The 72089-nt window shown below is 47.4% G+C and overlaps 2 protein-coding genes across 3 annotated transcripts; one reads left to right on the forward strand and one right to left on the reverse strand.

The window, feature by feature from the left end:
* Positions 1 to 2784: 2784 nt before the first annotated feature.
* LOC119960839 (zinc finger protein 229-like) lies at positions 2785 to 52378 on the reverse strand. Of its 2 annotated transcripts, XM_038788426.1 has the most exons (3): positions 50739 to 52378; positions 29299 to 30228; positions 2785 to 4048 (listed from the first exon to the last, which is right to left on the reverse strand). In XM_038788426.1, the coding sequence occupies exons 1-3, from the start codon at positions 51605 to 51607 to the stop codon at positions 2785 to 2787; spliced, it is 3063 nt and encodes a 1020-aa protein (XP_038644354.1). In that variant the 5' UTR covers positions 51608 to 52378. The 2 variants fall into 2 exon arrangements, with proteins under 2 accessions (XP_038644354.1, XP_038644355.1); XM_038788427.1 differs by lacking the exons at positions 29299 to 30228; positions 50739 to 52378 and adding an exon at positions 6351 to 6403 and having other exon boundaries at positions 2785 to 4185.
* LOC119960844 (zinc finger protein 135-like) lies at positions 40881 to 44235 on the forward strand. The gene is made up of 2 exons (XM_038788432.1): positions 40881 to 41352; positions 42725 to 44235. The coding sequence occupies exon 2, from the start codon at positions 43103 to 43105 to the stop codon at positions 44135 to 44137; it is 1035 nt and encodes a 344-aa protein (XP_038644360.1). The 5' UTR covers positions 40881 to 41352; positions 42725 to 43102; the 3' UTR covers positions 44138 to 44235.
* Positions 52379 to 72089: the final 19711 nt, after the last annotated feature.

Raw genomic sequence — 72089 nt, forward strand, 5'->3', positions numbered from 1 at the left:
CCGTTTAGGTGTGGTTACTAGGTTTATTGGGATAGAGTGGAGGCATGGGCACCAGTGCAGGCTCAGTGGGCCGAATGGCCTCCTTATGCACTGTAAATACTATGGTTCTGTTGTATATTCCTTCCCACCGTCTGATCCGGTGGGTCTGTCTGGTGGTATTTCCCTGGTACTGTCCCATGTATTTCGGTGTTTGGGTATTTTAGGGAGCAGGTAGAACTTCCTTGGTTCTACCTGGTGTTTTTGGTTAACGTGCCTGGAGTCTGAGTTCTTCCAGTCTGTCTCATGAACAACATGAATCACACCAAAAGGTTGCTGCACAAGATAAAGATGCATGGCATTAAGGGTAAAGTAGTAGCATGGATAGTGGATTGGTTAATTAATAGAAAGCAAAGAGTTGGGATAAATGGGTGTTTCTCTGGTTGGCAATCAGTAGCTAGTGGTGTCCCTCAGGGATCCGTGTTGGGCCCACAATTGTTCACAATTTACATTGATGATTTGGAGTTGGGGACCAAGGGCAATGTGTCCAAGTTTGTGGATGACACTAAGATCAGTGGTAAAGCGAAAAGTGCAGAGGATACTGGAAGTCTGCAGAGGGATTTGGATAGGTTAAGTGAATGGGCTAGGGTCTGGCAGATGGAATATAATGTTGACAAATGTGAGGTTATCCATTTTGGTAGGAATAACAGCAAATGGGATTATTATTTAAACGATAAAATATTAAAGCATGCCGCTGTTCAGAGAGACTTGGGTGTGCTAGTGCATGAGTCACAGAAGGTTGGTTTACAAGTGCAACAGGTGATTAAGAAGGCAAATGGAATTTTGTCCTTCATTGCTAGAGTGATGGAGTTTAAGACTAGGGAGGTTATGTTGCAATTGTATAAGGTGTTAGTGCGGCCACACCTGGAGTATTGTGTTCAGTTTTGGTCTCCTTACTTGAGAAAGGACGTACTGGCGCTGGAGGGTGTGCAGAGGAGATTCACTACGTTAATCCCAGAGCTGAAGGGGTTGGATTATGAGGAGAGGTTGAGTAGACTGGGTCTGTACTCGTTGGAATTTAGAAGGATGAGGGGGGATCTTATAGAAACATTTAAAATTATGAAGGGAATAGATAGGATAGATGCGGGCAGGTTGTTTCCACTGGCGGGTGACAGCAGAACTAGGGGACATAGCCTCAAAATAAGGGGAAGTAGATATTGGACTGAGTTTAGGAGGAACTTCTTCACCCAAAGGGTTGTGAATCTATGGAATTCCTTGCCCAGTGAAGCAATTGAGGCTCCTTCATTACATGTTTTTAAGGTAAAGATAGATAGTTTTTTGAAGAATAAAGGGATTAAGGGTTATGGTGTTCGGGCCAGAAAGTGGAGCTGAGTCCACAAAAGATCAGCCATGATCTAATTGAATGGCGGAGCAGGCTCGAGGGGCCAGATGGCCTACTCCTGCTCCTAGTTCTTATGTTCTTATGTTATGTTCTTATGTCTCCAATTCTCCTTCCTGTCTGGGGTATAGGGGTCTAGGTAGCTTGGTGTGATTCATGTTGTTCAGTTGTCTGTCTGTCTCCAGCAGGTATTGTTGTCTCTCGATAATGACTGTGCTGCTACCCTTGTCTTCTGGTCTTATGAACATATCCGTGTTTGATCCAAGCTCCCAGATTGTCTGTCTTCCTCTCCGGGTGAGATTCTGTTTGTCCCTTGTATTTCACTGTGACAGGGCAGAGACCTGATTGAAGGGATTCAAACATGGGAAAGATGGACAAGGATTTGGGAGGTGACAACATGTTCAAAGAGTTTGGAGAGGAGAGGGAGGTTGAAGATGGGCAGTAATTTGTAAGGATGGCAGGGTCAAGGTTTGTTTTATTGAGGAGGGGGTGATGATGGCAGATTTGAAGGACAGAGGGACAGTACCTGAAGAGAGAGAAATGCTGACAATATCCATGGACACAGTTAGCGGATTTACTCAATCTCAGTCACAAAGAAGCTCCACAAGCTCTTCACACTTGCATAGATACATAAAGATAAGAGCAAGAGGAGGTATTTTGGCCTTCGAGCCTGCTCCGCCATTTATCATGATCACAGCTGATCATCCAACTCAAAAGCCTAATCGGCTTTCTCCCCATAGTCTTTGATGCCATTCGCCCCACGTGGTATATCCAGCCGCCTCTTGAATATATTCAAAATTTTAGCATCAACTACTTCCTGTGGTAGTGAATAGCACAGGCTCACCACTCTCTATGTGATCCCCCCTCATGCTCCAGTGAGAACAATGCCAACCTCATCAATCTCTCCTCATATGACAGTCCCGCCATCCCTGGAATCAGTCCGGTAAACAGCTTGTTGGAGGTGAGGATGGAAGAGACAGGGGAGAGCGAGAGTATTTCAAAAGGAACTAACTTGTGTCAGAGATATTAACAAGTTTCAAGACCCTTAGCCCTGTTGCCTCACGGCACCAATGTCCCAGGTTCAATCCCGGCTCTGGCTCACTGTCCATGTGGAGTTTGCACATTCTCCATGTGTCTGCGTGGGTTTCACCCCCACAATCCAAAGATGTGCAGAGTAGGTGGATTGGACATGCTAAATTGCCCCTTAATTGAAAAAAATGAATTTGGTGCTCTAAATTTAAAACAAAAATTTCAACACACTGTGTATTTAACACAAATCTAATTTATTTGACTTTTAGCCTGAATATTAGCCTCTGTAAATGGGCTGGAGTTTGTTATCAGCAGAAAGAGACCCAAATGAACATGGTTCAGTCCCGAATGTGAGGAACAGCAAAACCCAATCATTATGGTTACTTGTGGCCTCGTTGGTGTCTCAGCAGGTTGGATGAAGTGGTGAATCCCTTCCCACACTTGGTGCAGACGAATGGCCTCTCCCCAGTGTGAATTCGCTGGTGATTCTGCAGAGCGGATGACCAAGTGAATCCCTTCCCACACTCCGAGCAGGTGAATGGTCTCTCCCCAGTGTGAATTCGCTGGTGTGTGGACAGAGTGGATGATTGGGTGAATCTCTTCCCACACTTGGAGCAGGTGAACAGTCTCGCCCCACTGTGAATTCGCTGGTGTTTCTGTAGGGCAGATGACTGAGTGAATCCCTTCCCACACTCCGAGCAGGTGAATGGTCTCTCCCCAGTGTGAACTCGCTGGTGTATGGACAGAGTAGATGACTGAGTGAATCCCTTCCCACACTGGGAGCAGGTAAACGGTCTCTCCCCAGCGTGAACTCGCTGGTGTATGGACAGAGTAGATGACCGAGTGAATCTTTTCCCACACTGGGAGCAGGTGAATGGTCTCTCCCCAGTGTGAACGCGCTGGTGTATGGACAGAGTAGATGACCGAGTGAATCCTTTCCCACACTGGGAGCAGGTGAATGGTCTCTCCCCAGTGTGAATTCGCTGGTGTGTGGACAGAGTGGATGATTGAGTGAATCTCTTCCCACACTTGGAGCAGGTGAACAGTCTCTCCCCAGTGTGAATTCGCTGGTGTTTCTGTAGGGCAGATGACTGAGTGAATCCCTTCTCACACTCCGAGCAGGTGAATGGTCTCTCACCAGTGTGAACTCGCTGGTGATTCAGCAGGTGGGATGAAGTGGTGAATCCCTTCCCACACTCGGAGCAGGTGAATGGTCTCTCCCCAGTGTGAATTCGCTGGTGATTCCGTAGGGCAGATGACTGAGTGAATCCCTTCCCACACTCTGAGCAGGTGAATGGTCTCTCCCCAGTGTGAACTCGCTGGTGTGTGGACAGGTCAGATGACTGAATGAATCCCTTCCCACACTCAGAGCAGGTGAATGGTCTCTCCACAGTGTGAACCCACTGGTGTGTGGTCAGAGCGGATGACTGAGTGAATCCCTTCCCACACTTGGAGCAGATGAATGGTCTCTCCCCAGTGTGAATGCGTCGATGAGTTTCCAGCTGGGATGGGGCAGTGAATCCTTTCCCACAGTCCGCACATTTCCACGGTTTCTCCTCAGTGTGACTGCATTTGTGTCTTGTGAGGCCTGATGATCGAGCAAATCCTCGTCCACACACACAACACGTGTACGGTTTCTCCCCACTGTGAACGATTCTTTTTCCTTCCATGTTCAAAGAACGATGACATTCAGGATATTACAAATTGAGGACTCTGTCAGATCCTGACGTGATGCTTGGTTTGAAGCACTTTGAAGCCTCCCCTTCGAACACCCTGTGAAACTGATTTAAAACAGAAAATAGGGAGTGAGAGAGAACCCACAAAAACACAAAGGCAGGTTGTGAAATTGAGCTGAATGAATCTGGTCATTTGTGGGGACGGCACTGGGAAAAAGAGACCATGAAAACTGCTGGATTGTTATAAAAACACAACTGGCCTCTTTGGGAGGAGAGAGAAAGAGGTGAAGAGGGATTTTGTATATCTACAAGACATATTAAGAGAGTAGTTGGTAAAGCAAATTCAATTTGAGCTTCATAAACAGAAATATTGATACTGAAATTATGCTTCTGGTGGCACAGTGCTTAGCACTGCTACCTCACAGTGCCAGGGACCCGGGTTCAATTCGAGTCTCGGGTGACTGTGTCTGGAGTTTTCAATTTCTCCCCATGTCTGCGCGGGTTTCCTCTGGTTTCCTCCCACAGTTCAAAGATGTGCAGGTTAGGTGGATTGGCCATGTTAAATTGCCCCTCAGTGTCGAAAGGTTAATTGGGGTCACTGGGTTCCAGGGACAGGGTGGAGGGGTGGGCTTAAGCTTAAGGAGGGTGCTCTTTCCAAAGGCCAGTGCAGACCCGATGGGCTGAATGGCATCCTTCTGCACTGTAGGAATTCTATGAAGCTCACCACACTTCAGGAAGGGTGTGAAGAGGGCAGCACGGTGGTACAGAACGTTAGCCTTGCTGCTTCACGGTGCCGAGGTCCCAGGTTCGATCCCGGCTCTGGGTCACTGTCCATGTGGAGTTTGCACATTCTCCCCGTGTTTGCGTGGGTTTCACCCCCACAACCCAAAGATGTGCAGATTAGGTGGATTGGCCACGCTAAATTGCCCCTTAATTGGAAAAAATGAATTGGGTACTCTAAAAAAATTTTTTAAAAAGTAAGTATGTTGCGGTTCTTGAAGACGGTGCAGAGGAGATTTACCAGAATGGTTCCAGCAAAGGAGGTTTTTTTTAAATATATAAATTTAGATTACCCAATTATTTTTTCCAATTAAGGGGCAATTTAGTGTGACCAATCCACCTACTCTGCACATTTTTGGGTTGTGGGGGCGAAACCCATGCAGACACAGGGAGAATGTGCAAACTCCACACAGACAGTGAACCAGAGCCGGGATCGAACCTGGGAACTCAGTGCGTGAGGCAGCTGTGCTAACCACGAGGCCACTGTGCTGCCCTCCAGCAAAGGAGTTTATGGGGAGATTTGATTCAGATTATGCCGGATTTCCATCGGGTGGACAAAGAAACTCTGTTTCCATTCACTGATCGTACAAGCAGTCATGACACAGATTTAAAGTTTTGGGTAAAACCTGGATTGAACTATACAAGATCTTGAGGGGTCTTGACAGGGTGGATGTGGAGAGGATGTTTCCTCTTGTGGGAGAATCTAGAAGAAGGGGGTCACTGTTGCAAAATAAGGGATCACTCATTTCAGATGGAGATGAGTATTTTTTATTCTCTTGAGGGTTGTAAGACTTTGGAACTCCCATCCTTAAAAGGCAGTGGAAGCAGAGTCCTTGAATATTTTAATGCAGAGCTGGATAGATTCTTGATGAGCAAGAGGGTGAAAGGTCATGAGGGGAAGGCAGGAATGTGAAGTTGAGTTTAGAATGAGATCAGCCGCAATCTTATTGAATGCTGAGCAGGCTCGAGGGGCTGAGTGGCCTGTTCCTAGTTTGTATGTACAAGGTACAGGAGATATGAGGTGATATGAGATATGTTTTTACACAGCGACCAGCAATGGCCTGAAACGTGCTGCATATGAGGGAGTTTGAAAATAGTCACAATGAATCATTTAATTTCAAAAGGAAATTGGATAGACATCTGAGGGAAATAAACCTGCGAGGATACAGGGATGGAGCTGGAGAATGGCACTGACTGGATTGCTCCAGAGAGCTAGCATGGATTCAATGGGCCGAATGCCCTTCTCTGTGCCATCATGTCTCTGACTCTTTTGTGTAATCTAGTTTTGTAATTTAACCCCTGGGGGTTCAGATATCACTCAGGTAAATCTGTGCTCCACTCCCTCCGAGGCCATTCTATCCTTCCTCAGGTTTGTTGCCCAGAACTGAACACAGTTCTCCAGGTTTGGTCTGACCAGGGTTTGTGAATCTCGGGGCTTTTCCAGTCACACTGAGACCTGAAATCTTCCCTCACAGACAGAACAGACAAACCTTTTACCTTCCACACCCAGATGCTGCTGAAATTCAGGTTCTGATGAATCGAGTGACTCTGCCAGATTGCGATGTGACGTTTGGTTTGAGTTTCCCGTCTGTTAAACCTCCACTTCCAGTATCCTGTAAATTTACAGAAACCTCACTGTCAGTTTAGGATAGAAATGCCCAACATTCTCTCCTCGCCAACTCTGATTAAATGTATTCCTGGAGGTTTGATCACATTACCTGCCCCCATCCTCCAGCCATTAATCGGTCAACACATCCATCCTTGTGACACACTGCCTTCCTCGGCCAATTGGGAAGCAAAAGGACTCCTTACTTACAGGACAGTGTTTGACTGTCAGCCAAGCAACCTTTATGCCATTTTCAATATTTTAAATCCACTGAAGAGAAATATTCAAATTTTTTTTTAAACTGTCCTAATGATTTTCCAGAGACCCAGGTATGAATCTCACCAGAGCAGGGAGTGGAGTTGGTGCGAATTCGAGGAGGAGGAGTTTTGGAACAGCAAGTATAAATAACTTACCTCGGGGATTCACGGCCTAGTCGGCTAGGAGCAGAGTTGGCCCGAATCCTGGGAGGAGCAGCTTCGGAACAATTTACCTGCTGGGTTTCGGGGACTGGGAATAAAAACTGAAATGTGAGTAAAGCTGATTGGCCGGTTGGGAATCGGTTCTAAATTTGGGAAATCTGGAGTAATAAACTAAGTCGACGAGTGCCGGGGGAGGCGAGTGACGGGGGAGGCGAGTGACGGGGGAGGCGAGTGACAGGGGAGGCGAGTGACGGGGGAGGCGAGTGACGGGGAGGGGAGTGACGGGGAGGGGAGTGACGGGGAGATTGTTGTTTGTATCTATATGAACGATTTGGATGAGAATGTACAAGGAATGATCAGCAAATTTTCAGATGACACTAAAATAGGTGGTATTGTAGACAATGAAGATGGTTATCAAAAATTGTAGCAGGATCTTGATCAGCTGGGAAAGTGGGCCGAGAAATGGCAAATGGTGTTCAATACAGATAAGTGTGAGGTGTTGCATTTCGGAAAATTAAATCAAAGTGAAACGTCACCATGAATGGTAGGATATTAGGGAGTATAGAACAGAGGGACCATGGAGTTCAGGTGCACGGTTCTCTAAAGGTGGAGTCACAGGTAGATAGGGCAATGAAGAAGACTTTTGGCGTGCTGGCCTTCAGTCAGGGCACTGAGTGTAGAAGTTGGGAAGTTAAGTTGCAGTTGGACAAGATGTCATGAGGCCGCACCTGGAGGATTGTGTTCGGTTTTGGTCGCCTTGCTATATGAAAGGGACTGAATTACAGGGAGAGATCCGACAGGCTCGGACCATTTACTTTGGAGCATACGAGACTGAGGGGTGATCTTATAGAGGTATACAAGATCATGAGAGGCATGAACAGGATGAATGCACTCGGTCTTTTTTCTCAGAGTTGGGGAATCGAGAACTTGAGGGCACAGGTTTAAGTTAAGAGGGGAAAGAATTATTGGGAACCTAAGGAGCAACAATTTTGCACAGAGGGTGGTATATATGTGGAATGAGCTGCCGGAGGAAGTGGTAGAGGCAGGGGCATTGACAACATTGAAAAGGCATTTAGACAGATACATGAATAGGAAAGGTTCAGAGGGATATGGGCCAAATACAGGCCAATGGGATTGGCTTAGATGAACTTTTTGGTTGGCATGGACCAGTTTAGGCCGAAGGGCCTGTCTCCGTGCTGTAGATTCTATGAACCCCAAGTCTCTTTCGACACCCACTGTACTGAACCTCTTTCCATTTAGAAAGTACTCAGTTCGATCCTTTTTTGGTTCAAAACAGATAACCTCACTTGCTTACATTGCTACAGTATTGCCCATTCACCTCGTCTGTCAATATCTCCTTACAATTTTGTGCTATCAAATCACCCCTAAACATCTTGAAATTGTGTCTCCTTGTGATTGATCTTTCAACTGAGGGGAACAGCTGCTCCCTATCCACCCTGTCCATGCCCCTCATGTCCACCTCGATCAGGTCGCCCCTCAGCCTTTTGCTCCAACAAAAACAACCCAAGCCTATCCAACCTCTCCTCATAACTTATGTTCCATCCCAGACAACATCCTGGTGATTCGCCTCTGCACCCCCTCCAATGCAATCACATCCTTCCTAGAATTGCACACAGTACTCCAGCTGTGGCCTCACAAAAGTTCAATACAACTCCAACATGACCTCCTTGCTTTTGCAATCTATGCCTCAATTTGATAAAGTGTCCCGTATGTCTTTTTCACCACCCTATTAACCTGCCCTTCTACCTTCAGAGATCTATGGACAAACACGCCAAGGTCCCTTTGTTCCTCACACTTCCCAATGTCATACCATTAATTGAATGCTTCCTTGTCAAATTACTCCTTCCAAAGTGAATCACCTCAGACTTTTCAGGGTTAAATTACATCTGCCACTTTTCTGCCCATTTGACCATCCCGTCTGTATCTTCCTGTAACCCAAGACACTCAACCTCACTGTTAACCACCCGGCCAAGCTGTGTGTCATCCACAAAGCACTGATCCTACCCTCCACATGGTCATCTATGTTGTTTATATAAATAATGAATAATCGGGGACCCAGCACAGATCCCTGTGGTATGCCACTGGCTTCCAGTCACTGAAGCAGCTGTCTGTCATCACCCTCTGTCTGCAACAGCTATGCCAATTTTCAATTCACCTCATCAAATTACCCTGTATCCCATGTGCATTTTCTTTCTTTTTCTGGGTCTGTACTCATTGGAGTTTAGAAGGATGAGAGTGGATTTTATTGAAACTTACAGGATACTGAGAGGCCTGGATAGAGTGGACGTGGAAAGGATGTTTCCACTAGTAGGAGAAACTAGAACCCGAGGGCACAGCCTCAGACTGAAGGGGACATCCTTTAAAACTGAGATGAGGAAGAATTTCTTCAGCCAGAGGATGGTGAATCTATGAAACTCATGGCCGCAGAAGGCTGTGGAGGCCAAATCAGAGTGTCTTCAAGACAGTGATAGATAGGTTCTTGATTAACAAGGGGACCTGGTGTATGGGGAGAACGCAGGAGAATGAGGATGAGAAACATATCAGCCATGATTGAATAGTGGAGCAGACTCGACGGGTCGAATGGCCTAAATCTGCTCCTGTGTCTTTGGTCTTTCAAGTCTCCCATTGTGATCATGTCAAAGGCTTGCTGAAGTCCATGTAAACCACATCAACTGCACTGCCTTCATCTACACACCTGGTGACATGCTCAAACAATTCAATCAAATTTGTTAGGCATGACCTCCCTCTGAAAGTCATGCTGACTATTCCTGATCAAACCTTGCCTCTCCAAGTGGAGAAAGATTCTCTCCTTCAGAATTTTATCCAATAGTTTCCCGACTACCGACGTGAGACTCACGGGCCTGCAATTCCCTGGCTTATCTCTACAACCTTTCTTAAACAGTGGGACCACATTAGCTGGTCTCCAGTCCTCTGGCAATTCCCCCGTGGCCAGAAAGGAATAAAAAATTTGGATCAGAGTCCCTGCAATCTCCTCCCTCATCTCCCACAGTATCCTGGGACACAATTCATCCAGACCTGGAGATTTGTCCACTTTTGAACCTGCCAACACCTCCAATATGTTTTTCATATATGGAACTGTATACCAGGAACAATACTTTTCACTGTACCTCAGTACATGCGTCAATAAATCTAAAATAATCTAAACCCCAGTCTCTGCCATCTGTTGGTTGCCAATCCTCTATCTAAACTAATAGATTACCTCTCAACTCCATAGGATCTTACTTGTTTATAACCTTTTGTGACACCTTATAACCTTTTGTGACACCTTATCAAAGTATTCTGGAAGTACAAATACATTGACAGTACCATTATCCACTTGGCTGGTTACATCTTCCAAGAACTCCAACAAATGAGGCAAAGATGATTTACCCTTCACAAAACCACGCTGACTCTGATGGATTGCGGATTGACTTTCCAAAAGGACCAGTTACTACTTCCTCATTAATGGATTCCAACAGTCTCCCAACAACAGGCGTTAAACTAACCAGTTTACTGCCTACTTTCTGATTTTTGACCTAATCCAGTGACATTGAAGATTTCAATGACCCTCAGTCACCATCATTGAGATTAACTTTAAATTCCAGATTTTATTAATCGAATGGATTGGAGCCCATGGCCCCAGAACATTTTCGTGTCTCTTTGGGTGACTAACGCAGTGACATTGTCACTGGGTCAGTGTCTCCCCCCCCTGGTCTCTATGAGGTTGTTTGTCGAGAGAAGCCGGAAGTAACGGAGAGTGGAGAATGTTCATTGTTCGGCTCTGGGGACGGACTGGGGATTTGTAAACCCCGCCCCGCGACACTGACCTCTCACCTGACACCTTCCCAGGCCTCGAGAATGATTGACGGCAGGAGCGGACCAATAGACAATAGGGGGCGGGTCCGGAGTGGCCAGTCCTCCAACCAATCAGCGTGAATGAGGGGGCGGGACTGGGGTGAGTGAAGCATGCGCAGTGTGGTTATTGGCGAGGCAGAAAAGATTCTTGCCCAGATGCACAATTCGAGAAGGTGGGACCGAGGGAAAGCTGGATCATTCAGGTCGTTAGACACGCTTCGTAAACATGTTATATAAATCGAAAATCATGAAAAATAGCCTACCGGTAGCCGAGGACCTGAGCGGGGGTTGCAGCTTTCTCACACACGTAACTATGCAGCCACCATCTTTATTTGGCACTGGCAGCAGTGCGCATGCGCTATCGCCTCCCCAGTGTGGAGCGAGTCGGTGCGCATGCGCAGTCCCAATCTAATTGGGGCAACGTATTTGAAGTGTTTCTTCATGACAGAATGTTCATCAAAATGTTTCAATCTGAGTTACAAATTCTTATTTATGAGACAGAACGATGATATAAGTCCAGGGCTGTGACGATAATTGGTGTTTATATTGTGCTTTGAACAGAATCCAACCTGATGAGACACCAGCGATATCACAAGTAATTACAGTGAGTGGACAATCTGATCAGCTGCCTCTGCTGCTTCCCTCCCTTCCACTAGCTCCACTGGGCCAAACTGTCACTAAAAATCCCCCTGGTCTGAGTGTGAACTCACATCTATCTCCAGGTTCTCTCCTATCTCCTGTCATGTTTTGTTCAATCTCATCTTGTTTATGAGGCCTGACTTCTGCACCCTTGACCCTATTCTCATTAAACCACTGACCATCCAACTTCCCCACATTAACTGATATTGTTAACAGTTCTCTCTCTCTCTTCTGGTTTTGCCCGTCACTTTCAAATACACCATCCTCACCCTTCCTGAGAAAACAACCCTTGACGCTCAACTTCCTTGCAAATGGCCACCCCCTCTCCAACCTCCCTTTCCTCTCCGACATGGAATTCCCCAAGGATCTATCCTTGGCCCCTCCCATTTCTCATCGACATGATGGCACTACAATCCATAGAATCCTTACAGTGTGGAAGGAGCCCATTCGGCCCATCGGGTTAGCACTGTACATCTGAAAGAGCACCCTAGCTAGGCTCACTACCCCACCCTATCCCCATAACACGACTTAACCTGCACATCTTTGGACTGTGGGAGCACCCGGAGGAAACCCACACAGATTTGGGGAGAATGCACAAACTCCGTACTGACAGTCATCCAAGGCCAGGTCCCTGGTGCTGTGAGGCAGCAGTGCTATCCACTATCCCGCCGTCCAAAAACACTATTAGTTTTTACATGGACACTGACGACACCCAGCTCTACCTCACCCCCATCCCTCTCCATTCCTCCACTGTTACTAAATTATCAAACTGCTTATCCCACATCCACTGGATGAACAGAAATTTCCTCCAATTAAAAATTGGGAACACCTAAGCCACCACCACCTCAAATCCCATTCCCTAACTCCCGAGTCCATCCCTCTCCCTGGGAATCATCTGAGGCTGAACAACACTCTTCACAATCTCCGTGTCAGATTTAAATCCGAGACGAGTTTCTTATCATATATCTGCACCATCGCAAACACCACGTAGTTCCACCTCTGTAACGTTACTGTCTCCAGCCTACCCCAGCTTGTCTGCTGCTGAAATCCTCATTCATACCCACGTCAACTTGAGATTTGACTATTCAATGTATTCCTGACTTGCCTCTCACGTTAAGTCTGCTTCCCAGCTGGAAACCTGAAATCATCCAAAACTCTGCTGCTCATCTGCTTTCTCACCCCAAATTTATTTCATTTTTATTAATTTTGCCACTTAAGGGGCAATTTAGCATGGCCAATCCACCTACCCTGCACATCTTTTGAGTTGTGGGGGTGAGACCCACACAGACACAGGGTGAATGTGTAAACTCCAAATGGACAATGACCCCGGGCCGGGATTGAACCCGGGTCCCCAGCACTGTGAGGCAGCAGTGAAAAAAAAAATGAAATGAAAATCGCTTATTGTCACGAGTAGGCTTCAATGAAGTTACTGTGAAAAGCCCCTAGTCGCCACATTCCGGCACCTGTCTGGGAAGGCTGGTACGGGAATCGAACCGTGCTGCTGGCCTGCTTGGTCTGCTTTAAAAGCCAGCGATTTAGCTGAGTGAGCTAAATCAGCCCAGTGCTGACCACTGAGCCACCGTGCCGCCCTTTTCTCACCCCAAGTTGAGGGGAGAATATGGTGTAGTGAGCATGCCTCTGGACTGGTTATCCAGAGGCTCAGGCGAATGATCTGGGGACATCGGTTTAAATCTCAGCAGGCTGACATGGTATGGAAGTGTGTAGAACATATTCCAGAGTTTAGGGTCGAGGAAACCGAAGGAGCAGGGCCACCAATGGTGCACAATTGAAATGGAGGGCAAGAGGGGCCACAATTAGCGGAGGAAGGTGGGTTGTGTAAATAGTGTGCAAGTTAAGACATGGGGCAACAGAATTTTGAATGACCACAATTTTATAGATGGGAGAATGTGGCAGAGCCGTCAGGAGTATATTAGAATTGTCAACTCTGGAGGTAATCCATAGTATGTACTATGTTTTCAGGTATGGAACGATCTGCCTGGACTATACACAGAACAATACTTTTCACTGTACCTCGGTACACGTGACAATAAATCCAAATCCAAGAATCATAACAGAATGCAGCAAACCTGCACACAGGGGAACTTGGACAGCCAGCACGGGGACCAACCCTGTAACCCTGGCGTTATTAGCACCACACTCTCACCATTCTCGGTTCACTGAATCGTCCACCCTGCAGAATGGCCACCATCAGGGTTAGAAATCTTTCTATATTTCCGATTACTATCTCATTGTGCCTTGCATCCCTTTGGCCATTTAATCTGTCCTGCATTTCACAGACCTCTCATAGCCTACTTGTGACAATAATAATGATGATTATTATTATTATTACACAATCAAGTTCAGGTCAGATTCTTGACTCGAGCATTAAAAGACCCCTGGGTAGAAAGAACCACTGGCTTATGTACAATAATAATAATAATCTTTATTATTGTCACAAGTAAGCTTACATTACACTTCAATTAAGTAACTCTGAAAATACCCTGTGTAACCACACTCGGGCACCTGTTCGGGTACACGGAGGAAGAATTCAGAAAGTCCAAATTACCAGAAGGAAAGGTTTACTTGGGTATCTGTATAATTTGGTTCTTAATTTTATTGATTCCTGCCTCAGCGCACCCATTCGCCACATGACAGCAAAACAGTTCACTGTTTTTAACTTTCAATGACAGTGTTTATACCCAGTATCCCCTGCGGTGGGGAACGTCCTCTATTCTCACCACGGGAGAGCAGTGCGCAAGCGCAGTACCGCCCGGTGTCCGGAGCATGCGCAGTGATAGCGATGGTAAGTCTCTTGTCTGTTGTATCACCAAACTGGTGAAGATGTGGAATGCAGAGGGAGTGATGGATGGATGTGGAGGGTTTCTAAACACCTGGTGAATGCCACAAACCCTGAATATGAACTTGCGAGCTCATTTGCAGCTCCAGTCTTTATCCCCCAAAAAGCCCAAGGTTAACTGCTGATTTAATAGGGAGAGTGTTTGCGCCGAGTTTTGGACATGTAAAATATGGTGGGCAGGGCTTCAGTGCCTGTTCCCACCCGGGTCCTAGCGCCTGACAAAAACATAAATTTATTACTTCTGCCACTCGTGGTTAACGAAGGTAGACGTTCATCTGTTTCCATAGCGAGTAATTCCTAGATCTGGTCGCTCGTCCGTTACATGGGTTTTTAACTTGAGAGGCTCCCACGCAACACGTGGCTGACCAGGACTCTCTCCCACTCTTACCGTCAGATATTGGTGCATTTGGAAGTTGACATACTCAACCTGTTTGACCGGGTTATGAACACACTTTCCTTGGCCATCAAGTCCTGGGGTAGGATTCGAATCCCGAGATTCTGGCTCAGAGGCAACCACACTGCTGCACAAGACCCCCCTACCCGCTCGTCAGTCTAATCTTTATTGCCACAAGTAGGCTCACACTAACATTGCAATGAAGTTACTGTGTAAAACCTCAAGTCACCACACTAGTTCGGGGACAAAGAGGGAGAATTCAGAATGTCCAAATTACCTAACAGCACGTCTTTCGGGACCAAAATTAACCAAAGAGTGAGGAGCAATGCCTTCAGGTAACTATGATGTGGAGATGCCGGCGTTGGACTGGGGTGAGCACAGTAAGAAGTCTTACAACACCAGGTTAAAGTCCAACAGGTTTGTTTCAAACACGAGCTTTCGGAGCACGGCTCCTTCTTCAGGTGAATGAACCTGAAGAAGGAGCCGTGCTCCGAAAGCTCGTGTTTGAAACAAACCTGTTGGACTTTAACCTGGTGTTGTAAGACTTCTTACTGTGTTCAGGTAACTATACAGGGACTGCAACATTTCACATTGAATAAATACTTGACGCATGGACTTGTCAAGGCTAAAAACATCACCTGCAACCTGATGAACGGTCGCACAGTCATTAGCACTGATACGTCACAGTGCCGGGTTCAATTTCCAGCTTGGATCACTGTCTGTGCAGACTCTGCACGTTCTCCCCATGTCTGCGTGGGTTTCTTCGGGTGCTCCAGTTTCCTCCCACAAGTCCCGAAAGACGTGATTGTTGGTGAATTGGACATTCTGAATTCTCCCTCTGTGTACCCGAACAGGCGTCAGAATGTGGAGACTAGGGGCTTTTCATAGCAACTTCATTGTTGTGTTAATATAAGCCTACTTGTGACAGTAAAGATTATTTTTTTAAACGTTAAAATTAAATAAAAATACTTTACTACTGTAGTTAATGAATGGTGACTATAGTTCCTACAATGCACCGCGGCCCGGAAACCGCTCTATCCAACTGGCTCATTGCGCAGGCGCTGAGTGCGCATGCTCCAGGGTCAGCCGGCCGCGGGGCATTCTGGGTGGCTTCTCTGTTCCGTGTCGGAGGGAACCGGGAAGAGGTGGTGCAAATGGGCTTCAATAAACTGGTAAGGATATGGAATCCCAGGGGGAGTGATCGAGCCAGCTCTGGGCGGGGAGAGTTTCTCATCACCCGAGTGAAGTCCGCTAACCCTAAATAAGACCCTGCGGTCGCGAGTTTGTGGCTCTGGATCCTGTTCCTGGGATCAGACCCGGGTGAACGGCCGCCATGTTGGTTCAACGAGGAGAAGAGCGCATGCGCTGGCGTCAGGGTGACGAAGAGAGAATGGGCAGGACTTTTGGATCTCTTTTCCAACTGGGTCCTAGTGTCCCTCCTACAGTAATTCAGATTAGTTTAAAATTGTTAATTAGCGGCACTGTGGTTGGCACTGCTGCCTCACAGAGACCCGGAATCGATTCATTGGTTGGGTGGCTGTCATTGTGAAGTTTGCACATTCTCCCTGTGTGGATTTCTTCCGGTGCTCTGCTGTCCTCCCACAACCCAAATATCTGCAGGTTAGGTGAAAAATAGAATGGAAATCACTTATTGTCACAAGTAGGCTTCAAATGAAGTTACTGTGAAAAGCCCCTGGTCGTCACATTCCGGCACCTGTTCGGGGAGGCTGGTACGGGAATTGAACCGTGCTGCTGGCCTGCCTTGGCCTCCTTTAAAAGCCTGCAATTTAACCCTGTGCCAAACCAGCCCCATGTGGGGTTATGGGGATAGGGTGGGGGTGTGGGCTTAATCGATCCTGTGTCCTCAGTGCCATGAGGCACATTTTAAACCACCATCCCCTTGCTTTCCTTTGTTTTTGTTGGGATTTTGCTTTCTTTTACTTTGATTGGGTGGCACGGTACAACGGTGGTTAGCACAGTTACTTCACAGCTCCAATGTCCCAGGTTCGATTCCAGGCTTGGTCACTGTCTGTGTGGAGTTTGCACGTTCTCCGTTTGTCAGTCCAGAGTTGTGCAGGTTAGGCGGATTGGCCATGACAAAGAGCCCTTGGTATCAAAAAAAATGTTAGATGGGGTTACGGGAATAGGGTGGGGTGTACTTTCCAGGGGCCGGTGCAGACTCGTTGGGCCTAATGGCCTCCTTCTGCACTGTAAATTCTATGATGATCTGTGATGATATTTGGGCAAACAAGAGATGAAAGAATATTCCACAGAAATTAGAATTATTTGCTCTGAATTTCTATCCTGGAATGAAAGTGATACTGACATTGTCAACTCCTTTTACAGTGGATTGGAAGGAGAGGATTTGACACATTCATCATGGTCTGACTATCATCAGCCTTTGAATGTGGAAGGAGAAATGTTTGTCTGTTCTGCCTGTGGGAAAGGATCTGAAACATCATTGTGACTGGACAAGCACACACCCGAGTGAGAGTGTTTCAGTGAACTGACTGTGGAAAGAGCTTTAACAGTTACACAGCCTGAAAAAACATTGCACCGTTTACAGTAAGGAGAGACCGTACATGTGTTCTGTGTGTAGAGGAGGCTTCAACTGATTATCCAGCCTGTTTTTTATTTGTTCATTGGATGTGGGCATCGCGAGTTGTCAAAGCATTTATTGCCCATCCCTGAGGGCATTTAAGAATCAACCGCATTGCTATGGATTTGGAGTCATACGTAGGCCAGACCTGAGGACATCAGTGACCCAGATGGGTTTTTACAACCAATGGTAATGATTTGATGGTCATCATTAGAATTTGAATTCCATATCCTTATGGAATTCAAATTTCACCATTTGACGCGGTGGGATTCGAACCTGGGTCCCCAGACCATTACCCTGGGTCTCTAGATTATTAGTCCAGTGACAATACCCCTACGCCACTGCCTTGGTAGCACAAGGACACCGGCATCATGGGGAAACCGTGGAAATGAGGGGACTGTGGGAAGGGATTCAGATCCCCCATCAGGGCTGGAAATTCATCGACGTAGTCACACCAGGGAGAGGACTTTCAACTGCTCCGACTGTGGGAAAAGCTATAAGAATGCTGGGGGTCTAATTAATCATCAACGTGTTCACACGAGAGAGAAGCTGTTCACCTGCTCCACCTGTGGAAAGGAATTCACCTGGGAGTCCAGTCTGATGACACATCAGCGAGTTCACACTGGAGAGAAACCCTACGCTTGTTCTCAGTGTGGGAAGAGCTTCCGGTGTTCATCCAACCTCACTGAACATCTACGGGTTCACACTGGGGAGAGACCATTCCACTGCTCTGAGTGCGGGCAGAGATTCACTTGTTCTTCCCACCTCACTGATCACAAGCGTGTCCACACTGGTGAGAGGCCATTTGTCTGCTCCGTGTGTGGAAAGGGATTTATTAGATCAACATTGCTTCTTAGTCACCAGCAAGTTCACACTGAAGAGAAAGCATTCACCTGCACTGAGTGTGGGAAGAGTTTCACTCGTCCATCGAATCTTGGGAATCACCAGCGAGTTCACACTGGGGAGAAACCCTTTACCTGCACTCAGTGTGGGAAGGGATTCGCTACAAAATCACAGCTTCACACTGATGAGAGACCTTTTCAATGTTCTGACTGTGAGAAGAGCTTTAAAAGCAGAAGGGATTTGATGAACCACCAGCGAATCCATTCTGGGGAGAAGCCGTTCACCTGCCCCGTGTGTGGCAGAGGATTCACTCAGCCATCCGCTCGTCTGAAACACCAGAGAGTTCACATGTGATTACAGGGATTGGATTCCTACACCCAAGAATGGACCATGTTCATTCTGACAGTTCTGATTTATTTCCTATTGATGTTCAACCCCAGCCCAGTTAAAGGGATTAATAGAGTGGACATGAATTGCACTAAACACAGTGTTCACCTCGATGGGTGAGGAGCTGTGGAGGGTGGCGGAGGTGAACAAAGGGCCCAGAGCCAAGACGCAGGACCTGGAGAGCAGGCCGAGAAAGCTAAATTTGAGAATTGTGGGCCTGCCCAAGGGGGTGGAGGGCCTGAGGCCGGCTGAGTACTTTGTGAGGATGTTTGAGGAGTTGATGAGGGAGGGGCAAGATGCCTCCCACTACGAGTTGGGCAGGGCACATCGGTCGCTCAGGCCGAAGCCTAAAGCGAATGAGCCACCAAGGGCAGGTATTCTGCTTCCACAGCGACCACATGAAGGAGAGGGTTTTGAGCTGGGCAAAGCAGAGGCGAGGTGTGGGAAGACGCTGGCATATGAACATACCAAGACCTGATGACGGAGCTGCAGATAAGGCGGGTGGCCTTTCGCGGGGAGAAGGCGGCATTGTATGGCAGCGGAGTGAGATTCAGAGTAGTCTAACCTGCACGTTGAGAGTGACTCACAATGGACTTCCGGTGGCGGCGATGACGTAGGAAGCTGCACATTTGGGAGCTCCCGTTTTAAACGGACTTTTCGGCTCTTTTTAGAGCCCAAAATGGAAATTTTTCGACGTCTCCCGGTGGGAGAAGGTGTGCTGATCGACTTTCACTGCAGTCCATGACTCGAACTCGGAGTGGAAAGGGGGAAAAAACGGCAGCAGCTCCCCAGAAAAAACGGGGGAAGGAATCCAAGATGGCGGCCGGCGGAGCTCCAGAGGAATGGGAACAGTGGGCCCAGGAGCAACAAGCTGCTCTCCTGCTCTGCTTTACAGACTTCAAGGCTGAGGTACTGAGCTCTCTGCAGGAAACGAACAGAAGGCTGTCGGAGATTCAGACGACCCAGGGTGCTGCCATCAAGGAGTTGCAGACGCAGGCCACTGAACGAGAGGAGGAGGCCGTGGTGCTCGTGAGTAAGGTGGAGGGGCACGAGGCACTCCACAAGAAGTGGCAGGAACGCTTCGAGGAGCTTGATCACCGCATGAGGCGGAAAAACCTGCGGATCTTGGGCCTTGCGGAGGGGCTGGAGGGGTCAGACCTGACAACCTACGTGGCTACAATGCTGAACTCGCTAGTGGGGGCCGGGTCTTTCTATCTGCCCTTGGAGCTGGAGGAAGCACACAGGGTACTGGCCAGGAGGCCTAAGGAGGATGAATCCCCGCGTGCGGTGCTGGTGAGGTTCCACCGGTTCAGTGATCGGGAGTGTGTGCTGCGCTGGGCCAAGAAGGTGAAGAGCAGCAATTGGGAGAATGGGGTGGTACGGATCTACCAGGATTGGAGTGCGGAGGTGGCTAAGCGGCGGTCTGGATTCAATCGGACGAAAGAGGTGCTTTACAGGAAAAAGATAAAGTTCGGAATGTTGCAGCCCGTGCGCCTGTGGGTAACTTATTCGGACCGGCGTTATTATTTCGATTCCCCGGAGGAGGCGTGGGCCTTCGTGCGGACGGAGAAACTGGACTTGAACAATGGGTTGGGGGTTGCGGGGTCGGTTGTAATACTTTATTGCTGGTTTCTGCTGTTGCTGTGTTCTTTCTTTTTTGTTTTTTTGTACTTTTGTAATTTTGATATGGTTATTTATGGGGGTGTTGTTCTGTTATGTTTTTTTTTGCTGTGGGGCATTGTTTGAGTTTTGTATCTTGCGGGGAGGGTTGGGAGTGTTTGTTGTATTCTATGTCGGGTTGGGGGTATGGAGTGGGGCTGATATTTGGGAGCTGTGTCAGAAGGGTGTGGTGGAGCAGTGCAAAAGCGCGGGCTTTCCTCTGGTTTCCCGCACAGTGGGGCTGGGGGGCGGAGATGATGACGGGGGGAGGCGGGGCCTTAACTGGTTCTTCCCCGCGGTGCCTGGAGGAGGGATAGATTGGGGGATGATCCCACTTTGGGAGGGGTTGGGTTATTGGCGGGAGTTTCCGGGGTCCGCAGAAGTCAGCTGACCCACGGATGTACAATGGAGGACGGTTCGTGGCTGGGTGCGTTCTTAGCCTGGGGGGTGGGGGGGGAAAGGGGAATACCGGGTTGCTGCTGGTAGGGTCAGGAAGGAGCTTGTGGGGGGTGGGGGCTGTGGGGACAGAGGTGAGGTGTTGTCGCTGTGGGGACTGGGTCGGGTAGGGGGTGCTGGCCTGGGGCGGGAAGTCGACGGGCTATGGCTAGTCGACGGGGGAGATGGGGGGGGCGGGACGCCCTCTGATCCGGTTGGTCACCTGGAATGTGAGAGGGTTGAATGGGCCGGTGAAGCGGTCGAGGGTACTGGCTCATCTGAAGGGGCTAAAGGCAGATGTGGCAATGCTTCAGGAAACCCACCTGAAGGTGGCGGACCAGGTCCGCCTGAGGAAGGGATGGGTGGGGCAGGTTTTCCACTCTGGGTTGGATGTGAAGAACCGGGGAGTGGCGATTCTGGTGGGGAAAAATGTGTTGTTTGAGGCATCGGAGGTGGTGGCGGATAAGGGGGGTAGGTATGTGATGGTTAGGGGCAGGCTACAAGGAGAGAAGGTGGTACTGGCTCGTGTGTATGCCCCAAATTGGGACGATGCGGGCTTTATGAGGCGTATGTTGGGACGGGTCCCGGACCTGGAGGCGGGAGGTCTGATCATGGGGGGGGACTTCAGTACGGTGTTGGATCCTTCACTGGATCGGTCCAGCTCTAGGACGGGTAGGAGGCCGGCGGCGGCCAAGGTACTGAGAGGGTTTATGGACCAGATGGGTGGGGTGGATCCATGGAGGTTTGTGAGGCCGAGGGCACGCGAGTACTCTTTCTTCTCCCACGTACAAAGGGTCTACTCTCGGATAGACTTCTTCGTGGTGAGTAGGGGACTGATTCCGAGAGTGGAGGAGGCTGAGTATTCGGCCATTGCAATCTTCGACCACGCTCCGCATTGGATAGAGTTGGAGGTGCGGGACCAGCGCCCGTTGTGGCGGTTGGATGTGGGGTTGCTGGTGGAGGAGGAGGTGTGTAGGAGGGTCCGGGCAAGTATTGAGGGGTACCTCGAGGTGAATGATACGGTGGAGGTTCAGCTGGGGATGGTCTGGGAAGCCCTGAAGGCAGTGATTCGTGGGGAGCTGATATCCATCCGGGCACACAGGGAGAGGAGCGAGAGGAGTGAGAGGGATAGACTGGTGGGAAAGATGCTGGAGGTAGACAGGAGGTATGCAGAGGCACCAGAGGAGGGACTGTTGGGGGAGAGGCGCAGCCTGCAGGCTAAATTTGATTTGCTGACCACTAGAAATGCGGAGGCACAGTGGAGGAAGGCACAAGGGGCAGTGTACGAACATGGTGAAAAGGCGAGTAGGATGCTGGCTCATCAGCTCCGCAAGCGGGATGCGGCTAAGGAAATTGCTGGAGTGAGAGACAAGAGTGGGAATGTGGTGCGGAAGGGGGTAGAGGTGAATGAGGTCTTCAAGGACTTTTACGGAGAACTGTACCGGTCGGAGCCAACGGGGGAGAGGAGGGGAATGGAGAGGTTCCTCGACGGGCTTTCTTTCCCGAAGGTGCAGGTGGAGGGGTTGGGTGCGCCGATTGAGCTGGAGAAGCTAGTTAAGGGGATCGGGCAGATGCAGTCAGGGAAGGCACCAGGGCCGCATGGGTTCCCGGTGGAATTTTATAAAAAGTTTGTGGACCTAGTGGGCCCCTTGCTGGTGCGGACACTTAATGAAGCGTGGGAAGGGGGGACTTTGCCCCCGACGATGTCGTGGGCGCTGATCTCGTTAAATTTAAAGAGGGACAAGGACCCCCAGCAGTGTGGTTCATACAGGCCCATATCTCTCCTCAATGTGGATGCCAAGGTGCTGGCAAAAATCCTGGCCACCAGGATAGAGGACTGTGTGCCAGGGGTTGTACACGAGGACCAGACAGGGTTTGTGAAGGCAGCTGAACACGAATGTGCGGAGATTGTTGAATGTCATCATGATGCCGGCGATTGAGGGGGAGGCAGAGATAGTGGTGGCGCTGGATGCGGAGAAGGCCTTCGATAGAGTGGAGTGGGGGTACTTATGGGAGGTGTTGGGGAGATTTGGATTTGGTGAAGGGTTTATTAGATTGCTGAGGCTACTATATGAGGCCCCGATGACGTGCGTGGCCACGAATGGGAGGAGGTCGGAGTACTTCCGGCTTTACCGAGGGACCAGGCAGGGTTGCCCCCTGTCCCCCTTGTTGTTTGCATTGGCAATCGAGCCGCTGGCGATGGCGTTGAGGGATTCAGAGAGGTGGAGAGGTTTGGTGCGAGGTGGGGAGGAACATAGGGTGTCGTTGTATGCCGATGACCTGTTACTGTATGTGGCGAACCCGGTGGGAGGGATGCCGGGGGTGATGGAGCTGCTAGCTGAGTTTGGGACCTTTTCAGGTTATAAACTAAATTTAGGCAAGAGTGAGGTGTTTGTGGTGCACCCTGGAGACCAGGAGGAAGGAATTGGTAGGCTCCCGCTTAGGAGGGCAGGGGAGAGTTTTAGGTACCTGGGGGTGCAGGTGGCCAGGGACTGGGGGACTCTTCACAAGCATAATTTCACCAGGCTTGTAGATCAGATGGAGGAGGAGTTCAAGAGGTGGAACATGCTGCCATTGTCGTTGGCGGGGAGGGTGCAGTCCATCAAAATGACGGTGCTTCCGAGGTTCTTGTTCCTCTTTCAGTGCCTGCCCATCTTCATCCCCAGGGCCTTCTTTAGGAGAGTGACTAGCAGTATTTTGAGCTTTGTGTGGGCACATGGGACTCCGAGAGTGAAGAGGGTGTTCCTGGAGCGAGGGAGGGATAGAGGTGGGCTGGCGCTGCCCAACCTTTTGGGGTACTATTGGACGGCCAATGTGTCAATGGTGCGTAAATGGGTGATGGAGGGGGGAGGGGCGGTGTGGAAAAGAATGGAGATGGCGTCATGTAGAGGTACGAGCCTGGGTGCCATGGTAACGGCGCCATTGCCGCTCTCCCCTAAGAGGTTTACCACGAGCCCGGTGGTGGCGGCGACCCAAAAAATCTGGGGACAGTGGAGGCGGCATAGGAGGGAAACAGGGGGCTCGATGGAGTTTCCATTGGGTGGCAACCATCGGTTCATCCCGGGGAACAAGGATGGGGGATTTAGGGGGTGGCAAAGGGTGGGCATCAGTAAATTGAGGGACCTGTTTATTGGCGGGAGGTTTGCGGGCCTGGGGGAACTGGAAGATAAATTTGGGCTTCCCCAAGGGAACATGTTCAGATATTTGCAGGTAAAGGCGTTTGCTAGGCGACAGGTAGAGGGATTCCCTTTGCTGCCCTCACGGGGGATGATGGACAGAGTGCTTTCGGGGGTGTGGGTCGGAGAGGGGAAGGTGTCTGACATCTGTAAGGTAATGCAGGAGGTGGAGGAGTCGTCAGTGGAGGAGCTGAAGGCTAAATGGGAGGAGGAACTCGGGGAGCAGATAGAAGACGGTACTTGGGCAGATGCCTTGGAGAGAGTCAACTCTTCCTCCTCAAGGGCAGCACGGTGGCCTAGTGGTTAGCACAAGCGCCTCATGGCGCTGAGGTCCCAGGTTCGATCCCGGCTCTGGGTCACTGTCCGTGTGGAGTTTTCACATTCTCCCCGTGTCTGCGTGGGTTTCGCCCCCACAACCCAAAAATGTGCAGCGTAGGTGGATTGGCCACGCTAAATTGCCCCTTAATTGGAAAAAAATAATTGGGTAATCTAAATTTATTTAAAAAAAACTCTTCCTCCTCATGTGCGAGGCTTAGTCTCATCCAATTTAAGGTGCTGCACCGGGCCCACATGTCCAAGACTAGGATGAGTAGGTTCTTTGGGGGTGAGGACAGGTGCACCAGATGTTCGGGGAGTCCAGCGAACCACGCCCATATGTTCTGGGCGTGCCCAGCACTAGTAGAATTCTGGAAGGGGGTGGCGGGGACGGTGTCGAGGGTGGTTGGATCCAGGGTCAAACCAGGGTGGGGACTCGTGATTTTTGGAGTTGCGGTAGAGCCGGGAGTGCAGGAGGCGAAAGAGGCCGGTGTCCTGGCCTTTGCGTCCCTAGTAGCCCGGTGAAGGATCTTGCTGCAGTGGAAGGATGCGAGGCCCCCAAGTGTGGAGACCTGGATCAGTGACATGGCGGGATTTATAAAATTGGAAAGGGTCAAATTTGCCCTGAGAGGATCAATACAAGGGTTCTATAAATGATGGCAGCCTTTTCTGGACTTCCTGGCTCAAAGATAGGTATCTTGGTCAATAGCAGCAGCAACCCGGTGGGGGGGGGGGGTGTTCCTTATTATAGTTTATATTATGTAACTTAATATTGTGTTAATTTGCGTTGTTATTAATATGCTGTGTTGTTCATGGAGGTGAGGCGAATGTTTATGATTGCTAATATTATTGTTATTTTTGGTATTTTATTATGGTTCGTTGTTGTTGTATAAATTCAAAATTTTTCAATAAAAGTTATGTTTTTTTTAAAAATTGTATTAATTAGCTACCAGTCTGTAACAGATGATTAAATAAGCAGTGATCCTTGATTGATTTACAATGAAACAATAATAAATCAGCAGTTATAGTAAAAGTCTGAGTTTTATTTGTTGTAAAAATATAAAAGCTTAATCGCTGTGTATATAAAGAATGTGCGATGAGGATAAATGTACCGGCAAGGGAGACCTTCCAACTCTGATTAGCCTCAACATTTGAAACTGTTTGAATAAGTGGTTGTACAGAATCAGGTAAAGGGATAGTATGAAACTGTTCAATTGTATTCCTGTCAAAGGTAATGAGAGAAGGTGGTGTCAGTAATTAAAGATCCAATTAAATTAAACTGGTACCCAATTAACCAATGGTCATGTTACCACAGGCCCAACTCTGACATGAGGTAATGGTCACTTTGGGGGTAAAAGTAGAGGATCTGAAGGTCTTCCTTGCTGGCCAAGTACTGAAGACTCTCGAGGCCGGGTTCCAAGGAAATTACTGTCAAAGGAAGAGCCAGGGAGGGTTACGCTTCCACAGACTGATCACCTGCATGAAGTTGTAAACGTAAATGTCTTCAAGTCAGTCAGTAAAGCTTCTCTTTAAAAAACTCCTTTTTAAATTTACTGTCCAGAATTCTGCCTTTGATTTAATTGGTTAAAGTCTTGTCCGAACCAAAGCAAATTTATTAATTGGGGATGTCTGAAATCAATTAAGGATCAGAAAGCATCAATCTTCAATTTAAAACTTACACTTCTGTAGCGCCTTTCACAACCCCAGCATGTCCCAAAGTGCTTCTGAAGTGTCGTCACTGTTATAGGAAATGCAGCAGCCAATTTCCACAAAGCAAGATGCCACAAACAGCAATGTGGCAATGTGCAGATGATCTGATTTTGGTGATGTTGCTTTTTTTAAAAATACATTTTGTTAAGGTTTTGTAATTTTATAATAATGTGACAACAGTAAACAATGCAAATCCACATAAAACATTGTGCATAAATCATCTCCATCCCTAACAAGTCCCTCCTACCCTCAACAGAGAATAGCCTAACTATCCCCCTTTAAGTTTTTTGCCTCTGCTGACAGTTAATTTTCTCTAAAGAAGTCGACAAACGGCTGCCACCTCCTGATGAACCCGAACGTTGACCTTCTGAGGGCAAACTTGATTTTTCAAGTCTGAGAAATCCGGCCACGTCGCTAACCCAGCTCTCTGATTCCAGGGGCTTCGAGTCCCTCCACGCCAGCAATATCCGTCTCCGGGCTACCAGGGAGGCAAAGGCCAAGACATCAGCCTCTCTCGCCCCCTGGACTGCCGACACTCCAAAATCCGGCACCTCTGGACTCGGCACCACCCGTGTTTTTAGGGCCGTGGACATGACATCTGTAAAACCCTGCCAGAATCCCCCAAGCTTCAGGCAGGCCCAGAACATATGGACATGACTAGCTGTCCCCCCCCCCCCCCCCCCACACACACCTCTCCTCTACCCAAAAAACCTGCTCATCCAGGCCACCAGCATGTGTGCCCGGTGAACGGGGCAGCACGATGGCACAGTGGTTAGAATCGCTGCCTCACGGCGCCAAAGTCCCAGGTTCGATCCCGGCTCTGGGTCACTGTCCGTGTGGAGTTTGCACATTCTGCCTGTGTTTGCGTGGGTTTCTCCCCCAGAACCCCAAGATGTGTAGACTAGGTGGATTGGCCACGCTAAATTGCCCTTTAATTGGAAAAAATAAATTGGATACTCTAAATCTTTTTTTAAATGTCTGCCCTGTGAACGACCATAAATTGTATCAGGCTGAGCCTGGCACATGATGAGGACGTATTGACTCTGCTCAAGGCATCCACCCACAGACCTGCCTCTATCCCTCCCCAGAGCTCCTCTTCCCATTTGCCCTTTAGCTCCTCTACCTGAGTTTCCCCCGACTCCATGAGTTCTTTGTAGATATCCGATACCTTTCCCTCTCCCACCTCTCATAACGTTTAAGAGCCTTCTGACATTGGCCGTAAGTTGCCTGCCCTTCACAAACCCCGTCTGGTCTTCCCCTATCACCTCAGGGACACAGCCCTCTAGCCTTGAGGCCAATATTCTGGCCAACAGTTTGGCATCCACGTTCAATAGGGAGATTGGCCTATATGACCCACATAGCTCAGGGTCCTTCTCCCGGTTCAGGATCGAGGCCTGTGACATTGTTGGGGGAAGGGCACCCTGCTCCCTTGCCTCATTAAAAACCCTCACCAGCAGCAGGCCCAGCATCTCCGAGAACTTCTTATAAAATTCAACTGGGTAGCTGTACGGTCCCGGGGCCTTACCCAATGCCTGGCCCCCAGCCCTTCTACTATTTCTTCAATTCCAATCGGGGCTCCCAACTCCTCCACCAGTCCTTCCTTCGGACTTCAACTCACCCAGAAACTGCCTCATCCCCTCTACCCTAGCTGGGGTTCTGACTCGTATAACTTGCTATAAAACTCCTTAAACACCCCGTTCACCCCTGATGGGTCCAAGACCGGGTTCCCACCTCTGTCCTTCACTCTTCCAAGCTCCCTGGCCGCCTCCCTTTTCCTCAGCTCGTGTGCTAGCATCGTACTGGCCTTCTTACCATACTCGAATACCGCTCCCCCCTCGCCTTCCTCAGTTGCTCCTCCGCCTTCCCTCTAGATAACAGCTCAAACTCCATTTGTAGCCCCTGCCACTCCTTCAATAACCCCGCCTCCGGGGCCTCCGGATATGTCCTGTCCACCTGGAGTATTTCCCCAACTATCCTATCCCTCTCTGCTCGCTCCACCTTTTCCCTATGGGTCTGTATCGACATTAACTCCCCCCTAACCACTGCCTTCAGCGCTTCCCAAACCGTTGCTGCCGAGACATCCCCCGTGTCATTTATTTCCAAATAGTTCTGGATAGATTCTCTCACCCGCCTGCACACCCCCTCATCCGCTAACAGTCCCACACCCAAACTCCATTGCGGGCGCTGCCCTCTCTCCTTACTCACCCGTAAATCCACCCAATGTGGGGCATGGTCCGACAGAGCAATTGGCGAATATTTGGTATCAACCACCCCCACCAGCAGAACCATGCTCAGAATAAAGAAGTCGATCCGGCAGTACGCTTTGTGCACATGGGAGAAAAAAAGAAAATTCCTTCACTCTTGGCCGTCCGAACCTCCACGGGTCTACCCCCCCCCCCCAATTTACTCTATGAACCCCTTTAGTTCCTTCGCTACTGCTGGCACCCTCCCTGTCGTTGACCTCAACCCCCCCCCCCCCACTCACCATGATGAACTTGCCCCTACGTCCACCACTATTCTCCCTGCCTCAAATGCCACCCGTTTGTTGATCAGGATAGCGACCCCCCTAGTCTTAAGAGTCCAGCACTGAAATGAAATACTTGGCTGACCCATCCCTTCCTCAATCTGGTCTGATCTATTGCTCTCAGGTGTGTCTCCTGTAACATTGCCACGTTCGCCTTCAATCCCTTCAAATGTGTGAACATGTGAGCCCTCTTAACCAGCCCATTCAGCCCTCTAACGTTCCATGTGCTGATCGCCCTTCTTAGGCCAGCCTCCAGCTCGTGTCCCTCACCTCCATTGGCCCGCCTTCGGGCATCCACTGTCCTCGGCCTCCCCTTTTGTCTCTCAGCAACAGTTTCTCCTCTGTCAGCAGAGCAGCTCCCTCTTCCCCCTCCGCCCCACTCTGAGCAGCAGAAGAATCCCAACCCCCCTGAACAAACTTACCACCTGCTCACCACCCCCTCCCCCACTGCACTTCCTTCTTCTTGGACGACCGTTTCTGGTCCACGGCTCCACATACTGGTGGGGATTTCTCCTCACTGTCTCACTCTCCACCGATGTTTCTAATAGAATTCCGAAACAAATCGGGAGAAAAGGTTCAAAAGGTCCGTCACGAGCGGGAGCTCCCAAATGCGCGACCTCCTACTCTATGGCCGGCACCAGAAGTCAAAAGGATGAAATTTAGAGACAGTTCGGTCCGGTGGGCTCGTGGAAGGGAGGGAAGCAGCAGAGGCAGCTGATCGGATTGACTCAATCTCAGTCACAAAGAAGCTCCGCAAGCTCCTCACACTTCTTGTTGGAAATGAGGGGAGAGCGAGAGTACTTCAAAAGGAACTAACTTGTGTCAGAGATATTAAAACATTTCAACACTAAATTTAACATAATTCTAATTATTTAACTTTCAGCCAGAATATTAGCCCCTGTAAATGGGCCGGAGTTTGTTATCAGCAGAAAGAGACGCAAATGAACATGGTTCAGTCCTGAATGTGAGTTCACAGCAAAATCCAATCACTGTGGTTACTTGTGGCCTCGGTGATGTCTCAGCAGGTTGGATGACTGAGTGAATCCCTTCCCACACTCGATGCGGGAGAACAGTCTCTCCCCAGTGTGAACTCGCTGGTGACTCAGCAGGTTGGATGATTGAGTGAATCCCTTCCCACACGTGGAGCAGGTGAATGGTCTCTCCCCAGTGTGAACCCGCTGGTGTCTCAGCAGGTGGGATGACCAAGTGAATCCCTTCCCACACACGAAGCAGGTGAATGGTCTCTCCCCAGTGTGAACTCGCTGGTGAATCAGCAGGTGGGATGACCGAGTGAATCCCTTCCCACACACGGAGCAGGTGAATCGTCTCTCCCCAGTGTGAACACGCTGGTGTTTCCGCAGTGTGGATGACTCAGTGAATCCCTTCCCACACTCGATGCAGGTGAACGGTCTCTCCCCAGTGTGAACACGCTGGTGTTTCCGCAGTGTGGATGAGTCAGTGAATCCCTTCCCACACTCGATGCAGGTGAACTGTCTCTCCCCAGTGTGAACTCGCTGGTGTTTCCGCAGTGTGGATGACTCAGTGAATCCCTTACCACACGTGGAGCAGGTGAACGGTCTCTCCCCAGTGTGAACACGCTGGTGAATCAGCAGGTGGGATGACCGAGTGAATCCCTTCCCACACTCGGTGCAGGTGAACGGTCTCTCCCCAGTGTGAACACGCTGGTGTTTCCGCAGTGTGGATGAGTCAGTGAATCCCTTCCCACACTCGATGCAGGTGAACGGTCTCTCCCCAGTGTGAACACGCTGGTGTTTCCGCAGTGTGGATGACTCAGTGAATCCCTTCCCACACGTGGAGCAGGTGAACGGTCTCTCCCCAGTGTGAACACGTCGATGAGTTTCCAGCTTGGATGGGTAAGTGAATCCTTTCCCACAGTCCGCACATTTCCACGGTTTCTCCTCAGTGCGGCTGCATTTCTGTCTCATGGGGCCTGATGATGTGTACGGTTTCTCCCCACTGTGAACGATGCTTTTTCCTTCCATGTTCAAAATCCGGTGATATTCCGGATATGATAAATTGAGGGCTCTGTCAGATCCTGATGTGATGCTTGGTTTGAGTTTCCGGACTTTGAAGCCTCCCCTTCGAACTCCCTGTGAAACTGATTGAAAACAGAAAATAGGGAGTGAGTGAGAACCCACAAAAACACAAAGGCAGGTTGTGAAATTGAGCTGAATGAATATGGTCATTTGTGGGGCCGGCACTGGGAAAAAGTGACCATGAAAACTGCTGGATTGTTATAAAAACCCAACTGGCCTCTTTGGGAGGAGAGAGAAAGAGGTGAAGAGGGATTTTGTACATCTACAAGTCATATTAAAGAGAATAGATGGCAAAGCAAATTCGATCTTGAGCTTCATAAACAATAACCGAAGAGATAATGCTGGAACATCTCAGCACGTCTGGCAGCATCTGTAGGGAGAGAAAAGATCTCATGTTGAGTCCAGATGGTCCTTTGTTAGCTCTTTTCTCTCCCTACAGATGCTGCCAGACCTGCTGAGATGTTCCAGCATTTTCTCTTTGGCTTCAGATTCCAGCATCCGCAGCAATTTGCTTTTATTCATAAACAGTAATATTGATCCCAAAACTATGCTTCTGGTGGCACGATTATTAGCACTGCTGCCTCAGAGCGCTAGGGACCCGGGTTCAATTTCGGCCTTGGTGACTGTGTGTGTGGAGTTTGCACTTTCTCCCCATGTCTGCGTGGGTTTCCACCCGGTGCTCAGGTTTCCTCTAACAGTCCAAAGAAGGGAAAGTTAGGTGGATTGACCTTGATAAATTGTCCCTTAGTGTCCAGGGATGTGCGGGTCTGGTGGGGCTATGAGGTTACAGGGACAGGGTAGGGGTGTGGGCCTACACAGGGTGCCCTTTCAGAGAATCACTGCAGACTCGGTGGGCCGAATGGCCTCCTTCTGCACTGTAGGAATTCTATGGCTCCAATTCTGTTCTATGAATCTTTATAAAGCTCTGGTCACCACTCTTCAGGAAGGATGTGAAGGTTCTTGGAGAAGGTGCAGAGGAGATTTACCAGAATGGTTCCAGCAAAGGAGGTTGAGGGGAGATTTGATTCAGGGACACAAGATTATGGCTGATTTCCATCAGGTGGACAGAGAAACTCTGTTTCCATTCACTGATCGTACAAACAGTCAGGACACAGATTTAAAGTTTTGGGTAAAACCTGGATTGAACGATACAAGATCCTGAGGGGTTTTGACAGGGTGGATGTGGAGAGGATGTTTCCTCTTGTGGGAGAATCTAGAACAAGGCATCACTGGTGCAAAATAAGGGGTCACCCATTTCAGATGGAGATGAAGGTATTTTTTTCTCTTGAGGGTTGTAGACAGGAGGTGGCACAGTGGTTAGCACTGCTGCCTCACAGCACCAGGGACCCAGGTTCAATTCCGGCCCTGGGTGACTGTGTGGAGTTTGCACGTTCTCCCTGTGTCTGTGTGAGTTTCCTCCGGGTGCTCCGGATTCCTCACAGAGTTCAAAGATGTGCAGGTTAGGTGGATCGGCCAGGTTAGGTGGATCGGCCAGGTTAGGTGGATCGGCCAGGTTAGGTGGATCGGCCAGGTTAGGTGGATCGGCCAGGTTAGGTGGATCGGCCAGGTTAGGTGGATCGGCCAGGTTAGGTGGATCGGCCAGGTTAGGTGGATCGGCCAGGTTAGGTGGATCGGCCAGGTTAGGTGGATCGGCCAGGTTAAGTGGATCGGCCGGGTTAGGTGGATTGGCCAGGTTAGGTGGATTTGGCCTTTCTAAATTGCCACTTCATCTCCAAGGACGTGGGTGTTGGGTAGGGTTATGAGGATGGAGTGGGCATGGATGGGGTGGGCCTGGGTGGGGTGCTCTTTCAGAGGGTTGGTGCAGACCTGATGGGCCGAATGGGCTCCTTCTGCACTGTCGGGATTCTATGACTTTGGAACTTCCGTCCTGAAAATGCAGTGGAAGCAGATTCCGTAAATATTAAAAAAAAATAAAAAAAATTTGAAGTGCCCAATTCATTTATTAACAATTAAGGGGCAATTTAGCATCACCAACCCGCCTACTCTGTACATCTTTGGGTTGTGGGGGATGAAACCTGCACAACTACAGGGTTAATGTGCAAACTCCACACAGACAGAGACCCAGAGCCTTGATCGAACCTTGAACCTCGGCGCCGTGAGGCAGCAGTGCTAACCACTGCACCACCGTGCTGCCCTGTCTTTGAATATTTTTAAGGCAGTGATGGATAGATTTTTGATAAGCAAGAGGGTGAAAGATTATCGGGGTCGGCAGGAATATGGAGTTGAGGTTAAAATTTTTGAATGATGGAGCAGGCTCGAGGGACCGACTCCTAGTTTGTGCGTAAGGAGCAGGCTCGAGTGGCCGACTCCTAGTTTGTATGTAAGGAGCAGGCTCGAGAGGCCGACTCCTAGTTTGTATGTAAGGAGCAGGCTCGAGTGGCCGACTCCCAGTTTGTGTGTAAGGAGCAGGCTCGAGAGGCCGACTCCTAGTTTGTATGTAAGGAGCAGGCTCGAGGGGCCGACTCCTAGTTTGTACGTGCAAGGAGCAGGCTCGAGGGACCGACTCCTAGTTTGTATGTAAGGAGCAGGCTCGAGGGGCCGACTCCTAGTTTGTGTGTAAGGAGCAGGCTCGAGGGGCCGACTCCTAGTTTGTATGTAAGGAGCAGGCTTGAGGGACCGACTCCTAGTCTGTGTGTAAGGAGCAGGCTCGAGGGGCCGACTCCTAGTTTGTGCGTAAGGAGCAGGCTCGAGGGACCGGCTCCATGTTTGTACGTAAGGAGCAGGCTCAAGGGGCCGACTCCTAATTTGTGTGTAGGAGCAGGCTTGAGGGGCCAACTATTTTTTTCAGAGACCCAAAAATCTTTTTTACTGTTCTAATGATTTTAGCGACCCCGGCATGAATCTCACCAAGGCAGAAGGTAACATTTTAATTCATTGGAAGTCTACTGATGACCACGATGGCATGCGCTGCGAGCCTGGACCGGATGCCAACTCTCCCGGATTGACTGACTGGAGACTCCAGGGTGATATTTTATGATTTGTGGGAGTCACTGGCTGGGCCAACATTTATTGCCCATCCCTAATTTCCCTTAAACTGAGTGGCTTGCTCAGCCAATTGTTGATTGTTATAATGACCCATCTGGTTCACTCCTGTCCTTCAGTGAAGGAAATCTTCTATCCTTACCTGGTCTGGCCTACATGTGACTCCAGATCCACAGTCAGCTGGTTGACCTTTAAAATGCTCTGACATGCCCTCAGTTCAAGGGCAATTAGGGCTGGGAAGTGAATGCTGGCCCAGCCAGCGACACCCACATCCCGTGAATGAACTGAAAAGAAAATCTGCCATCCTTGGCCGACATGAACATAGAGTGCAGAAGGAGGCCATTCGGCCTATCGAGTCTGCACCGACCCACTTAAGCCCTTATTTCTACCCTATCCCCGTAACCCAATAACCCCATCTAACCTTTTTGGACAATAAGGGCAATTTTGCATGGCCAATCCACCTAACATGCACATCTTGGGACAGTAGGAGGAAACCGGAGCACCCGGAGGAAACCCAAGTAGACATGGGGAGAACGTGCAGACTCCGCACAGGCAGTGACCCAGCGGGGAATCGAACCTCGGACTCTGGTGCTGTGAAGCCACAGTGCTATCAACTTGTGCCACCCAATCCATTCTTTTATCTCCACTCGACCCAACTATCCTAACACACCCTCAGATGACCCCCCACATTCAACTCCCCTGTAATATTGAGTTAATCCAGTGGCTTACTGACCTATAAAATTTCCCGTTTAAGAAGCACCTTTTCCTCCAGGGTTGTGTCTCCCTATCTCTGTCATCTCATCCAGCCACTGAGATGTTTACTCTCATCTAATTCTGGACTCAGACTGAGATAGACAATTGCTAATCAGAAAGGGGATCAAGGGAATTATGGGGATAAAACGGGAAAGTGGAATTGAGGATATCATATCAGCCACCATTTCATGGAAAGGCAGGGCAGACTCGATGGGCCGAATGGCCTACTTTGCTCTACGTCTTACATGTTATGGTCATGAGCATTCTCAATATTTTTTGCTTTTTAAAAAATAAATTCAGAGTACCCAATTCATTTTTTCCAATTAAAGGGCAATTTAGCGTGGCCAATCCACCAAAGATGGGTTGTGGGAGCGAAACCTGAGCAAACACGGGGAGAATGTGCAAGTTCTACACAGACAGTGACCCAGAGCCGGGATCGAACCTGGGACCTCGGCGCTGTGAGGCAGCAGGGCTAACCCACTGCGCCACAATGCTGTACTTAGCATTTGCAATATTAATGACGATGACTGGTGCCTGTTTTTTCAGTTGCCTGAGAGCCAAGCTGTGGAAATTCTTCCTTAAACCTCTCCTGCTCACTCCTTCACTTTCCTATTTTCAGAATCTCCTTAAAACCTACCTTGTATACAAGCTTTTGTTAACCTACTCTGATATCTCCCTGTATGGCTCAGTGTCAAATGTTGCTGAGAATTGAGCGACACCTCGATGCCTCATTAAAAAAATGCATCAAATTGGGGCATGTTTCTCGCTTTCAAATCCACATGTTGCATAATTACTCTCGGTGGCTGAGGCTGCACCAGGATGTCCATCACCACCTGAACCAGTGTCGCCTCTGCGTCCACCTGAATCCAGCTCTGAGAACAGAAAGGTCCCAAAGGAGACTCTCCCCTGGTCACCGCAACCGAGGCCCCGCCCTCACTATTGCGTCACATAACGGCGCATGCGCTTCACTCCTCACTGATCCAAGGTGGCGGCCGGTCACCTGGGCCTGTTCCTGGGGAAAAGCCTGGGTGTTACAAACCCGGGGCCTCCAGGTTCCTATTGAGGTTGTGATACCTGCACTGGGTATTTATGAAGCATCGGCTCCCTCCCCACCCCGACTCCCGGCTCAATTCCTCCCTCCGGCCCACCGACTCTCACCAGTTCAGAAAAGCGTCTCCCGCACTCACAGGGCCCCGAGAAAAGTGACACTGCGCATGCTCTACATTCAGCCCAGCATTGCGCCTGCGCGGTAGGCTCCTGTGGCGTGAGTAGGGCACTTGCACAAACGCAGGGAATACTGGGTAATTACAGCGCCATTGAACCATGAAACTACAGAGAAAATACATTTGTTACCCAATTAGGATGAATTGCTTTTCAAAAAAAAATCACACCCATTTTTGTGAATAGGTGCTTGCTTATATATATATATATACATTTTTCCAATTAAAGGGCAATTTAACATGGCCAATCCACTTACCCTACATAGAGTCTTGGGATGTGGGGATACGACCCATGCAGACACTGGAAGAATGAGAGCCGGGGCTGGGATTGAACCCAGGATCTCGGAACCATGAGGCAGCAGTACTAACTACCACACCACCATTCCGTCGCAGTGCTCTCTTATATTTCATTTCTGGGAATAAGGTGAGGTTTTTAAACGTTTCCAACCTTGCTTTAGAACAGTACAGCACAGAACAGGCCCCTCGGCCCTCGATGTTGTGCCGAGCAATGATCACCCCACTCAAACCCACGTATCCACCCTATACCCGTAACCCAACAACTCCCCCCCTTAACTTTACTATTAGGACACTACGGGCAATTTATCATGGCCAATCCACCTAACCCGCACATCTTTGGTCTGTGGGAGGAAACCGGAGCACCCGGAGGAAACCCATGCACACACGGGGAGGACGTGCAGACTCCACACAGACAGTGACCCAGCTGGGAATCGAACCTGGGACCCTGGAGCTGTGAAGCATTTATGCTAACCACCATGCTACCGTGCTTTCATCTCCCCGGATTCTATTTGGACTGGTCCCTGTCCCAGAATCATTGCTATCCCTCTCTTTTTCTCTCTATTCCCTGATATTGATTGTTCATTCCATTATAGATGGAAATCATGCAGCTCTTTATCCCTGTGCTGGCTCTTTGGACATTCAATCCAATTACACATGCCAGGCGGCACTGTCACAACAATATCGATCTGATATATCAGAATTGGAGATGCCAGCGTTGGACTGGGGTGGGCACAGTAAGAAGTCTTACAACACCAGGTTAAAGTCCAACAGGTTTAGTTGGAGTCACTAGCTTTCAGAGCGCAGTTCCTTCATCAGGGCAAAAGGTGAATGGAGAAGGTCTTCCAACATATCAGATCTAAGATCTGCAGTCCTACGACATCGAATCTTGAATTGTGGTGCAATTAAACAACTCACCGGAGGAGGAGGCTCCACAAATATCCCCATCCTCAATATTGGAGGAACCCAGCACATTTCTGCAAAAGACAAGGCTGAAACATTCACAATAATCTTCAGCCAAAAGTGCCGAGTGGGTGATCCGGCTTGGTCTCCTCCAGAGGTCCCCAAGATCACAGATGCCACTCTTCAGCCAATTTGTTTCACCTCATGTAATGTCAAGAAATGGCTGAAGGCAGTGGATACCGCAGAGACATCATTCTGGCAATAAACTGAAGACTTATGCCATACCCCTAACCAAGCTGTTCTTATAAAGCTAGAACACTGGCATCTACCCGGCAACTGGAGGGTAGCACTGTTGCTTTACAGCACCAGGGTCTCAGGTTCGATTCCTGGCTTGGGTCACTATCTGTGCAGAGTCTGCATGTTCTCCCCATTGCTGCGTGGGTTTATTCCGGGTGCTCCAGTTTCCTTGCTTAAGTTCCAAAAGATGTGCTGTTAGGTCATTTGGACATTCTGAATTCTCCCTCTGTGTACCTGAATAGGCGCCGGAGTGTGGCGACTGGTGGCTTTTCACAGTAACTTCATTGCAGTGTTAATGTCAGACTACTTATTATTATGGGTGGAAAATTGCCCAGGCGTGTCCTGTGCACAAAAAGGACAAATCCAACCCAGCCAATTGCCACCAAATCAGTCTAGTCTTAATCTCATCAGTAAAGTGATGGAAGGGGTCATCAACAGCGTTATGAAGCGGCACCTACTTAGCAATAACCTGCTCTCTGCTGGTTGGAGTCATACCTGGCACAAAGGAAGATGGTGTGATGGTTGGAGGTCAGTCATCTCAGTCTCGGGACATCACTGCAGGAGTTCCTCAGGAGAGTGTCCTAGGCCCAACCCTCTTCAGCTGCTTCATCAATGATCTGCCTTCATCATAAGGTCAGAAGTGGGAATGTTTGTGGGTGACTGCACAATATTCAGCACATTCACCACTCCTCAGACACTGAAGCAAACCTTGTCCAAATGCAGCAAGACCTGGGCAATATACAAGCTTGGGCTGACAAATGGCAAACAACATTCGCACCACAGAAATGCCGGGCAATGATCATCGGCCATAAGTAAGAATCAAACAATTGCCCCTTGACATTCAATGGCATTACTATCACTGAATCCACCACAATCAACATCCTGGGGGTCACCATTGATCACAAACTGAACTGGACTAGCCATATAAATACTGTGGCTACAAAAACAAGCCAGAGGCTAGGAATCCTGCGGTGGGTAACTCACCTCCTGACTCCCCAAAGCCTGCCCACCATCTACAAGGCACAAGTCATTAGTGTGATGGAATACTCATTACTTCCCTGGATGAGTGCAGCTCCAACTGCACTCAAGAAACTCGCCGCCATCCAGGACAAAGCAGCCATTTGATTGGCACCCCTCCCACAAATATTCACTTCCTCCACCACTGACACAGAGTGGCAGCAGTGTGTACCATCTACAAGATGCTCTGCAGGAACTCACCAAGGCTCCTTCGACAGCACTTTCCAAAACCCATGACTGCTATGATCGAGAAGGGCAAGGGCAGCATATACCTGACAAACAGAGGTCATAGCCAAGCTGAATCTAGAACAATGCCAAGGACTTCCACCTTCTTCTGTCAGGAAAAAGATACTAAAGTTTGAGGCAGTCTCTCCTTCCTTCCCTATGTACGGTATGCATTGTTTGTACAGCATGTAAGAAACAATACTTTCCACTGTATACTAATACATGTGACAATAATAAATCAAATCAAAGACAAATAGAGGTTATAGCCAAGGAGAATCTAGAACCATGCCAGGGACAAACAGAGGTTACAGCCAAGGAGTATCTAGAGCAATGCTCTGGAAAAACAGAGGTTATTGCCAAGGAGAATCTTGAACAATGCCTGGGGCAAACAGAGGTCATAGACAAGGAGAATCAAGAGCATTTCTTTTTTCAATTTAGAGTACCCAATTCGATTTTGTTTCCAATTCAGGGGCAATTTAGCCTGGCCAATCCACCTATCCTGCACATCTTTGGGTTGTGGGGGCGAAACCCACGCAAACACGGGAAGAATGTGCGAACTCCAATGGACAGTGACCCAGAGCCGGGATCAAACCTGGGACCTCGGCGCCGTGAGACAGCAGTGCTAGCCCACTGCGCCACCGTGCTGCCCGAGAATCGAGCGCAATGCCAGGGACAAACAGAGGTCACAGCCAAGGTGAATCTAGAGAAATGTCAGGAACAAACAGAGGTCACAGCCAAGGTGAATCTAGAGAAATGTCAGGAACAAACAGAGGTCACAGCCAAGGTGAAACTAGAACAATGCCAGGGACAAACAGAGGTCACAGCAAAGGCGAATCTAGCGTTGGACAGGGTGGATGCAGGAAGGACGTTTCTCCTGGCTGGGGGTTCGCTGGTGCATCAGCAGGTCCCTTGTAGTTTTAAAGCTCTTCTCACGGTCAGAACATTTATCATAGAATCCCTACAGTGCAGAAGGAGGCCATTCGGTGAGGCAGTGGCCAGTGGAATTGTTCCTGGATTCATAATGCAGGGGCCCCATGGTAATGTTCTGGGGACCAGTGTTCGAAACCCACTAAGGCATTTGGTGAAATTTGAATTCAATAAAATCTGTTACTAAAAGTTTAAGAATGACCCTGGAATGATTGTCGTACTGGTTCACTAATCCTCTTTAAAGAAGGAAATCTGCCACCCTCACTTGATCTGGCCTACATGTGACTCCAGATCCACAGCAATGTGATGTCCTCAGGGATACCCTATCAGCAATGGAAACATCCCATGAGTACATTTTAAAATGTACTTAAATCATATAATTGCCGGAAAATGGGATTAGTATACTTTGATGGTTATTTTTGACCAATGCAGATGTGAAGGGTGGAAGGGACTTTTCTGTGCTATAGACCTCTATGACTCTATTATCAGGCAGGCTGCACAACGGGGCTCACACTCTTAGCTACTGCATTTCGTTTTACTCTCACCTGGAACTTGGTACTGTGGTTAGTTTGTTCCTCCATCATGCTGCTGTCCACAAAACTTTCAAGAAGTTTGAACTTGTTGGACAATTGCAAACTCCTCCAGTGCTACCTTCTAGATAGTAAGAAGTCTTACAACACCAGGTTAAAGTCCAACAGGTTTGTTTCAAACACGAGCTTTCGGAGCACGGCTCCTTCTTCACCTGAAGAAGGAGCCGTGCTCCGAAAGCTCGTGTTTGAAACAAACCTGTTGGACTTTAACCTGGTGTTGTAAGACTTCTTACTGTGCTCACCCCAGTCCAACGCCGGCATCTCCACATCATGACCTTCTAGATACACATTCCTGCTTCACTAGTAATCACAACCCACAATGATACGGTTACCCAGCATTCACCAAGAAGGTGAATATGCCTTATCATTACTACAAATGTCGTTGTACAGGTGCAGTGCCTCTCTTACTGGAGTATGCCTAGTGCGGTCACATGGTGGCACAGTGGTTAGCATAGCTGCCTCACACTGCCAGGCACCTGGGTTCGATTCTGAACTCAGGTGCCTGTCTGTGTGGAGTTTACACTTTCTCCCCATGTCTGCATGGTACTTTGGTTTCCTCTCACAATCCAAAGATAATAATTATAATAATAATCACTTATTCTCACAAGTCCGCTTCAGTGAAGTTACTATGAAAAGCACCTAGTCGCCACATTCTGGCACCTGTTCGGGGAGGCCGGTACAGGAATTGAACCCATGCTGCTGCCTTGTCCTGCATTACAAACCAGCTGTTTAGCCCACTATGCTAAATCAGTCCCAGATGTGCATGTTATGTGGATTGGCTATGCTAAATTGGCCCTAGGTGGGATTACGGGGATAGTGTGGGATTTGGGCAGAGGTATTATTCTCTTTCAGAGCGGCAGTGCAGACTCAATGGGCCAAATAGCCTCCTGTAGGATTCTATGATCCTCCTAACCCTGACTAGACACTAAATCATAAATTATGTAATTTAAGACTTTCTGGATAAAATTATCCAGGAAACTTTCTGCTTCCCCAATGCAGTTTAATTTCTATAGTTCAGGCTACAGCTCAACCCTGAGCTGACATTCCTGGTGTTGCATTTACTGCAGATGCCATTGCTGTGAATCATCTTAATGCCCACCAATTTCTACATGCTAAAGCTGTGACACATCACTTCAATTCAAGTTTTGACCTGGAAGTTGCACAAATTCTGAAGTATTTGCATCATTTTCTATTTGCATTTCATATTTATTGTATCTGCAGTATTTTGCTTTTGTTTAACGATGGAACTTCATATATGCAAATAGATTTATTCCATTTCTCTACCTGTTAACACTTGAGCTTTGAAAGTCCAAAGCAATTAATATACAGTCACTGCTTATGAGTGCGAAGGCGACGATTTAATATTCTCTTTGTGAGAAGAGAGACATCTGTTCACATTATCTGCTAAGGTTCAAATGAGTTGGCATCTGACATTTGTTTTTTACTGCTTTTAATCAAATCCAGGCTAGAACTATGGAGCGGATCCCATTCACTGGGATGCTGTATCAGCTTACTTAATTTTTTTTATATCTATCTCTGAAATCCTAATCGGTGACGGATGATTTTATATTGGACAATGCGGCTTGCCCATGGAGATGCAGTTACCCAGCATTTACCGAGAGTAAATTATGCCCCATCTTCAGTATAGAAGTATTTGCGCAGGCGCAGTGTCTCTCTCACTGGAGCATGCGCAGTGCGGGTGTTGGAAGTGATCGGGCGGAATCTGTTGGAGCTGCAGGCAGAGCAAAAAATAATTGGAGATAGCGGGTGAGTGAGGTTAAATGGAGCCGCTGTGTGAGGAGGGAGGCTTCATAAACACCCGGTGCAGGAATGGAAAGTTTCATAAACACCGGACGAAGGCCTCAACCGCAAATAAGAACATCGAGGCCCTTTGTTGGGACCGATGTTGCAGCCGCCATCTTTCCACAACAGTGAGCAGCGCGGCCGCCATCTTTATTGGGGGCAATAGGCAGCAGGGCCCATGTGCTGCGCCATCTTTATTTGGGGCAGTTGGCATGCATTCCAGAAGTTAGTACCTGGCTTCCAATGTTTGGCTCTTTTTCGTTAAGTCGTAGAATCATTGAATGATTACATTACAGAAGGAGACTGTTTAGCCTTCTTGTTAGTGCCAGTTCTCTGCCAGAGCAAAGCAGCTCGTCCCACTCCCCTGTGCTTTCACTAACAAGACCAGCAGCAAATATTCCCTATCCCCAGTTACCTGTGCAGAAGTTGATATCTGACCTCCTTGAACCGCTGCAGAAGTTGCTCCCACAATGCTGTTCGATAGGTAGTTACAGGTTATTCATGCAACAATGTTGAAGGAACAGCGATATTTGTCTCATACAATAACAATGTGTGTTTATATCATACCATTATTGCAATGGAACATTCCAAGGTGTTTCGTAGGAGTTTTATAAAGCAACATTTGCTGCAGAAGTATGTAGGGACACATGAGGACAGATTGTCAAAGGTTTGGCCCAGGATATAGAATTTACGGAATATTTTAAAGTAGGAAAGGAAGATAGGGGGGAGAGGATTAAGGAGGACATTCCAGAGTTTATAGGCTTGGAAGCTGGGGAATGGACACCAAGGATGGAGTGATTTCTTAATCGCCTTTGTAGGGGTGCAACACGACTTGGTGTGACTAAGCACATGGGCAGCAGAGATTTTGATGACCTCCAGAATACAGGAGGTTGAATGTGGGAGTGCTTTAGGATTATTAAATTTCGAGGTAACAAAAGAATGTGTGATGGTTTCAGCAGCAGAGTGGAGGTGAGTGATTTAACTGAGGCAGAAATAGGCGGTCTTGGTGATGATGTGAATAGACCAAAGCCATCTATGATCGTATTAATTAACAGAGCAGACCCGATGGGCCGAATGGTCTACCGCTGCTCCTATTTCTTATGATCCAGTAGAGGTCAGAGTTTTGTGTGGGCCCAGACTGGGTGGCAGGTTCCCTTCCCTGAAGGACATTAATGAACCAGTTGTGGTTTTTACAACAATCCAGCAGTTTTCATGGTCACTTTTTCCCAGTGCCGGCCCCACAAATGACCAGATTGATTCAACTCAACTCAACCTGCCTTTGAGTTTTTGTGGGCTCTCTCTCACTTCCTTTTTCTGTTTTAAATCAATTTCACAGGGCATTAAAAGAAGAAGATTTGTGGGTGGAAAACTTAAACCAAACATCACGTCAGGATCTCAATATCATCAGATGTTTTGAGAAATGGTGGAAACGTGGGGACTGTGAGGAGGAATTCGGATCTCTCTCTCTGCTGGAAATTCATCGGTGCAGTAACAGAAGGGAGAGACCACTTCCCGAGCTGAGTGTGGGAAGGGATTTACTCGGTCATTCACCCTGCAGAGACACCAGCGAGTTCACACCGGAGAGAGACTTTTCAGATGCCCCAACTGCAAATCCTGTAGAAAGAGGTTAAATTCATCACCTGATCTCATTGCACACCAGCAGGTTCACACAGCGGAGAAACCATTCATCTGCGTCAAAAGTTCCTGGGAATTGATGCCCCATCAACAAATTCACACTGGCAAGAGACCGTTCAGGTGCTCTCACTGTGGGACTGGGTTCAGGCGATCGTCTGACCTCACTGTACATCAGCGAATTCACACTGGAGAGAGACCGTTCAATTGCTCAAAGTGTGGGAAGAGATTCACTCGGGTATCCAGCCTGCAGACACACCAGCGAGTTCACACTGGGGAGAGGCCTTTCCCCTGCTCAGAGTGTGGGAAGGGATTCACTGAATCATCAGGACTGCTGCGACACCAGCGAGTTCACACAGGGGAGAGGCCATTCGCCTGCTCTGAATGTGGGAAGGGATTTACTCGATCTCAGCACCTACAGAGACACCAGCAGGTTCACACAGACGCAAAACCGTTCAAATGCCCAGACTGTGAGAAGTGTTATAAAGGTTCCCTGAAGCGAATACGTCATCAGCGTGTTCACACTGGAGAGAGGCCGTTCCCATGTCCAGACTGCTGGAAGTGCTTTAAAAGTTCCTGGGAATTGATATCCCATCAACGTGTTCACACCGATGAGAGACCGTTCAGGTGCTCTGACTGTGGGACTGGGTTCAGGCGATCTTCTGAACTCATTGCACACCAGCGCGTTCACACTGGGGAGAAGCCGTTCACCTGCTCAGTGTGTGGGAAGAAATTCAAACACTCATTCATGCTGCTGAAACACCAACGAGTTCACACTGGCGAGAGACCTTTTAAATGTCCAGATTGCGGCAAATGCTATAAAAGTGCTGGGAACCTGATGCTCCATCAGCGTGCTCACACCGACGAGAGGCCGTTCAGGTGCTCTGACTGTGGGACTGGGTTCAGACGAGCTTCTCAACTTACTGTTCACCAGCGGATTCACACTGGGGAGAGGCCATTCACCTGCACTGTGTGTGGGAAGGGATTTATTGATTCATCCACCCTGCAGAAACATAGGCGAGTCCACACTGGGGAGAGGCTATTCTCCTGTTCCCAGTGTGGGAAGAAATTCACCCAGCCCTCCACCCTGCTGAGTCACCAGCGAATTCACAAGTAGCCACAGTGACTGGATTTTGTTGTTAATCACATCCAGGATTGAACCATGTTCATTGAGTCTGTTTCTGCTAATGTTAATAAAGGCCAACCCGATTAGAATGATTGATTTTCTGTATAACGGGGCAGCAATGTGGTGCAGCGGTTAGCACTGCTGCCTCAGGGCACCAAGGTCCCAGGTTAGATCCTGGCTTTGGGTCACTGTCCGTGAGGAGTTTGCACATTCTCCCCGTGTCTGTGTGGGTCTCCTCCCACCCCAACCCAAAGCTGTGCACGGTAGGTGAATTGGTCATGCTAAATTGCCTTTTGGAAAAAATAATTGGGTACTCTAAATTTATATTTTAAAATATTTCTCTTTGAAGAATCAATCCGCTTTATTTTCAATACACAGTGTGCTGAATATTTCAATAACTCTCATACAAGTTATTTCAATAACTCTCATAGAAGTTTGTTCCTTTTGTAGCGGATGCTTCCACTTGTGGGGCATTCTAGAATGAGAAGTCAGAGTCTTAGGATAAGAGGTAGCAAATTTAAAACAGATTTGAAGGGAAACTACTTCTCCTAAAGGGTTGTGAAATGCAATTCGCTACCTCAGAGTGCGGTGGATGCTGGGACAGTGAATAAACAGTTAGACAAATTTTCAATTGGTGATGGGTTTTGGAGAATGGGCAGCACGGTGGAGTTACGGCCGGGATAAGATCGGCCATGATCAAATGGCGGAGCAGACCCAGTGGGCCAAATGGCTTAATTCTGCTCCTATATCTTATGATATATATCTTATGGGGCTGGTTTAGCTCACTGGGCTAAATCGCTGGCTTTTAAAGCAGACCAAGCAGGCCAGCAGCACGGTTCGATTCCCGTACCAGCCTCCCCAGACAGGCGCCGGAATGTGGCGACTAGGGACTTTTCACAGTAACTTCATTGAAGCCTACTCATGACAATAAAGCGATTTACATTTTAGGGGCTGGTTTAGCTCACAAGGCTAAATCGCTGGCTTATAAAGCAGGCCAGCAGCACGGTTCGATTCCCGTACCAGCCTCCCCGGACAGGCGCCGGAATGTGGCGACTAGGGGCTTTTCACAGTAACTTCATTGAAGCCTACTCGTGACAATAAGCGATTTTCATTTTTCATTTTCATGAACTTATGAAATATGTGCTCTCCCTCTGCCCTGTCTCTTCCATCCTCGCCTCCAACAAGAAGTGTGAGGAGCTTGTGGAGCTTCTTTGTCACTGAGATTGAGTAAATCCGATCAGCTGCCTCTGCTGCTTCCCTCCCTGCCACGGGATCAAACTGCCTCCTTAAAGTTCTGGCTTGTGCAAGTCCCGAACTCGCATCATCATCCAGTTTCTCTCCTATCTTTTAGCTCCTTCAGTATCTTCTCCATGAGACCTGCCTTCTCCCTCAATCCCACTCTGACTAAACTGCTGACCGCCTACTTTCCCCATGTTAGCTGAAACACTCTGGGATGTTTTATTACATTAATTGTGTTATATAATACAAGTTGTTATTGTTTCACCACAGTCAGTTTGTGCAAACTAAGATTTCACAAACAGCAAGCAGACCAGTGACTGATTAATCCAATGTTTTAAAAAAAAAACATTTCGAGCACCCAATTAAATTTTTTCCCAATTTAGGAACAATTTAGCATGACCGATCCACCTAGACTGCACACTTTGGGTTGTGGGGGCGAAACCCACGCAAACTTGGGGAGAATGTGCAAACTCCAGAAGGACAGTGACCCAGAGCCGAGATCGAACCTGTGATCTCGGTGCCATGAGGCAGCTGTGCTAACCACTGCACCACCGTGCTGCCCCTTAATCCAGTGTTTTTTGGGTGTTAGTTGAAACACAAATGTTGGTCACACTGCATCAGGAGAACTCCCCTGTGGATATAGGTGAAGGTGAAAGTTCCTGTATTTATTTAGCAGCTTTCACACCCTCAGAACATTCCAAAGTGATTCACAGTCAGTGACACTGGCCATGATGTGGAGATGCCGGAGTTGGACTGGTGTGAGCACAGTGAGAAGTCTTAGAACACCAGGTTAAAGTCCAACAGGTTTGGCCTCACCTGAGGAAGGAGCAGTGCTCCAAAAGCTAGTGTTTGAAACAAACCTTTTGAACTTTAACCTGGTGTAAGACTTCTTACAGTGGCAGTATCAGACAGTCAGCATGGATTTATGAATGGGAATTCATCCTTGAGAAATCTACTGGAATTCTTTGAGGATGCAACTAGTAGAGTTGATTAGGGGAAGCCAGTAGATGTGGTTTTTTTTGACTTTCAGAAGGCTTTCAACAAAGGCCAAATAAGAGATTAGTGTGTAACATTAAAACGCATGGGATTGGGTAGTGTATTCAGATAGATAGAAAACTGGCTGGCAGTCAGGAAACAAAGAGTAGGAATAAATAGGTATTTTATCGAGTGGCAGGCAGTGACCAGTGGGGTACCGCAGGGATCGGTGCTAGGACCCCATCTATTCACAATATACATTAATGATTTAGATGAGGGAACAAAATGTAATATCTCCAAATTTGCAGATGACACAAGTTGTGTGGGAGGGTGAGCTGTGAGGAGGATGCAGAGATCCTTCAGTTTGATCTGGACAAGTTGAGTGAGTGGGCGAATGAATGGCAGATTCGTATAGTTTGGATAATTGTGAGGTTTGGTAGGAAAAACAGGAAGGTAGAACATTTCTGGGTGGCTATAAATTAAGAGAGGAGAATCTGCAACGAGACCTGGGTGTCCTTGTACACCAGTCACTGACGGTAAGCATTGCAGATACAGCAGGCAGTAAAGAAGCAAATGAGTCTGTTGGACTTCTTAGCGAGAGGATTTATGTACAGGGGCAGGGAGGTCTTGCCGCAATTTTACAGGGCCTTGCTCGGCCCAAGACAGCAAAAAATGTCAGAGAGTCGTGAAGACAGCCCAGTCCATCACACAAACCTGCCTCCCATTCATTGACTCTATCTACACCTCCCGCTGCCTGGGGAAAGCGGGCAGCATAATTAAAGATCCCTCCCACCCAGCTTACTCACTCTTCCAACTATTCCATCTGGCAGGAGTTACAAAAGTCTGAGAACACGCACGAACAGACTCAAAAACAGCTTCTTCCCCGCTGTTACCAGACTCATAAATTACCCTCTTATGGACTGACCTGATTAGTACTACATGCCTGTATGCTTCACCTGATGCCAGGACTTATGTATTTACATTGTATACCTTGTGTTGCCCTATGATATATTTTCTTTTTTTTCTCTTTTTTTCATATACTTAATGATCTGTTGAGCTGCTCGTAGAAAAATACTTTTCTCTGTACCTCGGTACACGTGACAATAAACAAATCCAATCCACAGACTGACCGTGTGCTGTGTCATACCTGACATCTGCACAATCAGACGCCACTTCTGGAGCAACATGAAGTGTCTGCTGCTTTCCAGGTCGCTGCCTTTCCCCTCACTATTATCCTCAGATAGTTCACAAATTCCTTGTGTGCCTCCAACACACCTCTGGCCTCCATTTTAAATATTTACATTGGTCTTGCCAACAGCAATGGGTGAATATACAAACATAGGAGCAGAAGTAGGTCATTCAGCCCCTCAACTCTGCCCTGCCATTTAATAAGATCATGGCTGATCTGATAGTAACCTCAAATTTTCACTTCAAGAAGGCAGCCCCCATCACCTCAAGGACAATTTGGGGTGGCCAATGAATGCTGGTCTAGCCAGTAATGTGCACATCCCATGAACAAATGTAAAACCCCATTAAAACTGATTCCTCATATCCCCCTCCAGACGAACTACAAGAGATTGTCTTTAAGATCAGTTCCTTATTTATCACCTGTGCTTTTCTGAATGATGATTTGATTTATTATTGTCACATGTATTAGTGTACAGTGAAAAGTATTAATTCTTGCATGCTATACAGAATTAGTATTAACGGTATTGAATTTCTTCCTCTGTTCGGACGAAGGTTCCATGTCTCGAAACATTAACTCTGTTTCTCTCGTGGTAGATGCTGGCAGAGCACCTGAGTTTTTCCCACTTCCTTTGGTCTTGTTAACCTTCCTCACCTGTCCTAACCTTTCTGCCGGATAATTTATTGAAACCAGAGACAATTTATTGAAACCAGGGACTATCCCTGTTCTAATCATAGATTATCATAGAATTTACAGTGCAGAAGGAGGCCATTTGGCCCATCGAGTCTGCACCGGCTCTTGAAAAGAGCACCCTACCCAAGGTCAACACCTCCACCCTATCCCCATAACCCAGTATCCCCACCCAACACTAAGGGCAATTTTGGACACTAAGGGCAATTTATCATGGTCAATCCACCTAACCTGTACATCTTTGGACTGTGGGAGGAAACCAGAGCACCCGGAGGAAACCCATGCACACACGGGGAGAACGTGCAGACTCCGCACAGACAGTGACCCAAGCCGGAATCAAACCTGGGACCCTGGAGCTGTGAAGCAATTGTGCTATCCACAATGCTACCGTGCTGCCTTAATGGTGACATGTGCTTTCTACCCAGTTAACTCAGCCCTTAAATTGCTTGTGAATTATTCCATCCTGCTGCCACATTTCAGTAACAAATGTTGAAATGAATGAAATGAAAATCGCTTATTGTCACGAGTAGGCTTCAATGAAGTCACTTTGAAAAGCCCCTAGTCGCCACATTCCGGCGCCTGTCCGGGGAGGCTGGTACGGGAATCGAACCGTGCTGCTGGCCTGCTTGGTCTGCTTTAAAACCAGCGATTTAGCCCAGTGAGCTAAACCAGCCCCTACCTGTTTGCTCCACACCCACAGGGTTTCATCTGTTTAAAGCCACAAACAGAAAGGTCCAGTTTTCTCCTGGTGTTTGAGACAAATCTGCTTTCAAAATAATGCAGAGTTTCAGCCAATGAGGGAGATCCGGGCTCAGCCCCGCCCCTCATTCACTGATTGGTTGGAGGACCAGCCACTCCCATTCGGTCCTCCAGCCCCGCCCCCTTTTCCTATTGGGCCGGAGATGCCGTCAATCAGTCGGGAATTGTAATACAGAGCATGCGCAGAGCGGCTACTTAGTTAGACACCATGTTTCCCTGGATGGAACATCCTATTGGGATTCAGATGTGAGTGTGCAGATGTGATATGTTGCACGTAGTGTCAGTAATTTGTGGAAACACATGGTGACCATGCACTGGAGAACAGGTCCCAGACATGTTCAGCTAAACAATGAGAGAACAACATTGAGAGATTAACGCAGAATGAGAGAGCAGAAGAGGCATGGTGGCACAGTGGTTAGCACCGTTGCCTCAATGAGCAGCAAAGTGGTTAGCACTGCTGTCTCATGGCGCCGAGGACCCGGGTTCAATCCTGGCCCCTGGTCACTGTCCATGTGGGGTTTGCACATTCTCCCCCTTTTCTGCATGGGTCTCACCATCACAACCCAAAGATGTGCAGGGAAAGTGTATTGGCCACACTAAATTGCCCCTTAATTGGGAAAAAAGAATTGGGGACTCTAAATTTATTTTTAAAAATGAGGTAGCATGTTAAAGTTATCAAGACATTGACATATCTTGCACAGAGAATCTGACTAAAACAATCAGGACAGAATTAAACTCACTGGAATCTATCAGAGGGAGTGAAATTAAAGTGGAGAGAGATATCTAATCTCGATTTAGAAAATATCCACAAGGTCGATGCAGGTGAACAGGGAGCTGGAGAATCTTTGAAGTTTGTGCATGAACCTTTGTTTGAACCGGATGTGTTTCTGATGCCAAGAATTTAGAATTGTGAGAGATGGAGTGCAGGTGGGGAAAATAATACTCAGTCAATAATGATCACATTTTACTGGAAAAGATTTTACATTTATTCTTGGTGGCAGCTGAAGGGTTTGTGTTGCTGATTCTGATCATTCCAGTAGCTTTAGAATATTATCTATGGAATGTAACCAAGACATTAGGAATATAAGCTTGTAGTTTAGCTGGGTGTTGGCAGTGTGCATGTGAAACTAACACAGTGCTTTTGGATGATGTCACCTAGTGGCAGCGTGTAGATGGGAAATAGGAGGGGCCGAGGACAGATCCTTTTTTAAGATGGGTGATGTCGGTGGATATAAAGGTGAGACGGACAGTACCAGAAGAGAGAGACCTGTTGACATTATCAGTGAACACGGGGAAGTTGGGTGATCAGTAGTTCAGTGAGAATACGGTCAAAGCAGCAGAAGGTGGGTCTAATGGACAAGATGAGCACTGAGAGGGCACGAGAGAAGACGGCAGAGAAACTGGAGAAAGGAGTGAGTTCAGGGCTCAGAAACAAAAGTCTGCCCCCGGTGGGTTAGTGGGAGAGAGAGAGGCAGCTGATCGGATTGGCTCAATCTCAGTCACAAAGAAGCTCCATCAGCTTCTCACACTTGTTGTTGGAGGTGAGGATTTCAGAGATGGGACAGGGAGAACACTTCAAAAGGAACTAATTCATGTTTGAGATATGAAAAAGACTCAACACACTGTTTGACACACAGTTGGTTTATTTGGCTTTATGCAGATATAAACCCTATAACTGGACCCCAAAAAAACATGGTTCAGTCCTGGATGTAATTAACAACAAGATCCCATCACTGTAGTTACTTGTGACCTCGCTGGTGTCTCAGTAGATTGGATGACTGACTGAATCCCTTCCCACACTCTGAGCAGGTGAATGGCCTCTCCCCAGTGTGAGTGCGCTGGTGCAGAACAAGCTCAAATAATCGCCTGAATCCCGTTCCACAGTGAGAGCATCGGAATGGTCTCTCATCAGTGTGACCACGTTGATGGTGCATCAGAACCCCAGAACTTTTATAGCACTTCCCACAATCTGGGCACTTAAATGGTCTCTCCACAGTGTGAACTCGCTGGTGTGTCACCAGGCTGGGTGAATCTATAAATCCCTTGCCACACTCAGAGCAGATGAATGGCCTTTCATTAGCGTGATGCCGCTGGTGTGTTCGGAGTGAAGAAGACTGATTAAACCCTTTCCCACACTCGGAGCAGGTGAACGGCCTCTCCCCAGTATGAGTGCGCTGGTGTATAGTGAGTGCAGCTGATCTCTTGAACCCAGTCCCGCAGTGAGAGCACCTGAATGGTCTCTCGTCAGTGTGAACACGCTGGTGGTATACCAGTTCCTGGAAATTTACATAGCCATTTCCGCAGTCTGGGCATTTAAAATGTCTCTCACCAGTGTGAACTCGCTGATGATGTGCCAGGAGGTTGGATGATTGAGTGAATCCCTTCCCACACACAGAGCAGGTGAACGGCCTCTCCCCACTGTGAACTCGCTGGTGTCTCAGCAGGTCAGATGACTGAGTGAATCCCTTCCCACATGTGGAGCAGGTGAATGGCTTCTCCCCAGTGTGAGTCCGTCGATGAGTTTCCAGTGTAGATGGGTAAATGAATCCCTTTCCACAGTCTTCACATGTCCATGGTTTCTGCTCACTGTGAACTGTGCTTTTTATTTCCATCTTCAAAATACGATGATATTCAGGTTCTGAAAAATTGAGCGACTGTCAGGATCTGATGTGATGTTTGGTTTCAGATTCCTGGTTGCAAATGCTCTCCTAATACCCTGAGAAATTAATTTAAAACAGAAAAAGGAGTTAGAGAGAACTCACAAAAACACAAAGGCAGGTTGTGAAATTGAGCTGAATGATTCTGGTCATTTGTGGGGCCGGCTCTGGGAAAAAGTGACCATGAAAACTGCTGGATTGTTGTAAAACTCTACTAGTTCACTAATATCCTTCAGGGAAGAGAACCTGCCAGTGGTCTGGGCCGATGCTAGACAACTCGCCTCTATCGGGGAAGAGAGGTGGGAGCAGCATAGGGGAGTGGATTGTATATATCTAAACTCAGCCAGAACTTTGACAGAATCTCCCAAACCATCAACCTCCACCACCTGGAAGACCAGAGTGGCAGGCGTATGTGAACAGCATCATATTCCAGATACAATCCAAGTCACACCATCCTGACTTGTCTGACATCCAGTATCGGATTCACAGACATTTCCTCCATTTAAATATGGAAAGATCTCAGTCACTGTCTTCAGTCCCCACGACAAACTCCACTCCCGACCCACTGACTCCATCAACTCTCCATGAAAACAGTGCGAGGCTGACCCAGGCTGTTCATAACCATGGGAAAATACTTCACTCAAATAAAAGCAAAATACAGTCATAGAATTTACAGTGCAGAAGGAGGTCATTCAGCCCATCGAGTCTGCACCAGCCCGTGGAAAGAGCACCCTACCTAAGCCAACACCTCCACCCTATCCCCATAACCCAGTAATCCCCTTAAACTTTTTGGACACTAAGGGCAATTTTGCACGGTCAATCCACCTAACCTGCACATCTTTGGATTGTGGGAGGAAACCTGAGCAGACACAGTGAGAAAGTCCAAACTTCAGACAGACAGTGACCCAAGCCGAGAATCGAACCTGGGACCCTGGAGCTGTGAAGCAACTGTGCTCACAACTGTGCTACCAGATTCTTGCCTTTATCGGGGAAGAAAGAGAGGTGGGAGAAGCATGGGGGAGTGGATTGTATGTATCGAAAACTCAGCCAGAACTTTGACAGAATCTCCCAAACCGTCAATCTCCACCACCTCGAAAGACCAGGGTGGCAGGCGCATGTGAACAGCATCATATTCCATATATAAATAGAAAATGCTGAATAAGAATAGAAAATGCTGAATAAACTCAATAGGTTTGGTAGTATCTGTGCAGAAAGAAACAGTGTTTTTTTTTATAAATGTTTTTTATTGAGTTTTCATATTTTATATATGACAAATTACAAATTATTAGAGAGAAAAAAAAAAGAAAACACAAAAATTTAGCATGAATATTTACAGGTAAGCATCTTCATAACAACAATTGTGGCCGCCCCCTTTAGCCAGCATACATATTTTACATTCCCCAATATGGCCGAGGCACATGTTTATAGGCATTTATTTATAGTTTGGTTTTGGGCCTTGGCTTGCCAGCAAACCTCCATAACGAGCCCGTAACCCCCCCCCCCCCCCCCCCCCCCCCCGGCTACCCTCCCCCGATTCCTATCCATTTTCCCCTGATTCTTGGCCACCCGACTATTCTTCCTCTTGTACGTTGGCCACAAACAGGTCCCGGAACAGTTGCATGAATGGCTCCCACGTTCTGTGGAAGCCGTCGTCTGACCCTCGGATGGCGAATTTGATTTTCTCCATTTGGAGAGATTCCGAGAGGTCGGACAGCCAGTCTGCAGCTCTGGGCGGTGCTGCTGACCGCCAGCCAAACAGGATTCTACGGCGGGCGATCAGGGAGGCAAAGGCAAGAGCGTCCGCCCTCCTCCCCAGGAATAGATCTGGCTGGTCTGAAACCCCGAAGACCGCCACTATCGGGCATGGCTCCACCCTCACCCCCACCACTTTGGACATAGCCTCGAAGAAGGCTGTCCAGTACTCCACAAGTCTGGGGCAAGACCAGAACATGTGGGCGTGGTTGGCCGGGCCTCTTTGGCACCACTCGCATCTGTCCTCCACCTCCGGGAAGAACCTACTCATACGGTTTCTCGTTAAGTGGGCTCTATGTACCACTTTTAGTTGCGTCAGGCTGAGCCTTGCGCACGTGGAGGTGGAGTTGACCCTATGCAGTGCTTCACTCCAGAGTCCCCACCCTATCTCCATCCCCAGGTCGTCCTCCCATTTCCTTCTTGTTGTGTCCAGTACGGTGTCGTCCCTATCTACCAGTCGGCCATACATGTCACTACAGTTCCCTTTCTCTAGGATACTTGCGCCCAGTAGGTCTTCCAGTAGTGTCTGTCGTGGCGGTTGTGGGTACGTCCTTGTCTCCTTTCGTAGGAAGTTTTTGAGCTGCAGGTACCGTAGCTCGTTCCCCCAGCTAGCTGAAATTTCTCTGTCAGTTCGTCCAGTGTTGCGATCCTGTCGTCCGTGTATAGGTCCCTGACTGTCAGTGTCCCCCCGTCCTGTCTCCACCTTTTGAAGGTGGCGTCAGTCAGTGCTGGTTTGAACCTATTGTTGTTGCAGATGGGAGCCTTGTCCGACATTTTGTACAGGCCAAATTGCTGCCGCAGTTGGTTCCAGGATTGGAGGGTGGCTGTCACCACTGGGCTGCTGGAGTGTTTTTTGGGTGGGGATGGGAGTGCTGCCGTGGCGAGGGCCCGGAGGGAGGTTCCCATGCAGGAGGCCTCCTCCGCACGCACCCACTCGGCTTCTGGCTCCTGGATCCATCCCCTTACTCGCTCGGCTGTTGCCGCCCAGTGGTAGAATTGTAGATTCGGGAGGGCTAGCCCCCCCCTGGATTTTGTTTTTTGTAGGCGGGATGCGGGACCGATCAGTTCTTATTATGGTTTTGATTCCTGCACTAGGTGTTTATGAAACCTCAGCACCCACTCGGCCACCTCCATTACCCGGCCACAATCGGCTGTTTCTGTCTAATCGCAGAATCCAAATGATCATCTCCCTGAGGTGGTAGCACCCACACTGCGCATGCGGCTGTCGGAGTCCACACCGCGCATGCTGCTATCGGAGTCCATACTACGCATGCGGCTGTCGGAGTCCATGCTGCGATGCAACAATCTCAGTCACACTGCGCATGTCCAATAGCGGCGGTCAATTGGAGTGGAGAATGTTCATTGTTCGGCTCCAGGGCCACAGTCAGGATTTATAAACCACGCCCCCCGACACTGACCTCTCACGTGACACCTCACAATGCCCGGGAAATGATTGACGGAAGCACCGGAGCAATAGGAGGAAAAGGGAACGAGGCAGGGCGACACAGGAGTTGGGAGCAGGAGGCGGCCACTCAGCCCCTCGAGCCTGCTGCACCATTCAATACCATCATGGCTGATCTGATTGGAATCTAATTCCACATTGCCGCCTACCACCTATAAAAAAATATCTACCTCTGGCTGAAAAATATTCAGTGACTCTGCATCCACCACCCAAAATTTCCAAAGCCTCATGACCCTCAGAGAGGAAAATAATTCTCCTCATCTCTGTCCGAACCGGGTGATCCCTTATTGTTAAACAGTGAGTTCTCGACTCTGACAAGAGGAAAGATCCTCCACACATCCAGTTTTGTCGAGACCCTTCAGAGTCTTATATGATTCAATGAAGTCACCCCTCACTCTTCTAAACTGGAGATGATACAAGCCTGGCCAATTCAGCCTTTCCTCATAAGACAACCCATCCATTCCAGATATAAATCTCGTAAACTTTCTCTGAATGGCCTCCAACGCACTTACATCATTTCTTAAATAAAGAGATCTGTCTGATGCAGAGTTTGCACATTCTCCCCGTGTCTGCATGGGCCTCGCCCCCACAAACCAAAGGTGTGAAGGCCATGCTAAATTGTCCCTCAATTGGATTTGTTTAAAAAATAAGACCAACACTGTACCCTGTGCTCCCCGTGCAGTCTCACCAATGCCCTATATAACTGAAGCATAACTTCCCCAGTTTGTATTCAATTCCCCTCACAATAAATAACATTTTATTCACTTTCCGAACTACTGCTCGCCTTTTGTGATCAGGGCCGGTTTTAAGCCTATTTGACCAATTTCATCAAATTGGGCACCGCACCTTACCCCGCGCCAGCGGCGACAGAGTTACCATTTGAAGCCTTTTCTGTATTCTAAGAGGAACTATAGGTTAGTTTTTACTTTTGGGGAACGCACCGCATTACCGTCGACAAATCCTTCAGCCCTGCGCCGCCAAATCCTTCCGCCCAGGTAAGTAAGTTTCAAAATTTTAGTATATCAAACATTTAATGTTTTTTTTTGGTTAAAGATGTGCACACTACACGAAATATAAACATACATAAATTTTTACTTTTGTAGATTAGGGGCCCCGCCATCACTTTTCTAATTGGGCCCGCAATTCCTAGCACCGGCCCTGTTTGTGATTAATGCACAATAACACCTCGGTCTCTCTGTGTCTCAGAACTCTGAAAGTCTCTCACCATTTGGACAATATGCCTATTTTATTCTTCCTAACAGAATGGGCATTTTCAACATTTTCCCACATTATACTCCATTTGCCAGGCCTTTGCCTATCTATGTCCCTGTGTGGCTGTCTTGCATTCCTCACAATTTAGTGACCCACCTTTCTTTGTGTTATCAGCAAATTTAGCAACAGAAGCATCAGTACCTTCATCCAAGTTATTTATATAAATGATAATAAGTGGAGTCTCCAGTACTGATTCCTGTGACACATCACTCATCACGTCCCACCAATCAGAAAAATACCCATTTATGTCTGTCCTGTTTCCTGTTGGTTAGCCAATCTTCAGTCCATGCCAGTATGTTACCCCTTATATCCTGAGTTTTTATTTTCTATACCAACCTTTGATATAACTTATCAAATGCATTCTGGAAATTTAAGGACAGTACATTCACCCGTTCCCCTGTATCCACAGTCATGTGACTCCATCGTGTAACTCTGATAAATTGGTTAAACGTGATTTTCCTTTCAGAAAACCATGTTGACACTGCCCGATTGCCTTGAATTTTTCTGAGTGATCTGACATAACATCTTTAATAATAGCTTCTAACATGTTCCCTATGACTAATATTAGGTGAACTAGCCTGTAGTTTCCAGCTATCTGTCCCCCTCCCTTTGTGAATAAAGGAGTTACATTCACTATTTTCCAATTTAATAGAATCCTAGAATGGTGAAGTCTGCCCGGACCCAGGATTTTGTCAGCCTGCACACTCAAGACATTGCTCATTACCACTTCCCTGGTGGTTGTAATTTTCTTTCCATTCCTTCCTGATTTACGGATATTTCTGGGATATCATTTGATTCCTCCATACCTGATCAATTAATTTGCCAAAACCTTACTTTTCATTGTTCATTTCCCAGAGGGGTTTTCTGGAGAATCAACACTCACTTGAATTATTTACTTATACAAATGTCTATCGAAACTCTGTCTTTATATTTCTAGCCAGCTTTCTCTGGTACTCTAATAATAATAATTGCTTATTGTCACGAGTAGGCTTCAATGAAGTTTCTGTGAAAAGCCCCTAGTCGCCACATTCCGGCGCTTTTCGGGGAGGCTGGTACGGGAATTGCTCCCGCGCTGCTGGCCTTGTTCTGAATTACAAGCCACTTGTTTAGCCCAATTATTCCCTCCTTATTAATATTTTTGTGTTTATATTCTATTCTTTATAATCTGCCCAATGTTCTGTCCTGAAATCTGCCTTTGAGCTCAATCTTCTTCCCCTCAAACTGCACGTCAAATTCAATCATATTATGATCGCTGTTACCTGGGGATGTCTTCACCAAGAGGTTATCAATTAATCCTTGTTGCACAATACCAAGCCTGGTATAATCTGCCCTCTGGTTGGCTCCAAAATGTGCTGATTGTAGAAACTATCACAAAAACATTCTGTGAACTCCTCACCTACGCTACCTTCAACCATCTGATGTTTCCAGTCTATAAGTAGACTAAAATCCCCCTTGATTATAGATGTACCTTTTCTGACAAACTCCCATTATCTCTTCCTTAACACTCTGTCCTACTGTGCCGTTACAATTAATAATAATAATAATAATAAATTAATATTAATAATATTTATTGTCACAAGTAGGCTTAACTGCAATTAAGTTACTGTGAAAAGGCCCTGGTCCGGTGCCTGTTTGGTACACTGAGGGAGAATTCAGAATGTCCAACTTACCTAATAGTATGTCTTTTGGGACTTATGGGAGGAAATCTGAACACCCAGACACAGGGAGAACGTTCAGAATCCGCACAAGCAGTGACCCAAGTCGGGAATCGAACCTGGGACCCTGGGACTGTAAAGTCATAGTGCTAATCACAGTGCTCACGTGCTGCCAATTAGGAGGCCTGCACACCACTCCCAGAAGTAAATTCTTGCCTTTACCATTTTTCATCTCAAACCAAACCACTCCTACACCCTGGTTTCCTGAGCTTAGATCATCCCTGTTTAATGTGCTAACACCATCAACAATTACACTATAATATTCAGCTCACCACCTTTCGAAGGGAAATGAGGGCTGGGCAATAAAGCAGTGTTAATGTAAGCCTACTTGTGACAATAATAAAGATTGTTACTATTGTTATTAGTTTTAACAATCAGAAATATTTATTGGGCATCATGGTAGCACAGTGGTTCGCACTGTTGCTTAACAGCTCCAGGGTCTCAGGTTCGATTCCCAGCTCGGGTCACTGTCTGTGCGGAATCTGCACGTTCTCCACGTGTTGGCGTGGGTTTTCTCCGGGTGCTCCGGTTTCCTCCGGCAAGTCTTGAAAGACATGCTGTTGGGTAATTTGGACATTCTGTATTCTCCCTCGGTGTACTCGAGAACACATTTAAAAGGGCCAGAACGTAGCGACTAGGGGCTTTTCACAGTAACTTCATGGCAGTGTTGATGGAAGCCTACTTGCGACAATAGAGCTTATTATTATTATAAATGTTGGACTGGCCAGCGACACCGACATGCCATGAATGAATATAAAACAATTCAGGTCCCAATCTATGTCTCTGAATGACCATCAGATCATACTGACTTATTTCTATAGGTGCTGCCAATTCATCAGTTTGGTTTCAAATGCTGCTTGTGTTTGATACAGATCTTTAGTTTTGTCATTTTATTATTTTTGTCGCGTTTATCTGATGTAATTTTAAATGTGTTCACTCTGTCTCTTCCTGCTTCAGTCTGTTTATCATTTCCCATATTCTTATCTTTCTCTCTGGTCTTACTCTTTGCTTTACCATATCTTCCAAAACAAATGAGAAAAGATCCAACAATGGAACAGTCGGTAACAGGACATCAATCAGTCTCTTCCTATTTTAGAGAAATCAAGGACCGGAACACTGTCATTAACACAAAGCTAATTTAATTAATCTATATACAGAATATTAAACTCCAGCCGAATCACCGGAATGATTAACATCAACTGAAACAAACTCCAACCGTCAGAATGAACACGACTCAGTCCTGGATGTGATTAACAGCAGCAATAACAGTATCCAACCCCTGTAATCGCTTGTGAACTCGGTGGTGTTTCTGCAGGTTAAATGAATGAAAAATTAAAATCGCTTATTGTCACAGGTAGGCTTCAATGAAGTTACTGTGAAAAGCCCCTAGACGCCACATTCCGGCGCCTGTTCAAGGAGGCTGGTACGGGAATTGAACTATGCTGCTGGCCTGCCTTGGTCTGCTTTAAAAGCTAGCGATTTAGCCCATTGTGCTAAACCAGCCCCTTCCCACACACAGAGCAGATGAATAATGTCTCCCTTGTGTGAATGCGCTGGTGTTCCAGCCGGAGGGAATGCTGAGTGAATCCCTTCCCACACACGGAGCAGGTGAACGCCCTCTCTCCAGTGTGACTGCGCTGGTGAATCACCAGATCCATTTTGCCTTTAAAGCTCATCTCAAAGGTGGAACATTTAAAAGGTCTCGTGTCAGAGTGAACACGTTGGTGTGAGGCGAGTTGGGCAGACTGAGTGAATTCCCTTCCCACATTCAGAGCAGATGAACTGTCTCACCCCAGTTTGAATGCGCTGGTGAATGGTCTCTCCCCAGTGTGAACTCGCTGCTGATCCAACAGTTTGCATAACTGAGTGAATGTCACCCCACATGCAGGACACGTGAATGGTTTCTGCCCAGTGTGAACTCGCTGGTGTCAGAAGGTTGGATAACTGAGTGAATCTCTTCCCACATTCAGAGCAAGTGAATGGCCTCTCCCCAGTGTGAACTCGCTGGAGTCAGAAGATTAAATTTGTTTTTAAAGCTCTTCTCACATTCGGACCATTTAAAAGGTCTCCTGCCAGAGTGAACAAGTTGGTGTGCAGTCAGATGTGTTAGTCGAGTGAATCCCTTTCCACACTCGGAACAGGTGAATGGTCTCTCCACGGTGTGACTGCTTTGATCTGTTTCCAGCTCAGACGGGTAACTGTATCCCTTCCCACAATCCCCACATTTCCAAGGTGGTTTCTCAATGGTGCCGGCGTCCTTGTGTCTCTCCATGTTGGACGATCGGTTGAAGCTTCCTCCACACACAGAACACGTGTATGGTTCCTCCTCACTGAGAGGGTGTGGTGTTTTTCAGGCTGTGTAACTGGTTAAAGCTCTTTCCACAGTCAGTTCACTGGAACACTCTCTCGGGTGTGTGTGTTTGTCATAGAACATAGAACAGTACAGCATAGAACAGGCCCTTCGGCCCTCGATGTTGTGCCGAGCATTGTCCGAAACCAAGATCAAGCTATCCCACTCCCTGTCATTCTGCTGTACTCCATGTATCTATCCAATAACCGTTTGAAAGTTCCTAAAGTGTCCAACTACACTATCACAGCAGGCAATCCATTCCACACCCTAACCACGCTCTGAGTAAAGACCCTACCTCAGACATCCCTCCTGTATGTCCCAACCTAAACCTTATAGTTATGCCCCCTTGTAACAGCTACATCCACCCGAGGAAATAGTCTCTGAACGTCCACTCTATCTATCTCCCTCATCACCTTATAAACCTCTATTCAGTCACCTCTCATCCTCCAGTCTTTGTGCTTTTCCAGTCACACTGAAATCTTTTCCCACAGACAGAACAAACATTTCTCCTTCCACATTCAAAAATTGATGACATTCAGATCCTGATCAATTGAGTGAGTCAGATCTTGATGTGATGATTGATTTGAGTTTCCTGTCTGTCAATCCATTCCTTGTAACCCTGTAAAACCAGTTTACACAGGTCAGAAATTCAGAACAGATAATTCTCGTTCCTGGGGAGTAATTGTTTATATTGTTTCCTAAAGCTGCAAATCCCAGTCCGACATACTTTCCCTTTCCAATAAACTCACAATGGTTTCAAGGTCATTAATACTGAGCCATGATGTGGAGATGCCGGCGTTGGACTGGGGTGAGCACAGTAAGGAGACTTACAACACCAGGTTAAAGTCCAACAGGTTTGTTTCAAACACGAGCTTTCGGAGCACTGCTCCTTTCACCTGAGGAAGGAGCAGTGCTCCGAAAGCTCGTGTTTGAAACAAACCTGTTGGACTTTAACCTGGTGTTGTAAGATTAATACTGAGTGCAGCTTTGAATTCCAGATTATTCACTGAATTTAAATTCTACCACCTGCTTTAACAAATCCATCTGTGTGAGGGCAGGATAGAAATTGCCCCCATTCTCTCCTCCTGCTCCAGGATCAGTAAAGTGATCAGAAATTAAAGATAATTTCTCCTGAACAAATCCATTGCTGCATTTCCTTCCTGAAGCCACATTTGTCCACTGGGGCCTGGCACCGGGAGAAAGCGGCAGCTGCCGTTGTGTTGGGTGTTGAGGCGGGGCGGCTAGTTTGTTATTGGGGGTGTTGAGGCCCCCACTGGGTGTGTGAAGCCTCCCCTCCCACCCACTGCCCCTAACGCTGCCTCCGCTTATCCGCCACCTTCCCGCCTGAAGATGAGACAAACGAGCGTCTGTCCCGGGATATGAGCCGCACTGCGCATGCTCCATATCACAATGCCTGAGAGTGTTTGACGGCAGCTCCGGACCAATAGGAAGAGGGGGCGCGGCTGGAGGACGAGCAGGAGCGGATGATCCTCCAACCAATCAGAGTGAGTGAGGGTGGGTGGGACTTCGACTGAAGCATGCGCAGTGCAGGTAATGGCGATCGGGAGAAGCTTTCATCTCGGATCCACAAAGGGTAAGAGGAATATTGTGGAACACGGGAGCGATGGATCTGACTGGTGGGTGAAAAAGTTTTTTAAACATGTCGTGCAAGTCCACACTCCGAAAAACCTCTTCCTTGTTCCCCGTTTCACGGAGCGGGGCCGCGAGGGTTCAGTGATCGGTTCGGGGTAACGCCCGCCATCTTTATTCGGGACAATGTGCAGTAGAGCGCATGCGCAGCCGCCATGTTTGTTGGGGGCAATATTTTCAATGACTGGGAGAGGCTTATTCCACATTGCTCAGAATGGAGACAACTTGGTTAGCAAACTGCATGACCCTTTGTCCTGGGTACTTGGCCTCCCATGACACCGGTTTTCACAGACCCAGATACCTATGATCAGAGTAGCAACAGAGAAGTAAATAAACGGAAACAAATCCTGATCCCTGGATCCCACTAACTCAATGTAAGTCTGACCCCATGTGTGGCTCTGTTCAGTGACACAAAGACCCATATCGCAAACTCACAACCAGTAGGGGCGGCATGCCGGCACAGTGGTTAGCACTGCTGTCTCACGCTGCTGAGGACCGGGTTCGATCCCAGCCCTGGGTCACTATCAGTGGGGAGTTTGCACATTCTCCCCGTGTCTGCATGTCTCACCCCCACAACCCTAAGATGTGCAGGGTAGCTGGATTGGCCACGCTAAATTGCCCATTAATTGGAAAAAATAAGTGGTTATTCTAAATTTATTTTAAAAAAGGATGGTCTCTTTCCTAATGTTCACAATTAAAGGGGTGGGTTCCCCAGAAGATGGCTGTCATTTCATGGACATTAAATTAATAATGGACAGAGATATGTCTAGTGTTGTTACATGGTACAGATTAGATATATTATTTGCAGTTTGTAATAGAGTAAATTTATTATTATTATTTCTCATCTTCTGATATAAGACTGTAGCTCAGTTATAGATTTCCAGTCATCTCTTCCCTCGGAGAGTTGTTAGTCTTTGGATTTCTCTTCCAGAGGGACCAGTTGTATCTGGGGGTCATTGAATATATTGAAGCACAAGTTTGACAGATGTTTTATTGACAATGGAGTTAAAGGTTATGGGGAACAGGTTTCACTCGAGCATGTGATGAAGCTTTGGAATTCTGTACCCCAGAGGAATGTGGAGCCTCAGTCATCAGGTATGTTCAAGACAAATATTGACAGGTTTCTAGATATTGAAGATATCGAGGGATATGGGGATCGTGTGGGGAAAATGGTGCTGAGGTAGATCGGCCAAGGTTGAATGGTTGAGCAGACTCGGTGGGCCGAATGGCCTACTCTTTCTCCTATTCTAATCTCTGTGTCCTGGTCAGGAAGCAGTGAGCTGAGCTTGGATCTGTCAATCAGCCTGAATCAGCACCTTCAGGAGAATTGGGAGGGTGAATATTAGATACAGCAGAGTGAGAATGGAGGGAGATTGTGTGGGATGGAGATTTACAGCTTTTGGAGAACAAGAGAGGAAATAAGGTTCCATAGGAACTAGAATTGTCTGTTCTGAATTTCTATCCTGTACTAACTGATGGCTTTTGTAAATTGTTTTTAAAGGATATTGGAAGAGGAGGAATTATAGACAGAAATCTCAAACGTCACATCTTGATGTGACAAACTCACTCGATTCCTTCTGATCTGAATATCATCGGCGAGAAGGAGAAATGTTTGTCCGATCTGTCGGCTTCAAAAGATTTTAAACGTGAGTGTGACTGGAAAAGCACCAAGACCCACACAACACACACCCGAGTGAGAGTGTTCCAGTGAACTGATTGTGGAAAGAGCTTCAACCAGATACACAACCGGAAAAAACATCATACCATTCACAGTGAGGAGAGACAGTGCACATGTTCTGTGTGTAGACAAGGCTTCCACTGATTATCGAATCTGGAGAGACGCGGCAAGACCCAAAACATGGATAAACCATGGAAATGTGGGGACTGTGGGAAGGGATTCAGATTCCCATCTAAGCTGGAGATTCATCGACGCAGTCACACTGGGGAGAGGCCATTCACCTGCTCTAAGTGTTTGAAGGGATTTATTGAATCATCCGCCCTGCGGAAACATCAGCGAGTTCACGCTAGGGAGAGGCCGTTCACCTGCTCTCAGTGTGGGAAGGGATTCATTGAATCATCCGCCCTGCGGAAACACCAGCAAATTCACACTGGGGAGAAGCCATTCACCTGCTCTCAGTGTGGGAAGGGATTCCCTTGGTTATCCATCCTGAAGACACACCAGCGAGTTCACACTGGGGAGAGACCATTCACCTGCTCCCTCTGTGGGAAGGGATTCACTCAGTTATCCAGTCTGCAGACACACCAACGAGTTCACACTGGGGAGAAGCCATTCATCTGCTCTCAGTGTGGACAGAGATTCCGTGCTTTATCCAACCTGCGGAGCCATCAGCGAATTCATACTGGGGAGAGGCCATTCACTTGCTCCGTCTGTGGGAATGGATTCACAAAATTATGCAGCCTGCGGAGCCATCAGCGAGTTCACGTTGAGGAGACGTCATTCACCTGCTCTCAGTGTGGGGGAAAATTCAGTGATTTATTCAGCCTGCACGCACACCAGCGAGTTCACATTGGGGAGAAGCCATTCACCTGCTCCCTCTGTGGGAATGGATTCACACAGTTATCCACCCTCCAGACACACCAGCGAGTTCACACTGGGGAGAAGCCATTCACCTGCCCTTAGTGTGAGAAGGGATTACAAATTCCAGAGGCTCAGCACTCTCTGGTTGAAGAAATTACTCCTCATCTCTGTCCTAAGTGGTCTACCCCATTAACTCAGACTGCGACCTCTGGTTCTGTACACTCCCACCATCGGGAAAATCTTTCCTGCAGCTCCCCTGTCAAGTCCTGTTAGAATATTATAGGTTTCTATGAGATCCCCCTATGAGAAAGGATTCAATAATACAACAAAAATTTCAGCAGAAACCCCTTCGGAACTCCAGCGAATACAATCCTAACTGATACACTCTCTCATACGTCAGTCCCACCATCCCAGGAATCAGTCTGGTAAACCTTCGCTGCACTCCCTCTACAGCAAGAACATCCTTCCTCAGACAAGGAGACCAAAACTGTTCACAATATTCCAGCTACGGCCTTGCCAAGGCCCTGTACAATTGCAGCAAGTTATTCCTGCTCCTGTACTCGAATCCGCTCGCAATGAAGGCTAGCATATCATTTGCCTTCTTTACCGCCTGCTGTAGCTGCATGCTTACCTTCAGTGACTGGTGTACGAGGATACCCAGGTCTCGTTGCACATTCCCCTCTCCTGATTTATGACAATTCAGATAATAGCCTGCCTTCTCGTTTTGCTACCAAACTGGATACCCTCGCATTTCTCCAAATTATACTGTGTCTGCCATTCATTTGCCCACTCACTCAACTTGTCCAAATCACACTGAAGGATCTCTGCATCCTCCCCACAGCTCACCCTCCCACGCAACTTGGTGTCATCTGCAAATTTGGAGATATTGCATTTTGTTCCCTCATCGAAATCGTTAGGTGACGCAGTGGTTAGCACTATGGTCTGACGGAGCTGAGCACCAGTGTTCAATCCTGGCCCCAAGTCACTGTCCGTTTGGAGACAAGTTCTCCAAGTGTCTGCGTGGGTGTCACCCCCATAACTCAAAGATGTTCACCTCTATTTACACAATTCACTCGGTTATGCCGTCTGAAGTCACACCAGGGAGTTCACACTGGGGGGAGGCCGTTCACCTGCTCTCAATGTGCGAAGGGATTTTGTATTCATCGCACTTCCTGAGACACCAACAAGTTCACAACTGATTACAGGGATTGGATTCTGCTGTTATTGTTTCTGTTCTCAATTACATCCAGGACTGCATTTTGTTTATTCTGTTGGTCAATGGGGATGGTTAGAGGGTTTCTTTCTGCTGGACTGGCCGGTCACATGGCTTCGTCTCCAGTGGGTTGATTCTCTCTGAGCCTTCTTGCGAATATCTGGCTTCACATTTCATAGGATGAAGGAGTGAAAGGGGGTTTGTGTTAGCAGATGTTTTATTACCATTTCTGTTTGGAAACCCCGAAATCATGCCACATTGCCATGAAGATGGGCTGTAGTGGTTACATTGTTCTTTTGTTTAATTTGTCTTGGTGCTTCTCACAGAAGAAATTCATTAGAGTATGAGGGGCAAGTTATCTAAAGTGCACTGGGAAACTACATTAAATAGTATGGTGGGAGACAGACAATCACTAATATTTCAGGAATTATTACAGATTTACATGGGGATCGGTTAGCTCAGTTGGCTGGATGGCTAATTTGTGCTGAGTGACACAAACAGCACAGGTTAAATTCCCATACCGGCTGAGGTTAGCCATGGTCTGTCAGTATTTATGCTCCACGTGATCTGCCACCCACCCCTCTACATCTCACCCATCAGCATCTCCTTTTCTTTCTCCCTCATGTATGTATCGAGCTTTACGTTCAATGGATTCATGCTGTTCACCTCAACCACTCGCTGTGTTAGTGAGTTCCACATTCTCACCACTCGCTGGGTAAAGAGGTGTCTATTGAAATTCCTATTGGATTATTGAATCCCTTCATAATCTTAAAGATTTCCATCAGGTCACCCATCAGTCTTCTCCTTTCCAGAAAAAAGCAGCCCAGCCTTTCCTGTGTGTTAAATGCTCTCAGTTCTGTATATTATGAATCTTTGTTGCACCTTAGCCAGTGCCTCTATTTCCTTTTTCTTAATGGAGATGACCAATGTTGCCAGTGCTCCCAGTGTAGTCTAACCCTGGTTCTGAACAAGTTGAATATTTCCTCTGTGCTTTTCAATTCTCTCCCTCTGGAATGGAACCTTATATATGGGTCCCACACTTCAGGAAGTTCTTAAAGGGGGTGTAGAGGACATTTACAATAAAAATAATGTCACAAGTCGGCTTACATTAATGCTTCAATGAAGTTACTATGAAAAGCCCCTAGTCACCACACTCCGGCGCCTGTTCTGGTACACCGAGGGAGCGTTTAGAATGTCCAATTCACCTAACTTGCACATCCTTCGGGACTTGTGGGCGAACACTGGAGCACCCGGAGGAAACCCCCCCAAACACAGGAGACTCAGACTCCGCACAGACAGTCACCCAAACCGGGAATTGAACCTGGGACACTGGCGCTGTCAAGCAACAGTGCTAACCATTGTGCGAGAATGGCACCAGGGATGAGGGATTCCAGTTAGTTGGAGTGACTGGAGCAGCTGAATTTCTTTCCTCATATCACAGCATCTGGAGGATGGGGAATGGGGTCATTTAGCCCTTTGTGACCATGTTGGCTCTCTATGGAGCAAGCCTGTCTGTCCATTTCCCCATTCTATCCCCTAAACCCTGTCGGTTTATTTATCTCGGTAACCGTCCAATTTCCAAATGAAATCCTTCTGTCATCTCTGCATCTCCTACCCCCATAGGCAGTAGGTTCCAGGTTATTACCACTCGTTTTACACGTACACAAGGCTCTAGAGCACAGAGGAGTCTATTTGGCCCATTTTTCTCGTGCCAGCTCTTTGTACAGCGACCCACTTAATCCCATCGTTCGACTATTTTGTTTTCTTTTTCATAATTCATCAAATTCCCTTTTGGAAGTTATAGTCCAATGAGATTCCAGGACCATTTATGGACAGTGCATTCCAAATCACAACAGCTCGCTTTGATTTACAACAAATAATTGTGCATATGGTGTGTCTCGAAGTTCACAGAATCTTTAAAATGGTGTCAACAACGTGGTCATTACACAATTAAGACTCAAATCTTTATAAATGATTCTGGTGAGGACACCGAGTGTAATATATCCGAGTTTGCGGACAATTAGAACAATTGTACATTTCTAGAAAACCTCTCACGACCACTGGACCACCTAAACTGTTCTAAAGCCAATGATACTAATCTTTATTGTCACAAGTTGGCTTACATTGCAATGAAGTTACTGTGAAAAGTCCCTAGTTGCCACATTCCGGCGCATGTTCGGGGACATGGTGGGAGAATTCAGAGTGCCTAATTCACCTAACAAGCACGTCTTTCGGGACTAGTTGAAGGAAACCGGAGCACCCGGAGGAAACCCCCGCAGACACGGGGAGAACGTGCAGACTCCACACAGACAGTGTCCCAGCTGGGAATCCAACCTGGGAACCTGGCGTTGTGAACCCACAGTGCTAGCCGCTGTGCTACCATGCAGCCCGATGGAGTACTTTTGAAAAATTCACTGTTGTAATGTGAGGAAGCTGTAGGTATGCATGTGTAATCACATTTAGTTTTAAAATTGTTATTTTTATAGTGTATTCACTCATTAGTTACAAGGTCAAGGAAGCCCTTTTATACCTCGAACGTGTGGCTTCCTGTAGCCACTAAACCTTCAGTACTTTTTCTATATTGATTTCATAGGTAATTATCTTATAAAGACTAGATCTTTATTTGAAAAATAACACTGTCAACCAAATTGTTTCCAGAAACTGCAGAGCTATCAGAATTTGTTGAAAAATAAATGACTATAATTTTGCGAAGTTACTAGATGTGGTCATATGCCTGTAGATAATATTACATGTACTCAGCAGTGTGACGTCCCACCAGGTGGTGTCAGACATTAGTCAGGGAATATCCGGCTACCAGCAGAAGGTTGTAAGGTGTACACGAGGATGACTAATGTAATTCTGTGATAACTTGGTCTGTATCGCATTCTGATCATTTACTTACCACGGGTCGATTAATAATCATCGTTCTAGCTAAGTCACCAGCAATTCTGGAGAATAATTTCGAGACAAGTTCACAGAACACAACATTAGACATCATATTCTGCCAAGAGTATTGGGCTACGCAGTGGCGTAATGGTATTGTTACTGGGTGAGTAATCCAGAGACCAGGTTAATGCTCTATGGATCTGGGATCAAATGTGCCTATTACAGAAGTTGAAATTGAATAAAAGACTCGAATTAAAAGTAACGATAACATTCTTGATTGTTGTAAAAACCCATCTGGTTTACTAATGTCCTTCAGGAAATCTGCTCTCCTTACGTGGCCTGTCCTACACGCGACTACAGATCCACAACAATGTCCTGGTTGATTTGTAAGTGCCCCCTGAAATAGCCTCACAAGACACGCAGTTCAGGGGCAATTGGAATGAGCAGTAAATGCTGGTCCAGCCAGTGACCCCCACCTCCCATGAATGAATAATTTTTAAGGCGGCTCATTGTTCAATCTGAAGACGAGTAAGAAACTCTCTGATTGGATTTGATTTATTATCACGTGTGTCGAGTACAGTGAAAAGTATTGTTCTGTGTACAGTCCAGACATCGTTCCATACATGAAAAAACAAAGTGTGGATCTTGGCAGTTTGCTCAGTTCACAAAAGAATTGAATGGCTTTGTAGATGTAGGTTAATATTTTAATCACCATCTGAAACATATCTAGACAGCTCATATATACAGACACAAACAATACTGTAACTGAATTAGAGGAAATGTTAGAGATTTAACTGGACCACATTTTTGACAAATGCGGCCTTCACGATGGAGAAACAGGAAAAGCCACTCGGGGAGGTGAGGAAATCCAGGCTCAGTACGGATTTGCTGTCACCCCTCCTTTCTTATACGCGAATGGTATTTAGGCTGCAGAATCTTTCATGCCAAAACACAGAGGGGTCATATAGAAGAAACACATAATTCTCAATTCCCTTCCATTTAACTATATTTGACTTTGTTTAAAAGCTGTCTGTGGTCAATCTCAACAAAGCACCATGGGATTTGTATTACCCAGTGACACGCTTTCTCCAGTCGCACCATCTGGACCTGAAAGACTGAATTACCTGCAAAGACTCGCATTCAAAGTATCATCTTACATCATTGACTTTAACTGTCAATGAGTTTGTGGAACCCACCTGCTCACTCACCTGATGAAGGAGCCACAATCCGAAAGCTAGTGACTCCAAACAAACCTGTTGGACTTTAACCTGGTGCTGTAAGACTTCTTGCTGTGCCCACCCCAGTCCAACGCTGGCATCTCCACATGGCAAATATTAACAGTTTGTTCAATGGCAACAAATGCAGGTCAGAGGCTGGGAAATCCTGCAGCAAGTAACTCACCCCCTAACTCCACAAAACCTGTCCACCATCTACACTTACAAGTCAGGAGTGTGATGAAATACTCTCCACTTGCCTGGATGGGTGCAGGAACTCACCGAAGGAAGCTTACACAGCACCTTCTAACCCAAATTCGTGTAGCACAATCCCCGAAGCGAGAATCGTACCCCTGGACCAATCATTGGAGGAAGGTAGCGACTGAACCAAAAGATACTTTCATTGCCATCGAAAGCCAATCAGTATATCTGTGGAAAATGCTGGGAAAATTCACGAAGTCAGGCAGCATTTGTGGACAGGGAAACAAAATTAATCTTCCACCTCCGTGACCTTCCATTGAAACTGGGAAAGGTTAGAAATGTTGAAAATTAGAAGCAAGTGAAATCTCAGAGTGAGGAAACAGAACAACAGGAAAGGGCTCTGATAGGGGGCAAGTCAGGACAGATTAAATGAGAAACGACTTTGTGGTTTTCAGCCTCAGAGTGAAGTTAACAGAGAATCAGAGAATGATTACACCACAGAATGAGGCCATTCGGGCCGTCCTGTCTGTGCCAGCTCTCTGTCAGAGCAATGGACGAAACAAAGAAACAAAAGATGTGTCTGGAGGAGATATCGATGGCAGATTGATCAACAATTGCCGCCCGGACACAAAGAACAAGTGGAAACAGGATTGAAACCCAAATCTGCGATGTAAAGGCAAACAGAATGGGGGCAGCATTTACAGTGTGAAACTTGACCTCAATCTGAGTGTGAAAGCTGTATTGAGCCCAGTGGAAAGATGCGCTGCTGTTCCTCGAGTGTTTGTTGAGCTTCTTGCGAACTCTGCACATCTCTGTGCACAGGAAATCAAAGCTCATTTTCACTTCCATGACCTTTGTTCTTGGCTCCAGACTATCGAGGGATGAAGACATCTTTGCTTCCCGCCCACTAACATTCATCATCACACAGCTCTGGCTTGTCAATGGGGGGAAATATCTGTCCGATGTTGCTAATTTGACTGTTGGGAACTGGGGCCCTTTTGTATCGGAAGTGAAATGTGATCCCAGTTCCCTACAGAAACAATGCAGTGTCCAGAGCTGAACGTCTCAGTGTCAAACCTTGCAGTTTCATTGCACTTCACATATTTCTTTGAGGAAGTCCAATTCAGCTGAAAAGCACAGTCACGTGGCAGAGAAATTGACCGAACTTCAGAATCACAGGTTGTCAGACCAAATTAGGAGCCATTCAACATTTCACCCATGTGTGAACTATCACACTGCAATGTGTCCAATTTCTATTCTGTTTCTGCTCATCCAGGTCCTACTCACTGTGGAGCTGAGAATGAGCGAATCATTGATGAGTTTATTGGAATCCAATAACTTCATAGCTTTCTAATGGGTCGGATTTGGATCCATGTCGTCCATTTTGATTTTATATTTTAAATGAATATTCATTCAGTAACATTAGCGTGGGAACTCAGCGGATACCACTAGTTTTGAACGTTTTGGGATTCTCACCCTTGTTTTCAAATCCCTCCACGACCTCATCTCTCCCTATCCCTGAAATCTCCTCCAGCCCCACTAAACCCTGAGATATCTGCACAGCTCTGATCCTGATCTCTTGTACACTCTGGGCTACAATTACTCCACCATGGTTTTAAGTTCCTTCAGCCCCAAGCTCTGAATTCCCTCCCGAAACCTCTTTGTCTCCACCTCACTTACCTTCTTTAAGATTCTCTTTAAAACTTACCTCTTTGACTAAGTTTTTGGTCACCAAACTAATATCTCCTTATGTGTCTGGGTGTCTCACTTTGTTTAATAATAATAATCCTTATTGTCATAAGTAGGCTTACATTTACATTGCAATGAAGTTACTGTGAAAATCCACTTGTCGCCACATTCTGGGTATACTGAGGGAGAATTCCGAATATCCAAGTCAGCGAACAACGAGGGATTTGTGGGAGAAACCTGAAGGAAACCCAGACACAGGGAGAATGTGCAGACTCCGCACAGACGGTGACCCAAGCTGGGAATTGAACCCGGGAAACTAGCACTGTGAAGCAACAGTGCGCATTAATGTTCCTGTGAAGTTGACTGGGATGATCTATGATGTTAAAGGTGTTATATAAATAGAAGTTGTTGTTGTTGTTGACTGTAACCCTGACCTCCTGTTTTACAATATCCCATTGGTTTCCCAACAAACTCTATCTCTGATGTTTTGCCCC

Source organism: Scyliorhinus canicula, unplaced genomic scaffold (assembly GCF_902713615.1).
Source record: "Scyliorhinus canicula unplaced genomic scaffold, sScyCan1.1, whole genome shotgun sequence".
NCBI lineage: Eukaryota > Metazoa > Chordata > Chondrichthyes > Carcharhiniformes > Scyliorhinidae > Scyliorhinus > Scyliorhinus canicula.

Coding starts and splice junctions, on each gene's coding strand:
- LOC119960844 (XM_038788432.1), top strand. CDS start 43,103: ATGCCCCATCAACAAATTCACACTGGCAAGAGACCGTTCAGGTGCTCT.
- LOC119960839 (XM_038788426.1), bottom strand. CDS start 51,607: ATGGAAATAAAAAGCACAGTTCACAGTGAGCAGAAACCATGGACATGT. Junction 30,229..50,738: donor AGACACCAGCGAGGTCACAA/GTAACTACAGTG, acceptor ACAGAAATGCAG/CCGCACTGAGGAGAAACCGT. Junction 4,049..29,298: donor AGACATCACCGAGGCCACAA/GTAACCACAGTG, acceptor AATCGTTCACAG/TGGGGAGAAACCGTACACGT.